Source organism: Juglans microcarpa x Juglans regia, chromosome 7S (assembly GCF_004785595.1).
Source record: "Juglans microcarpa x Juglans regia isolate MS1-56 chromosome 7S, Jm3101_v1.0, whole genome shotgun sequence".
In the NCBI taxonomy this organism is placed as follows: Eukaryota; Viridiplantae; Streptophyta; class Magnoliopsida; order Fagales; family Juglandaceae; genus Juglans; species Juglans microcarpa x Juglans regia.
Window position 1 is genome coordinate 10,856,491 of NC_054607.1, and position 72,089 is coordinate 10,928,579.

Here is a 72,089-nt window from a genome sequence, read left to right on the forward strand (position 1 = left end):
GCGATGACATCAACCTACCACCTCAAGATGAAGTTCCCAACTTCTCAGATTGTGGGGGAAATCCAAGGCGAGCAGGTCCTAACACGGGAGTGCTGCGTCCAAGAGATGAAGCAGAACAACGGCAGGGTCCCCATGGGCAACACTTCCGGAAGAGGACATGCACCTCCCAAGGAGCCCTAGTAAGCACCTAAGACTCGTCCTATCGGGCTTGAGGGAGGGTGGGGGGTGCATAGTCCCAGAGATAAAGGCGAAGCGAGTGGAAGCTCCCCAACCAAAGGCTCCTTCTTTTCTTATTCTGTAATTTGTTTATTTGCTAATCATGTGTAAAAATTTTCATCTAATGAAGAATACGGTTTTTTAGGACAGTGTATCTCACCTACTCCAATTTTCATACCGTCAATGAAAATACAGACAAAGTAACCTTCAACGAACATAAACTGCACCAAGAATAGAATCATCGTCAATCATTGCCTACCTTCCCTACGACGTCAACAGGCTGGAGTAGGTCTAACCTCAAACTGCCTGAACAACATACCTCTCGTGGGATCTAAGGGGCGAGTTAAGCCAAAGGCTGCTCTACCCCTCCCATGATAGTGAGCGAGTCCAGCCCCCCAAGTGGCCTAAAAGCTTACCGTGACCCTCATCACAGCGAAGAGCAAACCAGCAACATCATTGTTCGAAAACGTTACCTCCCTCTCGGGGTACTAAAGGGATGAGTGCGCCAAAGGCTACTTTATCCTTTCTGCGGCGAAGTGCTGGCCAACCCTCGGCTCCCTGAAAATGAAAACATACCTTGTTAGCATCAACAGGCAGGAACAAGTCCAATTTCAAACTGCCTGAACAACGTACCTCCCATGAGATCAAAGGGGCTAGCTAAGCCAAATGCTACTTTACTCTTTTCACGATGGAGTACGGGTGCAACCCCCCAGCGGTCCAAAAACTTACCCCAACCTTTCACCACAACGAAAAGTGGGCTTAGCACCAGCCTGACCCGAACCTTACTTTCCCTGTGATGTCAACGGGCGGGAGCAAGTTCAATTTGAAACTGCCCGAACAATGTACCTCCTCTGGGATCGAAGGGATGAGCTAAGTTAAAGGCTGCTCTACCCCTCTCGCCATGGAGTGTGGGTCCAGTCCCCCTGGTGGCCCGAAAGCTTACCCTGACCCCTATCGTGGCGAAGAGATGAACAACCACATATCTGTCCGAACTTACCTCCCTCGCGGGGTACCAAAGGGATGAGCACGCCAAAGGCTGCTTCCTCATTGAGCGTCAACAGGCGGGAACTGGTTGCAAACTACTCAAAAACTTACCTCCTCATGGAATCAAAGGGGAGAGTTACGCCAAAGGCTGCTTTACCCCTCCCACAATGGAGTGCAAGTCTAGGCCCCCGGCAGCTCGAAAACTTACCCCGACCTCCGTTGCAACGAAGAGTTGGCTCAACACCATCCTGACACAAATCTTACCTTCCCTGCAATGTCAACGAGCGGGAACGAGTCCATTCCCAAACTGCCCAAATAGCCTACCTCCCTGTGGGGCCACAGGGGTGAGTTGCTCCAAAGGCCACTTCGTCTAGCCTCTCAGCTACCCAAATATTTATCCTGGCTCCCATCGTAATGAAGAGCGGACTAGCCCCACGGTTGTCCAAAGAAGTTATCTCCTTGGGGAATTAAAGGGGCGGGTTTGGCTTGAGGCATCCCAAACTCACCCCGATGGAGTTCGGGCCTAGTCTTTTGCTACCCGACATGAATGCCATCTACAACAACAAAGCATCAAGCAACAGGAACGTTGCCTCATAGGCCAAGCAGCCCAGGTTTACAAGTCTCGTGCTCATATAAAAGTGAGATCACGGCTAATTCATATGCTTTCTCCAATAGATTATTCAACTCCACGACCACGGTGCAACTCGGGAGGGACTCAGAGGCGAGCTAGCCAAGGGCTTCCTGCCCTTCTCCTGAGGAGGCAACTAGAATCTTCCCAACTTGGCTTGACTCCTAGAGGTGATCTCCACCCCCTCCAAGCCTACGACATTGGGCAAGGGCCGATGCATTCTGATGATGCTTCTTCCTCTTTTTCAGTTACATATCAAAATAAAGCATGATAGCGCCAAAGCAAAAGCTAAAGGAATAGGCGGGGTAAAGCACATTTGAGAGACCAAAGACAAAAAAGAAAGAAGCTGACTTAAGGAAAGAGGAGAAAAACATTAGCCTTACTAATGATATCGCTAAAGCACTGAGAAGACAACTAGCTAGCAAGGACGAACAAAAACATTGTAAGTGAGGAGTCGTCATCCGGCGGGGTTGTCAAGAACGGGTTTGGCACTGTCAAGGTGAACTGTAAGTACTGGATGACAGCATCCAAGGACAAGCAGCAAAGTATGAATGCAGCAAAGTGGAAGACAATTTTATTAAGAGTTAAATGCATAAAAGGTGTATGCTTATAGCGCAAACATATATATCTACAAAAAAGGAAAAGGCGAAACAGCTGAGTGTAGAAACTAAGGTGTAGGGACGTCAACATTAGTTCCAAAAGCATCAGAACCAGACGCATCAAAATCATGAGCGTTGGCCTCAGTAGCATCAGGATCAAAATCATCAGAATCGAAAACATCAGGCTTAGGCGCTATTAGAGCCTCGAGATCCAATAAAGCGTCGGGGATCAAGTCCTTCCCCAACTTGCAGCCAAACTCAAAAGCTTCAGCGTCAATGGCAACCTTGGAGATGTCGAGGGCCATCAAATATGCATCAAGGGACCTCGAACTTCACCGCAGATTCTCCAGGATATGATCTTGCATCTACTCGAGGCCCTCAATGGACCCATGTGACCAAGCCTGATCGCTGACATCAACGACTAATTTCAACTGGCTAACTAGGAGGGAGATGACACTGTGTGTTTGGGACAAGTCATCCCAGAGGTCTTTAATGATCACCTCCTGGGCTGTTATCCGCTTGTTGGCCTTAGAAAAGTCCTCAGCCACCCGGATAGCCTCCTCCTTCGCCTACTTCTCCACCAAGTCACGCACCTTCTTTAACTCCTTCCAACAGCGACAAAGTGTCTTGATTAGCCTGCTATCCTTCTTCTGGGTGAGTTAGACCTTCCTCAACTCTAGCTCCACCAGGTCCCTCTCCTTCCTCTTGCCTCGGGCATACCGCAGAGCTTGTTGGGTCAGCGAAAGAAGGGCTTGGTTCTCCTACACAATAGCTTCCCGGCCATTCACAATAAAGACCACTAGCTCAGAGGTACCCTACTAATGACAAAAACCCACACGGGGGTAGTTAATGAAAGTAACTCAACAGTCAACCAGAAAGGAAGAAGATAGGTAAAGGATCGCCAGACGATACAAGAGACCTTGTGGAAGAAACCAGATAGGCACTTGACGACCTGGCCAATGGCCTCTACGCGACATCCCCCTGTTTCTAGTCGGGCCAAATGAGAGATGATCTCTACAGGACTCACTCCTCTAGTGGCCTGTGTGGCTGCCTCAGCTCGCCAGGCTTTGTTCATGGCCTCCCAGTGGCAAGGGAGGAAGGCTAATCCTCTGCTCCCTTTGTGTGAGCCAGGACCTCTTCCTCAACGATCAGCTCTGTGGCCTTACCCTCGACGACCTCCACCGCAGCCATCTCTTCCTCGACATCCCCTCTCGTGGTCATCTCAGCACCGACAGTAGGCAACTTCATGATACTTTCACCATAGGTGATAGCGACTGCCTTCTCAATGATGGAGTCGAGATCTGTTGACGACTCGGACTCCCTTCCCTCCACCTTGGGGGCATGGTGATCCAGCCCTACGACAGCAAGTGAGAAATGGGAGAATGTACAAGAGGCATTGCCCCTGCCCCTCGGAGCGAAGTTCGGCCTCGTCCCAAGAGCATCAGTAGTGGATGGAGAGGTAACAACCTTTCTGCGCCCTACTCTGATGGAGGTTGCCCCGCGGTAGGTCGACCGGAAACCTTAACTGAGAAGGCTCCAAGAAACTTTGCAGCAAGCTCACTGGCCTTCTAAGACATCACACAGGGACTAGACTTGGCTGATGGTGCAACTGGGACCTAGTCTGAGGGGCCCTTTACCTCTAACTCCAAAGAAGACGGTCCAATCATTGTCTCCAAGACGGTGGGACATGGGGACAGCTCAACAGGCATCTCCTAAATGATGGAATGTTAGGCCTCAGGAGTTGCCAACACCTGCCTTTCGGGAACCGGGGCCTTGGAAACAGGCCTTCTATTGGCCCCAACCTCCCCCAAGCGAGGTTTCTTCATCGTGCCCGCATGAGAAGGGCCCGGGGACGCTCCCGAACAAAGGCATCCGGTGGGAGAGCGGAGCCGCCTTGTCCTAAAAAAGAATGTGGGTAAAGGGAGACAAAAAGGCTCGTATGCTCTGCTCCAAAAGAAAGGCTTTCGAGACGACGTTGTCAAAGTTCTTCTCCACCCATTCCATCACTATGGCGATGCTCCTCAACTCAGCAGGGGTAGCTGTTGAACATACCGTGTTATCCTCAGAGACCATCCCCCAAACAGCTCGAACTGGGAGCTAGCGGTGATTCACTTGACCAATTGGGAATTCCCATCCACAACCGAAAACCAAGAAGAACTTGGGAGACCAGTCCTTCTCCTTGTGGTATCGCGACTCCAAGGTGACGAGGGCATGCATCACCCTGAAACTGCAAATGTTTCCCTTGTACCGTAAAACATTATGGGTGGGAGGAACTCGCGGCTAGTATGGTCGGCATGCTCCAGGTTTGACTGCAGCAAAGCTCGCCACCAGATGATGCAATAGCAGACCAAAAGCCTCCAAGCATTTGGGTGAAGTTGGGAAGGAGCCAAGGCAAGACGATCCAACAAATCACGGAAGGGAGAAAGGCAGCCTCAAGCCACACGTGAACATGCTAGGAAATAGGGCAACTCTAGAGGAGTGACCCTCAACGTCGACGACCCCTAGTGTGGGCCAGGGACCTCGAAGACTACTGTACCGAGGACATGGAAGGTTAAGGCTAGAGATGCCAACGTCGCAGCTTGGATGCTCGAATGCCAGGTGTTGCCCAAGTAAGATTGCCCTATAGCACTAACTTTTGGTACGCCAGACTCACCAGGAACCTTGGGCTAAGCAATCTTCTTAGGAGTCATTGATGGGAAAGGAGAAGGTAACGAAGGGAGAAGAGAGAAGTCTAAGGAAGAAGGATGGGAAGTTAGAAGAAAGAAAGGCAAAAAGGTGAAGGTACCATGAAAGAAGATAAAACAACTGCCCAATCGCACTTATAAAGGCAGGAGGCAACAGGTAATCTTCCATGCCACGTGGCAGACAAAAAGGGTGCGGCCCAAGTAATGGGTCTGAGAGGATCAATTAAGGAAATGAGGTAAGAAGGCCAAGTCCGACACAAACAAGCCCATCGGCCTAGCCCATACAAAGGCTGGCGGAACCAACATTCAAGAGGTCTAGACCTAAAGGGGAATGCCCCCTGATGCGACCTCCATGTAGGAGCAGACGACATGGGGGATGAGACTTGCCACCCTGGAGCTCCCTTAAACGACGTCAGGCTCATGAGTACCTGCCCAAGTGGGCGAGCAGGAAGTAAGGAGAGCCATTGATCCTCTGATAGGAGGACATCGACGGGCTACCAAGGACGCCTTCAGAATAAAGCAAATGGGGAAACCATGCCGCATTAATGGCACCACTACCAGGCTACACGCCACATTACTGACACCCTCGCATAGGCCATACCACATTAAAGGACTCTAACAAAGGAAACAGTCGAAAGGAAATCGGCACTATAGGGGCAAGCACGATTTGTCCCCCTTAGACTCCTAGAATAAATAACAGCCCCTAGGTACGAGAAAAGGCTCTCTGAACTCTCTCTCAATTATCTACAAACTTTCAAAGGAAGACACTAACTTAAGCATCAGAGACTCCCAGACCTCACTAGGTCCACCCTCTTCCAATCTTCTTCTTCATTTGTGCAGGTCTAAGCCCAGAAAACCTGAGTTGTTGGAACCTGGTCTAAAGGCATATGAAACACAGCATTAACAACCCGTTTTCAGCCTTATGGTTCGATGGTAAGGTTTCTTTCCTAACGCTCTCTATTTCAACGATTCTTTTTTGCCTTTTTATTTTTTTTAGAAAACTCGCTAATTAAAATAGAGTATTGATTTTTTATGAGGTATTCATGTTAAGATTGTACTTAATTTAATTAATAGTATGGAGTGCTTGTAGACTTTATCAAGTCACACCAATTAAGAGGTGCTAGAGCGTTGTCTATATCGTGTTCAAAATAAAATAACTTTATTTACAAATAAATTTATTAACACATTAAATATACAATTTTTTTTTTTAAAAAAAATGGGAGGACGGAACCTCCAAAACTTTATTAACCCTTACTTATGGCAGATGAAAACTTTCAAATAAACAATCCAATCCACCTTAACAAATAAACCAACCTCACGCAACATGATCCAAGAAACGCCAATCCACCCAATCATATGCCTTACTCATATAAATTTTCAGCATAATATTACCCAACCCTTGCCTTCTAATGCAACATCTTTGTCATCTCTTGAGTAAGAGAAATATTCTCAAATATATTTTTACCCTTCACAAAAGCTCCCCGTTTAGGCGAAATAATATTTCTAAGCAGCAAAGATAGTCTGCATACCAAAAGTTTGGAAAATACCTTATAAATAACATTGCAAAGACTTATCGGCCGGAAATTGTCAAAACTTTGTGGATTCTTCACCTTTGGAATAAGAACAATGAACGAGGATGAATAAAATCTAGGAAGATCATTACCTTTAAAGAACTCCTTCACTGTCTCCATCACGTCATCTTTAACAATATGCCTACTTGCCAAATAAAAAGTTGACCCAAAACCATCCGCCCCGGGCTACTGTTCACCACAATAGAAGACAGGGCCACATGCACTTCCTTCTCTGAAGGCTCCGCCCTCAAACTCCTAACCTCACTATCTGGAACAACATGTTGAAATAAATGACCTAGATTTGGCAATGAACCCATCCCTTCTTGAGAAACCCCTAAAAATACCGCACAACCACGTCATGCACCCTTTCCGGAGAATCCAGTTTCGAGCCATCAGATAATCTCATGTCTTTCACACATGAACTCATTCTCTGTTGCGCAATAATAACATGAAAAAAACTTGGTGTTCTAGTCACCCTCGAACAATCATTTCTTCTTTTTTTGTTGCGCAAACCTCGTTTCTTCCCTTTTTACCCAAATTTCAAGCTCTGCCTTGGTAGCCAATAAGTCCTCCACCACGGCGTCATAAAAGCTAGCTTGCAATACTGCCTCCAAGAGCTCTAAACACTCCTCCAACTCCTGAATATTCCCATCTACTCAATAGAAAACTTCCTTGTTCCAGGTGCACAGCTTATGCTTTAACCTCTTCAGTTTACCTGCCAATCTAAATAAACCACTGCTGCACTCAATCGGCTTCCTCCACGAGCTTTCTACCACTTTCAAAAAATCCACATGCGAAGTTCACATACTCTGAAAATGAAATGGAGCCGGCCCATATCTCACCAGACCAGTGAATGATCCGATGTTCTCCTAGTTAACAACTAAGCATCACCGAACTTAGAAACAAACACATTATTCACTAGCACTCGATCTAGTTTAGCGCAACTTTTGGCCATATCATGCTAACCATTACTCCATGACAATTGCCTCGCTTCCAATCTCAAATCAACAAGCCCACACCTGTCAATGCAATCAGTAAAATCCTCCATAGCATTAAGAGGCCTTGGTCTTCCACCTACACATTCCTCATTCAACCAGATAATATTAAAATCCCCAATCAACACCCATGAAACACCCACATTCAAAATACCACACAAACGTCCCCATAGCTCCCTGCTTTCAATCTGGGAATATTTTGCATAAACAAAAGTCCCTAACAATGAACCACCATTATTCGAGAAAAGTCTAGTGAAAGACTGATTAGTAACCCCAACAATATCCATCTCAACATCCTCTTTCCAACACACCTATATTTTACTGCCAACCTCCACATTAGAACTAAACTTTGAAAAATTAAGACTAAGAGCCCATGTCTGCATCTTTTCTACAGCTTGAAACGGCTTTGAGACCACCAAAATAGAAACATCATATTTATGAACCAACTTCCTCAACCTCATTTTCGACGTCCCCAAGCCCCTAATATTCCACACCACTATTTTGTCTATCATAAATTCAATTTTTTAGATTGGGCTTTCGCTCTGCGAGACTTCATCACCACTGAATCTTTAGCACCCCCCAACCCCGAATCACACAACAGCTTTTGAGAGCCAAGATCCGAACGGTAATCTTTTTGAGAATCAGATACAACATCACTATCCCCTTCTGACCTCAAACCTATTAAAACCTTCAACTCCCTCAGCTGGCCTATCATTAACACACTCCTCCTCCAATACTAGCATCTGTCCTTCCCCACCTTCCATTACCACACACTGCACCTCCAAATCTTGCAAAGAACCCCTAACCTTCACCACACACCTATCGCTCCCCCACCATTGCACCCACCTTTATAACCTCCCCCACCTCAACGTCCTCCCCTTCCTGAGCCTTTTCAACTGCTCCCATCTCTACCTCATTCTCACTAATTTTCACTAGCCCATCCAGTTTATCTACTATTGGGTTTCCCAGTATCTCCCCTTGCTTATCCTTCAACTTCAATTGAGTCCCAACAACGTCAACATGCATCACTAAGCTTTGTTGATTTTCTTCACGACCAACTTCCTTCCAAACGTTTTCCTCTCATTCTTTCTTGACACCCTCGAACCCTCATTCCTTAACAATTTTGTCTTAGCCCTATCACCAGACCTAAATACCACCACTGTATGACCCTGACGAAAATACTTGTTGCAATAAAAACCTCTCTTCTCATAAATTGCTTCCTGCCACAAATGGTTCTTTTGTCCTATCACCAGTGGAAAACCAGAAATTGACTCATCTTGAAGATCAACCTCCATGCACAACCTTGCCCCCGTGGCCTTCGTTCTATACAGCATAGCATTATCCGTGCCTAGAAACTTGCCAAACCGAGATGCGAGAATTTGCAATCAATCCAACCTGTACAGATGCAATTTCAACCCTAGCAAAAAAAATCCATTGTGATGCAATGGACAACTCCTTTTGCACATCAAAATCTACAGACCAATTAAACAACTGAAATTGGCACCCTGCCACCACCCTACCATCTCTTGCCCATGCATGCAGATAGTCCTCTCATTAGCTAGATGAAGCAACACATAGAATTCATCCATAAAGCTAATCATCAAGACCTCAGAGAAACCCCAGGTCTTAATTATCTATAGCCACAACACATCAATCGACGACCTCGACGATAGAAACTTCAACCCTAAAGCGTATTTGAGATCTTCCGCCACCCTATACATCTCAACATCAAAAAACACAAAACCCAACTCTCCATTAATATGTTTTGGTTTCCTCAGAGGTAGCATAAACTCGGCTATAGGCAAAGGCCTTTGAAGAGCTTGAACGAACGTCGGTCGATCACCCCCTAATCCATTCACCATGTAAGTCGCCTCATTCTCAACCCGCTCTTCACTGTTTTCGCCCACTGAGACTCCAGCACCATCCTTTAGAGAACCTTTGACAAAACCCATCCCAATCCCATCGGTAACGTTGGCCACCAGAGGGCCTCCCAGCGTGGGCATAGACTGTACCCTAGCACATGAGAAAAAACTCACACAAACCCTAGTTGAGGAAAAAAAAACACCCTGCCATGTCAGCACCAATTGCAATAGACACATCTATCAATCTCTCACATTAAATATATTGTTAATGTAATAAATTGTATGGTTCACGTACACTATTCTTCTTAACTAAAGATGGCACCTTGGGGCTACTGGCGATTGAACTGACTCGGTCACCTATGGATGGAAAGTCGCAGCGAAAGCAAGCTTATGCACCTTATTGGCATTCAACAGAAGTTTGGCTATGGATGATTGCTAAAGCTCATGTCCTTGCCCATGACTTTGGCTATCAACAGCTCGTTAGTAACTAGTATATATTATAAACTAATTATTTGCCATGGTTTTCCTCCAAAACTCAATTTGATTTATATTAATGAGGGAAATGATTTGACTGATCTCTTTTACTGGCTAAGAACTCATTGTGTAACAAAGACTAATGTAATTATGACAAATAGGCAACTACGCATGATGAATCCAATCTACAGAATGTTGCACCCTCATTTTCATTACACAATGGAGATCAATGCTCTGACTCGAGAATCACTTATCAATACAGGTGGCTCCACTGAGTTTGCATTCACAACTGGAAAATATTCCATGGAAATCTGCTTTGCCGCCTATGATCTCCGGTGGCAGTTCGACCAGGAGTCACTTCCTGCTGACCTAACTAGTAGGTAGCTAGTTTCCAATTAGCCAATCTTTTAGATTTTCAAAAAAAAAAAAAATTCAAATAAAAGAGTTTTCCTCCAAACCGCTTCTCCAACCCATTTAAAATTTTTCATTTGTCCTTTGAGCATTCTTGCAAAGAAAAACATATTTTCTTAATGAAGGGAAACATGAAATCATATATAGTTTTTAAATTTAGACTTTTAAAAAGGCATATGCATATAAATTGTCATATGTTCTAAGAACACTTGTCATTTTTATAGATGGGATTAGAGGAAACTTTTTTCAAACTAGTTTGGAGGAAAATGCTAGCCTAAATCAAATCCTATTATACTAGTAGAAGATGAGTAATCCAAATGATCAACTATAAGTAGTAGTACACTAACAAATAGATAACTTGTTGGATAGGTTGTATAGTTGATAGGCAGTTTTTCTCTCTAGGTGATAGGTGATAGGCGAGCTAGGGTTTTACATGAGTTTTTGCATGGCAGCCGCGAGGGCCCTTGGTGGTCCTATGCCTGTGGCCAAATTGAGATCCTTTGCAGACCTTGTGTCTGCTACTCCTCAGCAGATTCCAAAGGTCCCGTTGGCCATGAGGGCTCCTAAAGTGATGGACGGAGAGGTGTATTTTCAATTCTCGAGAGAGGAAATTCAGAAGTCTATAGAGTCATTTAGGTTTTCGTTGGTATTGAAGTTCTTGCATCAACGTCCTTTCCTAGATCTTATTCGAATGTTTATCAAGAATAGATGGAGACTGGCTGGGGTGGCAGTTGTTTCTTCCATGAGAAAGCACCGTAATGTATTTTTCCATCTTGCGATGGAGGAGGATTTCAATAAAGCATTCTCGGGAGAGGTATATGACATTGATGGTGTTCAATATAGGCCGTTTCACTCGACCCCAAGTTTGGATGAGGAGGAGGAACCTTCAATTGTTCCAGTTTGGTTTTTTTCTTCCTGGTTTGGCCCCTAATTTTTACCAGTCTTCAATTTTGCGCATACTTACGGCACCAATTGGTAGATTTATTCGTAGTGATAACTCAACGAGATGTGCAAAGCGAACAGATGGTGTGAGGGTTTGTTTGGAGTTGGATGCTGCGAAGAAACCTCTAATGTCTTTCTGGATTGGTATTCTGGCAAGTCCTTCAAGTCGTCTACAGGAGGTCATTTATGAAACTCTCCTAGCTTTTTGTATCCATTGCAAAAGGCAAGGCATAATGATAAGACTTGTAAGAAGGAGAAATTGTGAAAGGAAAAGGACAAGCCAGTTGTGAGATAGGAATACAGGGTGGTGCAGAAGGTTGATAATGTGCAGTCTAGTTCTAAAGAAGATGAAGCGAAGAATACTGAGGTGTTGGTTTTGGAAAATTCTGCAGTTTCTACGAATGCTCTTAAATGTAGTCCTTATTATAATTTTTGTTTGTCGAATGAGGCAATGCAAGGGAAGATTTGGATTTTATGGATGCAAGAGGTAAGATGAGTAATCAACATATTACTGTCATGGTTTCTGATGGTTTGATAGAGTTCAAGGTTTCTTTGGTCTATGCGAAATGTAATTACGAGCTGAGAAGGTATCTTTAGGCAGATTTGGAGAGGGATAGGATCTCAAGCATTCCCTGGCTTGTCATAGGGACTTCAATATTATAGCTAATGATATTGAAAAAGAGAGGTGGAGGACCTCGTTCCATGGTGGCTATGGCAGATTTTAATTCTTGGATACATTCTTGTGGATTGATTGAGATGAAGTTCTTGGGTAAGAGTTTTTCTTGGTGTAATGGTCAGCATGGGCATGGTTGGACTGCATGTTGATGGATCATAATTTTTTGAATTGCTTCCCAGAATCTTCTATGCATTATTTATCTTGTTCTACGTCTGATCATGCACCAATGGTAATTTCATTATCAAGCAATGTTGCTTCGTATGGTCCATCTCCTTTCCATTTTCAACAAATGTGGGTGGATCATCTTGATTTTAACAATTGTGTTAAGGACTCATGGGAGCAAGTGGTGTTTGGAATGGGGTTTACGAAGCTTGCCTCAAAACTGAAACGATTGAAGCTGAGGCTTAAAGGTTGGAATAAATCGATTTTCGGATGGACTCATCATCATATCCAAGAGTTGGAACATTGAATAGAAGAATTGGAATTATAACACCCCCTTACTATAGGATAGAGGTATTACTAACCTTGACTTAGCTCGTGATGTAGGGTAGACAAACATCACATTTTCATCTACAATTAGAACATTTACAGTACACATGCAATTATATGATCATACTAATTACCTCTTAGCGTTGCTTCCACAATCTTACGTATCTCGTGACCTATACGAGGCATTAATTGTCACTAACTTTATTAGAAAGACGTGTCGTAGCATTTTAAATACTTAAAATCGTATTTAGAGATAATTTAATTACACTAAGATTAATACATAATAATATTATTCAAAACCACAACATATTCCTTAACTTCTATGTAAAAATAGAACTTAATAATTTTATAAAAATCTAGTTAAAAGTCAATGGGAATATTAACTAAATAATAGGATCAAAAATAGTTTAAAAGGATACTTTAAAATTATGCTTTAAAATCCTTTAAATACTTTCTATAAAAATAAGTCTATGACTAATATATTTATTTAAGTAGATAAAACCCATGTAAAAGTAATGTTTTTCTAAAAATATAACCAGCCCAATAAAATCACTAAAACAATTGCTAGAATATAAAATCGAACCCAATTAAAACACAAGTCCATTTAAAGTAAGACCAACACTCTCTGTCTTAAGAAGGCACTTGACCGTATGGGCTTAGGGCCCAAGGGCCCATTTCGAATAAAAAGGTGGCTAAACTCCTGGAAAACACATGGGACTAATAACAGATGAAAGGGGAATGGCCGATGCTCATTGAGAGAGGGATAAGGACCACTATGATGGCAGATCTGGGTGTTTGAGAGTGGCCGGCAACGTAGTAGCGGCTCCTCTAGTTAGGGTGGTACGACGTAGAGATAGAGTTAGAGAGATGGAACTGAAACTTAATTACTGAGAGGGAGGGAGGGTGAGTGCGACAGTAGTGGCTTACCTGAGGGAGTGGGTGCGACGGGACTTGGCTGGTCTGCAATTTCTGTGGCCGCCGAGAGGTTTTTCGATGTTTCTTGATGTGGTTGACGGTGTCTGGGAAAATTGCAGAGGCTGTTTTATTTACTGTGGGGAGGAAAACAAAGATGCAGAGGATTTATGGGTCATGCACGCAGTGGAGGAAGGAAGGCTCATTGTCAGCTTGCTCAGTGGTGGTTTCCAGTGAGGTAGGTGTCTCAGTTGGAGGGTTTTCTCTGTCTGTCAAGGCTACTATGGTGGCTAGTGTGTAAACTTTCATGGTTTTTGCTGAGGGGTCTCATGGATTTTATAGAGAGGGAAAATGGAGGATTTATGGTAGGATGTGTTTTGATGTGAGTTGGTCTCCCATTAGGAAACTTAATTCAACTAGGAGATAAACACTGAGGCTTACGGTGAAGATAGTAGAATAAACTCACTTACACTGAGACTTACTGGTGAAGATAGTGGAATAAACTCATTCAAGTAAAATCACTATTTTACAACAGATCTTAAAATTAGTAAAAATTAAAATCACACTTTTGGGGTCTGGATGTTACAAGAATCTAGGTTGTAGGGGCAAGTTGATGATGATACGAACATGATCTATTTGCTTCTAAGATAGAGCTTGATACATGGGGGAAAAAAAGAAGAGTATCGGCTATCTCAATGTGCTAAGGTTCGGTGGTTGGAGCAAGGGGATAAAAACTCACGATTTTTTCATACTCTACTCAAAAGGCAGAAACAGACTCAGGTGTTAGAAATGAAGCTTCATAATTGTGTTGTATTAAATCCTCCTCAAGAGGCTCATGATGGTGTGGTTTCTTATTTTTCAAAATTCTTGGGGCAGTATTCTAGTTGGAATATCCAGAGCTAGAAGGGTTGATTGATTCAGTCATATCAGAGGAGGAAATTTCCGTTTGTGAGGAGTACCTTCTGTGGCTGAAGTCAAACAAGCAGTTTTTAGCATTCATATTGAGAGCAGTTCGGGACCGGATGGATTGGGATCCGGGTTTTATAGAGCATGTTGGGACATTGTTTATCAGGATGTGGTGGAAGAGGTAAGGGAGTTCTTTAGCGGTATTCCTCTTCCAAGGTTTTTCATGGCTTCGTTTGTAGTGTTATTCCTAAGGTTCCGCGGCCTTCAGGTTTTGATAAATTTCGGCCCATAAGTTTATTCTCAGTTTTTTATAAAATCTGCACCAAGGTTTTAGTTAATCAACTGGCTCCTGCTTCCTTCTATGATTTCCATGGAGCAAAGTGCTTTTATTTTGGGAATAAGCTTTTTTGATAATACCAATTTAACACAAGAAATGGTTTCTTCCATTAATAAAAAGATGATGGGTGGTATTGTTATTTTCAAAATTGATATGGTCAAGGCTTATGATAGGGTGAAATGAGATTTTCTTTTGCATGTTTTGGAGATGTTTGGGTTCTCTTGTGGAGTGTGTGGTCTTATAAGAAATTGCATTTTCTCGCCATGGTATTCTATTATGATGCATGGGACTGCACGTGATTTTTTCCAGGGTGGTAAAGGGTTGAGACAGTGTGACCCTCTCTCGCCTTACCTTTTCATTGATATGGAAGAAGTTTTATCCCAATTATTAAAGAAGAATTTCATAAGTGGAAAGATTGGAAATTTCTCACATCCATGAGGTACGCCTTTTATTTCACACCTTTTTTATGCGGATGATGTTGTCATATTTGCAAATGGTAGTAAGAAGTATGTTAGGGGTTTGATGAAAGTAATTGAGACATATGAGAAGTGGACTGGGTAGTGTGTAAACAAGGAAAAAACAGCAGTGTATTTTGCCAAGCAATTTTCACCTAGGCGGAAGCGAGAACTTCTCCGTCTCACCGGTTTTGCAAAAGGTTCCTTTCCTTTTACATACCTTGGTGTTCCCATTGTGTCGGGAAAGTTATTAAGAAGACATTTGGATCCTCTAATTACTCGGGTAAGGGAAAAAATTGGCGAATGGAAAATGAAATATTTATCTAGTGGGGGTAAACTGGTTCTTCTTAAACATGACTTGGAAAGTTTACCGATTCATTTAATTTCTATTCTTCAGCTTCCTAAATCGGTTTTGAAAACAATTAATCACATGTTTAGCTCCTTTTTCTGGGGCAAGAAGAATGGGAAGGAAAAAAGAATTGGTTTTCATGGGGGAAAATGTGTAAACCGATAAAGGAAAATGGTATTGATCTTTGAAATTTTGAAGATGTTCAAGTCTCTCTTCATGCGAAATTTGCTTGAAAGCTTTTGACAGGTGATGAGTTATGGAGTTGATTTTTTATGCGAAGTATATTGGTGATAAACATATCTCTTTGACTGATCCGAAAAAGGCCACACGGTTTTTGCGCATGGTTGTCACTTACATCCCTACAGTTTTACAAAACTCAAAATGGAAGGTCGAGGACGAGAGCTTATTTTTTTGGTTTGATAACTGGATGGATGAGAGTCCTCTTGCGAATGTGAATCAGGTGGTTGAGGAACCAAAGTTGAAATATGTGAATTGAAGGTGGAGAATGGTTGGGATGTTAATGAGTTGGAAAGGTTGGTTGGTATTGAGAGGACAGATGAAATATGTAGTTTCTTAGGATCCCATAAATCTGGATAGGAAACTTTACTATGTACAAAAAATAGTGATGGGCGGTTCTCAATGAAGAGTGTCTGGGAGTGTGTTCGTGTTTGTGCTTCAGAAGTGTGCTGGGCATTTTGGGTTTGGCATGCTTGCTTGCCAAAAAGATATCTATTTTCATGTAGAAAGCAATGAATAATTGTTTAAGTGTTGACGAGAGGCTGAGAAGGGTGGGTATTCCTATTCCTTCTAAATGTGATTGTTGTGCTAGAGGGAGTTTGGAAGACTTGAATCATGTATTAGTGGCAGGGGATATTGTGTTGGTGGTTTGGAGATCATTTTCTACCATTTTGGGTGTTCCTTATGACCCGAATAGATCATGGTTTGACATTTTTGTGTTGTGGTTCAGGAGAGCTTCAAGATCATCGAAAACGAGATGCATCCTGAGAACAATTCCGTGCATCATTTCATGGAGGTTGTGGCAATGTAGATGCAAGGCGCGGATGGAAGGGAATTTGATTTTTGTTGAAATAGCATGCAGGTTGGTCCGAGTAATGTTGGGTAAATTGCAGAACATGAATTCAAAGTTTCAGAGGATTTCGTATGCTGATGAAGTTCATCTCCAAGAATTAAACCTCCCTGTGGTTCCTGTAAAAAGGCAACAATTGTGGCTTGTTACTTGGTTGAAACCAGTGGCTGGAAGATTCAAATTAAATACGGATGGAAGTAGTGTTGGAAATCCTGACGCTTTGGTTGCAGGTGGTGTTATACGGAACTCACATAGGGACGTTTGTTTGGCTTTTTCGAGGCACCTTTGAAGAGGGTCAAATAATTGTGCTGAGTTGCATGCAATGCTCATTGGGTTGCAGTATTGTCATGAGCTGGGTATACAACATGTCAATGTGGAATTAGATTCTTTAGTATGTGTTAATTGGGTTCATCAGCAAATGTGTGGTGTGTGTTACTTAGAAGATTTCTGGAAAGAGCTTATGGACATTATTCATAGTGGTGATTTTCTTATGCAACATATATATAGAGAAGGTAATGCTTCGGCAGATTAATTGGCAAAATTTGGGAAGCATGGCGTTACGTGCATTTGGAGATCTTTATTGCAGGTTCACACTTATTTTAGAGGTTTGGTTAGTACAGATAAATTGGTTTTGCCTTATTTGCATATTTGTTAATGTAAGTAGCTTGGGAGTTTATAGTTTCATGTTTCATTTTGGTTGTGGTTGGAAATAAGGTTATTTATTATTATTGTATTGTCACGTAAACAAGGTATTCCTCCGTCAAACGTGAGGGCTTATCAATAAAGCCTATGAGCATATTGTTTTTTAAAAAAATAAAAACAAAAAACTTGTTGTTTTGCAACTTATTGGCAATCAAGTGGCATTATTATAGCTTTTCATTAATGTGTATAATCTAATTTCCATATATCAAATTTTAAGATCGATTGACTCTTTCGCAATTGTGTACATAGGGGAATGTCTTGGACTAAGGCTAACAATCAAAGACTACCCTTACGGCAATGATGGTCTCATCCTCTGGGATGCCATCAAACAATGGGTCAAAAACTATGTCAACCACTACTACCCTGACCCTAGCCTTGTGGAGTCTGATCAAGAGCTCCAATCACGGTAGACGGAAATTCAAATAGTTGGCCACCCGAACAAAAAGGACGAATCAGGTGGCTAATTCTCAAAACCCAAAAAGACCTAATCAACATCCTCACAACGGTCACTTGCGTGACTTCCGGCCGCCATGCCATCGCCAACTTCGGTTAATATGCTAATGGGAGCTAATTCCCAAATCAGCCAACCATTGCTAAAACCAACTTACCCACAGAAGACCCAATTGAAGAAGAATGGAAAAAGTTCATGAAAAAGCCTGAACATGCACTTTGCTACCTGTCACAACTTTAAGCAACAAGAGTGATGGTTGTTTTGGACATATTGTCTAATCATTCACCCGACAAGGAATATCTTGGGGAGAATAGTGAGCCATTGTGGGCTGAAGATCCGTTCATAAAGGAAGCATTTGAGAGGTTCCATGGAGATTGAGGGAACTTGAATGGATAATTGATGAAAGGAATGCAAGCAGTAGTTTGAAGAATAGAGTAGGAGCTGGGGTTGTGCCGTATGAGCTTTTGAAGCCATTTTCCACCCTCGGCGTAACTGGAAAAGGAGTTCCATATAGCATTTCTATCTAATCAATTCAAAGAGACTATCCATTTCAAACTTAGTGGTTTTGAATAGTTCCTAATAATAGCATGTGTAGTTAAGAAATTAACATGATTCCCTTGCTAGGATAAGAAAAAAATTTGACAATCTTTTTAAAAAGTTTTTAGTATATTTTTTTTTTTGAATTATTCTATTCTCAAGTCGATGGGTAGAGCACACCATCCACGTCACTTAAATTGTAAGATTTGATTTGAAAGATTTAAGGTTCAGAAATGTTCTTCCAATCAAGTTGTCAAATAAGCATTTTACTAAGTATGCTTTGCACACCAACTTCAAAATATAAATTTTCTATTTTTTTTAACTATATTTCATAGAAGTAGATAGGAAATATATAAGTTGTTTGGATAAAGGTTTTTATAGGTTTGTTTATTGATTTGCGTAAGTAGGTAGATTTTAAAAGCTATTTGAATATAATTCTACCCCCCGCCCACTCTAATAGTGCACATCACCCACAAGGCCTAGAAACTATTCCTAGGCCCAAAAGTGACTAAAAACACATTCTGAACCCAAATTATAAATTGAAAGGTTTTACTACACATCATCCTACTTACATCATACATGTTTTATTTTTATTTTTTGTTTTATTTTTACTAAACTAATTGAATTCTTCTACTTATCGTCCTATACTACATACTTGCTAAGGGAAAAAAAATAAGAAGATAAAAAATTATGTGTGGTGTACGATGGTATATGAATGATGAGTAGAATTATTCTAAATTTAAATTTGAAAATATGACCATAAATTTGTTAGTGCATATTATATGTAAGTTAATGTAATTTAATGTAAAATTTATATAAGAGGTCAAGAAAATACAAGAATTTCACTTAAGCAATCTAAGAAATCACTTACCCAGCTTGTCCCATCATGCGGGAGTGGGGTAGTGGCATACGGGGCCCGCTACCCACCCATACTTTCATGTCTACTTTTTAGACTTGGTGAAAAGTATTTTTTACATAACTTTAGGCAAATCCTTAGGTTAATAAAAGTTTTTTTTTTTTGTAAGTCAAAAAATATTTGAGATTATGTTTCTATAGACCATACCTTAAACGCGTCAATAATAATGTAAGCATGATATGCACTCGATCAAATTCAGAAGAAAATCTTATAAATAGCTAGCAAGTTTTTTTCATTTTATTTTTATGGTAACATAACCTAACCTGGGCGCAAATAATTGAGAAACTCCAAGGAGTTTTGCCATTCTCAGCCATGTAAATAAGTGGATTAAACATGCACTTTTTCAAACATGCATGGAACCTTTTAGCTGGAGCAAGAGATCTTGTATACCTCCCCAATAGATCACATGGAGCCAAAAATGAGTGGGTCATTCTCCACTATATGAATCAAGCCAAGAAATCATTTAAACGATAAAGGATGTGAGGATTGGCTCCATCAATCAATCCGAGCAATGAAGCAAAAGACAAATTACAGATAATTCGAACAGTAGAGACAGAAGTTGAGAAGAAAAAGAACTTCAACAAATATGAGGACCGAGAGCTGGTAAAAATTACCCTCGAATTCTGTACCAATTTAAATTGATATATGGAGCGAGTCTTGCAATATTTATTCCTACGACATATAATTATACCATTATTTTCAAACTTAATCATATCTATAATCTATTTCTTGAGGAAATTCGTGAACCAATGCGCTGAAAGTTTTGGGTGTCTTTTACATCCATCCTTGTAGTCTACATAGTTGATGCCAAACCGAACAGTGTAACCTGAATTCCATTCAAAGTTGTCCAACAAGGACCATGCAAAGTATCCCTTAACATTTACACCATCCCTATTCAAAACAAAAAGTTAATGAGCCAAAGTCAGCTAGATTTGAGAGAGAGAGAGAGAGAGAGAGAGAGAGAGAGAACTATTATTAAGCACTTACCTGATAGCCTTCTGAAGATACCAAAGATGACTACAATAGTATTCAATTCTTTGGTTGTCCACAAGAGCCTCCTCTAGTGACAAGGTGGCATTATTGAACTCATCAATTCCTAGAAGTCATAGTGCATTTAGCTTCTAATGGACATGTAATAACTACAACTTCTTTCAAATTTCAGAGTGTCATGAGAAGATAACTCGAGATTTGAGACAAAGTAATTACCATTCTCAGTGATGTAAATTAGTGGATTATGGTACTTCTGCTTTATGTAGAGCAAAAGATCTCGAATTCCTCTTGGATATAGATGAAGCCATTCTGAAGCTGCCTGCAACTTATAGAAAACAGAGGTTAACACCGAATAACCCTTTCCATTTGTGCTTGTTTGTAAAGTGAGTCAGCCCAAAGGTCTTGCTTCGATACTGCTGAGGATATTTCTATATGGAAAAAGAATAAAGAAATTGATATATTTTGGTACATGATTGTTTCAAAATTCAAAAATTTTGACATATATAGAACACACCTGTTGACCAATGGGGATTCCATTGTGCTCAGCTGCCATGCACAGCAAAGACATGTTATCGTTAATATTGGAACATAAACCAACGTAATCATTACATGTTGAGTTTTCACTTACTTGAAAGATTAGCACGAGAATCCGTAAAGTAGCTTGCATTTCCAGCATTATGTTGAGGTGCATAGGCTGCATAATAAGCAGTATAGTAGTTTAATCCGATAAAGTCAAATGACCTGTTTACGAGCTTAGATTGTTCTTTGGTAAATTTGGGTAATCGGTTTCCAACCAGAGATCGCATGCTATGTGGATAGTCACCATTGATCAAGGGGTCCATTAACCTGCAACAATGCATTGAAATTACAGTTTTCATAACAAATATTCATACATTTACATACGAGGAAAGAATTTCCATGTCATGATAGCTTTAAGTTAATCGAACCTAGTTTTGGGCATTTATTATATATAACCCATGGAAGTTATGGAAATTGCTAGCTTTAGAAAATTTCAGGCAGGTTAAAACTTAAAAACCTTTTTTTTTTTTTTTTTTTTTTTTTTTTTTTTTTTTTTTTTTTGAGTAAACCTTAGAAAGCTTTTCTTCCACATACTTCACAATGTCGGTTTGTCATCAAATCCTAAGAGGACAGTTATTGCTTATTTTCATTTTCATTTAGTTGTTTTGGATTTTGTTTAACCTCCTTTGATAGTGGTCTATATGGCATGATCCCTCTCTGTTTACTAATAGGCTGATATAATATGTGTTTGGAGTCAGGTAAGTCAATGTTAAACCAAAAAAAGTCAAGAATAATATAAAAGAGCCCAATGCAAACATCAAGGAGTCAATGCCTTAATACACAAAATAACCAACTCCTCGAATCGAGTAGAGATAAGTAGTCTACTCCCTTAAAATATACACCGAGCCTATGGCCGCTACAAATCTTGACCCTTAATAAACCATGAAACTAATTCCTCTGCAATTATAAACCTAAATTGTCTTTGCAAGCTCAACCTATGATCATCACAATCGAATGGAAAAGTACGAAAATAGTTGAGCCATCCAAGGATAACTACCGTCTCCTCAAACCCTCCAACCTGCTTGGTGCACAACTCGAGTAACATCAGTAGGCGGTCAGTGACCACGATGCATTCCAAGCTGAAACCTGTAATACTTCACCAACCTTCCTTCAAACTACCAACCCAGCACGCTAGTTTACATGGACGAATCAAGCCGGAAGACATCAATGGTTTGCCTTGCTAGAGCAAGATCTCTAGCTCCCACTAGCATCACTAACACAGAGGGAGGGAAGTGCCAGGTTGAACAATCCACAAGCTTCCTCGCCACTATCACAAAGCTCCAAAGCATTCCAAAATCACATATAGAGGGAAAATCAGCACACACAAAACCACCCACATGGTTGTCACTGACAGTCCCCCGTTGATGTGTTTCCATGTCACTAGACTCACTACCATGAACAACTCCACAACCATAAATAGAGGCAAAGCTTTGCACTTCAGCCAGATCTATAACATGAACCTGACGGTTAGAACCACCATACATAGTAAGTGGAACCAAGAAGCACTGATTTGGACCACCATATCACACCAGCAGCAACAAAGCCAAAGGCACCCATAAGAAAACTCATTGATCTAAAAGGGCCACTCATAGAACATCACCTCCAAGCGGCTATACAATAGCACTATTAAATGCTTGGAGTTAAATGATAAACCCTAGCCCAGGACATGGCATCACAAGACATCTTAGAGCATCCAACCCTGAAATGGTATACATGCAAAAAGAACATTCAAGCAGTACTTACCATCCAATTCTGAAATCGAGAGCCCGTAGCATAGCATTACGATCATGTCTTGCTTTAGAATATGGCACTATCCAGCCTGTCTCGAGCGATATACCTATAGTGCCCTTTTGTCTTTTCTGAACATTTACAGAATTTGGTTGAGTCAACATTCACGTCTGTGGTGAATTTTTCTTTAATTACTCTACCAAAAATATTTCATTTACTCTTAATGAAATACAATTTCAGTTATAGCTAAGTTAGTCCTTACTACAACTAGTACACTATATAATTATTTCTCATCATCTATCTATGATGCATACTCATGATGTTGTATGCATTGCAAAACATGCTTGTACATGTTGGATATTATCTAGGATTTTTTACATGAACATTTTAACTTCATATAAATGTTGAACCTGATACTTTTGCCGGTACGCTTTAACAGCAGCTGCATGGGCATGAAGCTGGTGGTGTATCACCAAATATGGTTCTGTTCCAGAATTTCCTTTGGTGCAATACTGATTTTGCCAATCAGAACATCGCCCTGGCGGTATAGCCCCAGATGCATAACCACCTACGCTGTAGCTCGTTGGCTCATTCAGTGTGATCCAGTGCTTCACCCGATCGCCAAATTCCTTGAAGCAAACCTCGGTATAGTCCCGAAAATCATTCCTTGATTATCAAATGCACGAGTACACAAAAAAAAATCCAATTATTTAAAGCTATGGCCAAAGTGTGAAATTTTTTATAATGAGATGCAAAGCGATATTTGCTTCATTCAGTTATTTGACACTTAAAAATGCTTTATGAGGTTAGTCAGTCTGATAGAGTTCAATCCTGAAAGGGCTGGTGAGGTCCTTATACTAAGGTCTCTTCACAACAGACAGGATCATAATAAGAAAGACAATTTTGAATCTTGTATTGTATAGTCATAGATTGTCATTGGAGTCTCAGTGAAATGATAGTAAAGAAAATAAATTTTGAAAAACCATGGGCAAAATTTCAAGCCTTCAGTAATAGAAATAGTAAACAGCATCCATCATATGGATTCTCACTTTTTTTCTTTTAATTAGGATCATGTTACCAGTGATATGTACAAGTGATCTACTATTGAGACGGATAGAGAATCATAATTTTCTGTGCCACTTACACAATGTGTGGACTTAAGAACCACCTAATCAGACGGATAGAGGATCATAATTTTTTGTGTCACTTACACAATATGTGGACTTAAGAAACCACCATAATCATCTTCCAAGGATTGGGGAAGATCAAAGTGAAAGAGAGTCACAAAGGGCTTTAGACCTGGCATTTAATTATCATGAACTCAAGGGCAGATTAGTAAAAGCTGAAAAAATAGATGATTTACGATGGAATAATTGGATTGAATCATGACCTTTGGCTAGAAGTTCATTGATGAGGTTGTTGTAGTATTTGATTCCTTCCATGTTCACACCCCCACTTAGCCTTCCGTCTGACACAAACATAGAATAAATACTACCAAATGTAATTCCAAACCAAGATAAAAACTTGATGTTGCCCATTTTTATGTGCATTTTTTCTTCTTTTTCCCTTTTTCTTTCCTTCTCATTTTTCTCTGAATTCTTATAACAGGTCAGTTCAAATCATTATCTTACTTGGTAAAACTCGGGACCAAGAGATTGAGAACCTGTATGCATCTAAACCCATTTGCCTCATAATCCCAACGTCTTCCTGTCTCAAAAAAAAATAAAAATGAGAAGGATCATAAATGTTGCAAAATCATCTAGAATTTCCATATCTGATCATCTTTTATATCATGCTAGGCTGAAAAAGAAGAAATTTCAAGTTATCAAAATGGACTTCAATAGATAATATGAACTCAAAGGCTAATATGAGTGACTCTCCTTTTTTCTTTCCATACTGTGCACCATACCTTATAGCGATGGTATTGATCAACAGTTACGTCTCCATTACTGCCATCTTGTATCCTATCTGCAATTTCATCATAGAAATGCATTTAGAATACATTAACGGAGTGTTTTTCTACAATAATTAGGGATATAACTATGAGTCAACTAAAACTAGCAAATATCTCCAACATGATCTAGATAGGTTCATGTACATGAACTTGGGGTTTCAAAATTGGCATGCAAGGTAATTCAGCTAAGGAGATGCAGCCTATCTTATCGGTGGCTGCAGCTAAATTACGAATACCAAAATTGATGCTATCCGCAATTTTTTAACAAACCAAGAGGAAAAATGCACGAACGAGTTCCCAATGTCCTGTATAACAGAGACAATGGACTGATCTAGATATTGAAACTGAAGATATGACCAAGAGTGAGTCCCCTTCCAAAATAATGCTCTTAAAATTGAGCAAAAGTGGGGTCATTGATGAGTATTTTTGCCACTTTTGTGCTCCAGAACCTGAATAGAGCATCTATAAAATACGTCTTGCTTCTGATTTCAGTGTCAAATTTTACCTTTATGACACCAGTTGGGGAAGGTTCCGAAAGATGAGTCTGACCTTGTGCCTCCTCTTCTTTCCATGCTTTTAAATGCTTGTTGGCCACTGAGTTGATTTTCTCTGATAGAGAAAGGGCATCTACCAGGATATGGTCAAAGATTTTTTTTATTATTAGTTTTGCCCACTAGAACAAATCAAGGCAAAAAGTATGAAAATGAAACAAGTCATTCGACTTGATTTTCAAAGAAGGATTGATGTTAATAATAGGCGGCACCCACTCAGGGATTGTATGGTTTGAAAAAGAACAAATATCAAGAGGTCAGCAAGAATTCCTGCAAATGATTCTAGTAACAGGACCATTGAGGAACAAGTCCACTAATTCCCTCCGCAGCCTTGCAAAGGGGATGGTTAATGCTCTCTGGGTTTAACAACATGAATATGAACTGCAATAATCTCTTCAATCCCTTTATTTATGTACCAAAAGTAGTAGTGTTGGGCTGCATTTTTCAAAGCCTGTTTGGGTGTGGCTAAACAAATTGATATGAGCGGGTAGAATGTTCTTGCAAATCTTCCATAGGAGCAATTCTAATATTTCGTGCAGTTTAAATCACCACAATTAAGCCCATTCAGAATACGAAAATGAAGTACATGGAGAGTATTGATTAGTAGCAAAGAATCGAAATGCAGATTTCACACATGGGGGAGTAGGATTCCAGATATTTCTGGAAGCCATTTGGGATCGAGAATATGGGGTATCCAAGGATCTGTCTAATTATGGTTAGAAGATCAGGAACCAACCTGAAACCAGATACCCTTTGCTAATAAATGTCTGGTACGTAAAATCGCTTTCCAAAACCACCCAGTTGAGATTGAAGTTCTAAACCTCCCAAAAATTTGAATGCTTCATGCTTTTTGCTGACATAACCCAAATCCAAGTTCTATCTGAATGAGCTAAACTTGCCACCCAAGCTTGGCAACCAAAGCAAGATGGTTTTCCAGAGATTTTGGGGAAAAAAACCCCCAAACCACATGCTATAGGAGTATAGAGAGATTCCCAAGCCTTTGCAGTGAAATGACGACAACCATCTGATTTGAAGCCCCAAAATAAAAATTTTAATTTAGGGTCGAAAGCTGAGTACAGGGATCTTCAAGCAGAAAGAACATGGGCTTACTATAAGAGGGAATGGAGGATGCAACTATCCTTATCAAAGTCGCTCTTCCAGCTTGAGAGAGGAATTAGGCATTCCAGGCCAAGATTTTGTTTTTGACTGGAGAGACGGTCTTTGAAAAGCATAAGACTTTGATGTGAGGAGATTAAAAAGAACGCCTACATTTTTAGCTTTAGGAAGGGTGGAGGAAACATTATGGCGTTGGAAGACGGATTGTTTGGAGCAAATCGAAATGTTCCAGCTCAACTGAATAGAGGATTTGCTGAAATTAATGGATTGTTTGCCCGATACCTCCTCCCTATTTAAAAGCCTGATATTAGTTCCAACAATTCGATGATGAAGGCGAATTCTTATTTTCGTACGCCATCTTCCATACCAATGGTGATAGCCATAAAACATTCTCAGCAACCTTTTTTTTTTTTTTTTTTTTTTTAACAAAGCGAGACTGAGAAAGGATTCTGGGGTTTTGGAAGCAGTACAATATATGTATGGTTGATCAAACAAACTTCATTCATGATACAACCAAGTTTGAATTCTTCAGTGCTATTCACTCCCGTCACAATTTCGAAAAGAGAGGGATTTTCTTTCCCTTTCTTTCTTCTTTTGAGAATCGATATTTAAATCAATACCATTAATATGTATTCAATTGTAAATCAAAACTTCATATTTGGGGCAGAGAGAGAGAGAGAGAGAGACCTGGATATCTATGGGTGAACGTGTCCCATATAGATGGTCCTCTACCACCGTCTTTTGCTGCACCTTCATACTGTAATTGTAATTCAAAAGAACACACATGGACACACAATAATTACATGCTTTCTTGTCACAAAACTAGAAGCAAAACTCTACTGTGATTCAAAAAATCATACAGGAGTGCAGAAAAATAGAGAAGACAAACCTGGTAGGACGATGATGCCGTCCCAAAAATAAAACCTGGGGGAAAACTGCTCCTGTTGAGTACAGCATGATTATGGTAGTGGCTTGGTGTTGAAGCAATAATGTTAGCGAATGAGTAGAGAAGAACCAAGCGAAGATAACTCTGAAATGCCATCCTCAGTGATTAGTGGCAGTAGCTGGGGCCTTTTTATTATTATTATTATTATTATTATTAAATTTTATAGAAAGACATATTATTCTCTATGTTAAAGAACACTCATAATACATTTTTTATCATATTTTTTAAAATACATCATTAAAATTTATTTTTTCTATTTTATATATTAATTTGTACAATATATCATCTATCAGCTTATCTATTTTTTCTCTATATCATTTAAATATTATTTTTTATACTTTTTAAATATTTTATTTCTACCAATAAATTTACAATATCGGTATATTTTTTATATTTGCAATTTGTTTTTATATACAATATAAAATAATTCAGTCCTATACGCATAAAACAAAAATATATAACCCAAATAAAAATTAAAAATAAAATCAAAATATGAAAAAATTGGTTTAAAAATATTTCTAAGATATTTTTTAGAAGAAAATAAAATATATGTGTTTTAAATGATGAACAATAAAAAGAATTTGCTTACATAATAAAAATCAAAGTAAAAGAAAATGAGAGAGAAAATGAAATATCAATAATAATAAAAAATTTACAGAATAAACAATACCTGCTACATGTAGCGGGTTACTGTAGCTAATTTATTTTATAATTCCTTTTACATAATCTGGTGAAACTTCTTTCTAGAGCAATTCTTCAAATAATTTATATTTTTTGTATAATATAAAAGCCATTGTGAGTGTTGTAGATCCAAAATGTAAAAGCCTTTTCTAAAAATATTGGTCTATTAAAAAGATAAAGTTTTTACACTTTTTACTAGATGGGTATTTTTTATAAAAGACTTACGTAAAATTTATACATTTGATACTCGTAGATATCATTTCTCTATTCTATATAGTGTACTAAAAGTCATGCAATTCTTGTCTGATAATAACCATTAGGAGAACCACTAATTAACACACCCGCCCGAGTTTCGAATAGTTTGCTCTGATGACAGTGGAAACGGTTTCCTCTCAATTCTCTTAACGAGTTCTTTGAGGAGGAAGAGTAGTACCTTCAATTTCGGCTAGAAGGTTTGTAGTGTATTGCTATTTGAACCTTTCTGTTCTCGGTTTGTGTTGATTGGATTACGGAATGGCAGATGAAATTACTTAGAAATGGAAGAAACTTTGTCTTACTGATGTGGAGAATGGTGGTGTAATAGTGGCTGAAAATGATGTTGAACCTACACTTTCTAAAAGAAAATTATGTCTCAGTGGGGAATATTACGGTGGATAAAAGGATTAATAAAGAGGCTTTCAAAGCTACTATACTTAAAGTTTGGAATTTTGTTGATGAGATTAAGATATTTGAAGTGGGGGAAAATTTATTCCTATTTGAGTTCAATTCTGAACATGCTTTGCAACGTGTATGGGAGGGTCAACCTTAGCTCTTTGATCAACAGTTAATTTGCCTGCAATACTTTGATGGTTTTACTACTCCCATTGATCTGGTGTTCAATCATGCATGCTTCTGGGTGCAATTACATAACATGCCTCTTGGCTGTATGAACTATGATGTTGGTGCACTGGTTGGCAAGACAATATGCAATGTTATTCATGTGGATGTGGATGATAGTGGACATGGCTGGGGAAAGTATTTACGGATTCTTGTGGAGATTGACTTATCCAAACCACTAGCACGTGGGACTATGGTGTTCTTGAAGGGGCATCAAGTTTTTGTGTCCTTCCAATATGAAAGATTGTCACATTTCTGTTTCACATGTGGAATCATTATGCATGGACCTTCTGGGTGTATGGTGCCATCTATTTCTTCCTCATCCTTTACCACCACTAATAAGCAATATGGTTCGTGGCTGAGGGCCACGAATTCTCATGGTGAAGTGGGGAATTTCATTCTTGGAAAGTTAGGACAGCTTCCTTGCATGCAACATGAACATCAGTTATCTTCTTCTAGTTTCTTAGGGAACTATAATAACAATTATGTGGTAGTTGACAAGGAAAAAGTGACGTGAGAGAAGTTTATTTCTCAACCAGGGAATGAGATTGGTTGTTCATCAGAAACCATAAATGCCTTAACTGCAAAAGATGTAACTACCATGCCTGAACTTGTAGTGAATCCCCACAACCATCTGTTCTAGCAGATAACCCTTCTATTGACTCTGATCCCATTATTGATGGTGAGATGATAGGTGGCTTGTTGAAGACCTCGGTGGATATAGATAAACATGTTGGATCTTCCCTGAAGAAATTGAAGAACAATGTCAAACTGTCTATTGATCTTAATGATAAACACTGTGTTGAATTTAATACTGTCACTCGAAGAAGGAAGTTCTTGCTTATGGGTAAACCAACAAGCAATAACAAGATGAAGTTGACTAGGCATAAAAAATCTTTGTCTTTATCGGCGGAGGCTGGAAGACAACCCCGCCAGGAAAAATGAGGCTTCTAAGTTGGAACTGTCGAGGGCTTGGCAACCCTTGAACAGTTCATGATCTTAACCTTATGGTTAAGGATAAAAGGCCTAGTATTTTATTTTTTATAGAAACTAGAATTCATAAAACAAAGTTGGGTAAGTTGAAGTATGGTTTGGACTTTCAAAACTTATTTACTGTGGATGGCTTTGGCCGTAGGGGTGGTGTAGAGTTGGAGGCTCAAAGCTTCTCACATAGACACATCAATTGTTGGATTGGGAATAACCCCAACCTTCCTTGAATGCATGCTTGTTTTTATGGACATCATGTTACTGAAAAAATGATGGAAGGATATAGTATTCTAAGACATCCTCATTCATTCAATCCTGGCAAGTGGCTTTGTATTGGTGATTTTAATGAAATATTATTCTATAGTGAAAAGGAGGGTGGTGCTCGAAGGGGTGATAGACAGATTAATCTATTCAATGATGCTTTGGATGACTGTGGACTTCATGATTTGGGCTTCTCTTATGGGAACTTCACTTGGTCTAACAATAGGATAGATGACTATTTTACTAGGGAAAGGCTTGACAGAGCAGTAGCCTCTACTAACCAGTGTGATGAGTTTGGAGAAGGGAAAATAGGGGCACTGCCTTCCATTACTTCTTATCACTATCCTATCTTACTATCGGTAGCACAACAGCAGAGTCACTCAGCCCCTACCAAAAAATTGTGCAAATTTAAAACTGGTTGGTAGTCTGTTTGTTGTTAATGTATTTAAAAAACCTTCCATAACATCTTGTTCATATTTGTCAACTGTTTCGTCAAAACTCTAATATCGAACCATATCGCCCGGAAATCTTTCAATCAATATAGCATTTATTTCATCAACTGATTAATTTTTTGGTGTTAATACAGCTCGACTTGCCATCTCAATTAAATTGTTTGAATAGTCATAAATGTTTCCAAAACAACATTTAACAAAGAATTTAGAGATTCAATGTCATTGTTATAAGGAATTTTATCTTTTCATCGATGGTAATTGGTGCATTAGCATTGCCAACTTCAATTAAATACTGTGAGAAATTAGGATTTAATTTGGCTCTCATATTTTCTGTTAATTTGATTTTTTTAGAGTAGGCCATAAATAAGAACAGACTAAGCTTGCATCAATTTGTTATTCTCTTGTGCTTTTACGAATTACAAGCAATATTTGACGAAAACCTCCCCAAAAAATAATAAATTTTCCACCATAAGGGAGATCTGTATCAGTTATGTTTCGCAACATCTTATCCAATACTTCTATTGATTATTTTGTAGACAAAGGTGCTTTGTCCCATATAATTAATTTCATCAGACGTAATAGTTTAGCAACATTTTCTTGTTTGATGACATTACATGTGCTATTTTTGTTTACATTTAATGAAATTTTAAAGCGTGAATATAATGTTCGCCCTCCAGATAAAATAGATGTAGCAACACCAGATAATGTAATTGTAAGTGCTATTATATGTTTTGATCTAATTTCAGCCATAAGTGCTTTATATAGAAATATTTTTCAGTACCAGCAGGGCCATCAATGAAAAATGCAGCAGGTTCGTTTGCCAATAAAGTTTGAAGGATCAATGTGTCTTTTTGTTCAGAATTTAGAAGTTTTTATACAAAGATATCTTCCTCCGAAATTGTAACACTTTCTTCATCATAAATTTCTTTATTTGCAAATGCGTCGTTACCAGACAATATATCAATGGGAACAAAATTATGCACATTTATGTTTTTCTCCATCGATTCAAGTGTAGACGAGATGTTTTGTAGAACCATTTTTTTTTTAACAATTGTTGCTGATGTATTTGCAAGTACCGTTCTTTTTCATACATATATTGGTTGGATTCAATATTTCTTAGGGTCATGCATCATATGTTTAATGATAGGTTTATATAAATGTAAATTATTGGTTTTATCAAGTATCTCTGCTGAAACAATTTCATCGAAAGATTCAGGGGCGTAAATTCTTCAATCTTTTTGTAGTATAATTAAGAAATGAACATGCACTAAACCTCTTTTTTTTTTTTTTTTTTTTTTTTTTTTTTTTTTTTTTTTATGTTTGATTGTATATGCATATGCTATAACTTTGCCAAAAAATTTTAGTTTAAACAAGCAATTTTTTAGATTTTCTAATTTTGCTCTAAAGATCTATGTAATTAGATCAGAACGATTTTGAACTTCTTCATGTGGATTCAATTGGTCTAAGATTTCTTTCCAACTTGGATTACATGTCATAGTCAGAAAAATATCAGGTTTGCCAAAACATTGAACTAATGTCATTGCTTCCATATATCTTTTGCGCATATCTCTCAAACCTCCAATAAAAGATGAATGTAGGATAATACGTCTTCTAATTTTTAAAGCATTAGTTTTAACAATAGAAATACTATCGACAATATCCTGATACACATCTGATCTAATTTCTTGTTGTTTTGAACAGAAATAATTTAATTTTGATATTTCAATTTTGATGTACATATCAACGACAAACTGTTGTAATAAACAACTGGATAATAACATAATTGATTTGTATGCATCTCTAATTGTAATTTGAAACAATAATGTTCACGTCATGAAACTGTTGACTCTTTCTTCTTTTTCTTTAGAACTAAAAAGATTATAAAAAGAAAATTTGAAGTATAAAGATATAAAATTTTAAGATAAAGGAGTTAACGGATTAAAAGTGATTATTACCTTGTTCTTCGATTCGAAGTAACTCTTCTGCACTATTTAACTATTGGAGATCACCGATTTCTAATGTATGAGCATTTACTAATATTGATTTTTTTAAACCTTTTCATTTCCTTGATGCCAATTCAAATGGCCGAAATGAAATAATAATAGATATTGCAGTAGATCATAATAGTCAAAATAAATTGGACAATAAGACTTCCACTTGTCTGGCTAAAAATGATAATGTTTTTGCCTTTTTGTTCTGCACGATTATCATTTTCTATCCAAATAGTGACAACTTGTGATACCGATGGAGCGTTATAAACACGTTAATCTAAACCAGTATTTGATCTTATGTGAATTATATGATTTTCAAGATTTGGCATGTTGCTCAACGTTCGGAAGAAATGACAATATAAGTATATTTATTTGTTGTGTAATAATAGAAAGATCTAATCTTTCTGTATCATCAATACGATTTTGTAATTCATGTTTGGTATTGTAGAAATATAACTATAAATATGATGGATGTCCATCTTCAGGAATTAAATTGTTAATGTAATGATAGATCTGTCCTTGAACTCTAAATGTGTAAATTTCTTTATTTCTTCTATAGAGATTTGTATTGAATTTTACTCCAAATGACGTGAAAGCAAACTTATTATTGTATGTACGTACATATGTACAAAAAGTTTTAGATTCAGCTGAACCAAAAGTGAATAATTGATAAAATTGGTCAGAAATATGATTAGGAGTCAATGATATTGTTCCTTAGCACAACAGAAGCCATTGGGTTCATGATAAAAAATTTTGCTCCACAATGTTGACATGATGGCACTGATGGTAAACATTTTGCTTCAAAAAGTACAATTTGTAATATCTATCTAAAAAATCATTTATAAGATTAAATATTTCTCAGATGTCAAGAAAAAAAAAAATGAAGCCCAAAGCCTCCCTTCCCAATTTCCTACGAAAGGCCCAGCCTAGCCCAGCCCACTCCAACCCGATATGACACCGTTTAGATATTTAAAAATTAGGGGTAGCAATATGTAACACAATCCGTTAATCCAACACAAACACGATACGATAAAATGGGTTGACCCGTTAAGACAAGATTGCTTAACGAGGTTGACCCGTTTTGATCCAAACCCGTAAGGCCAAACTCAAATTATTTATAAAAACTAAAAACTAACGACACGATAAAAATGGGTTTGAGTTTGGCCTTACGGGTCTGGGTCAAAACGGGTTGACTCTTTAAGACACGATTGCTTAATGGGTCAACCCGTTAAGAAAGTTGAATTTACATTTCTATCATATTTTGGATTGTTACATTAATATTTTTAATGTGTGTTTATCACATGTGGGATTGTAACTTTAATATTATTACAATGTATGTTTATCATATTCGTGTAATTGTGTATTTATCATATTTGGTATTGTTGGGATTTTAATGTCGGTATTTTTATTGATTGGATTGTAATTTTAGACTTGTAGTTAGTTTTTTATTTTTTATAAATATTGTTTAGATTTTAATATTTATATAAAATCAATCAGGTCAAACGAATTGAAACGGATCTATTTAACTCATTAACGTAAATGGGTCGGGTCATGTCGTATATAGTCAATTTATTTCATATTCAGTAACGGGTCAAAAAATATCGTGTTGTATCATGTCAATCCATTATCTTAATGAGTCGTGTTAAGGTTTAAGATTTTGACACGAAATTCTTAACAAGTTATATTCAAGATTGATCCATTAAATATAATATATATGTCTTGACACGATACGAATACGACCATTTAACATGATTTAACACCACTACTAAAAACCCCAGTTTTTTTTTCTTCTCTTCTATTTCTTTCTCTCGACCCTGACACCCTTCACAAAACCTTCTCTCACCTAACCCACCTTCCAAATGCCTCTCTCCGTTTCTCCTTCTCTCTATTCTTTCTCTCTGTCTCTTGCTCTCTGTCTCTTACCTTTGCTCTCATCTACGCCAATGCCAACACCAGCACGGCACCTTCGTCTTGCGTAGCCTTATCTCGCGTTGCTCAATGAAGCTAAGAAGAATCCTTACTTCTTCATCTCTTTATTCTCTCTATTTCTTTGTTTCCTTGTTTGTCACAATTTTTTTATTTTTTTTTGCAAGTCCTTAAAAATCTTAAAGTTTATTTCTCAATCTGAATACAGTGTTATTTTCTTGTTTATCTTTTTGTATTTTGGGTTTCTCTTCTCTTTTTTTTTTTTTTTTTTTTTTGTTGGATATGCATCTTGTTGTGCGATTTGTGTTCCTCGATATGGAGCATATTGTTTCTGAGGAAGTCATGAGTTTGGAAAAGTTGACTCATTTCGATCTATATTCATTTCGTTTATGTTAGTATGACTTTTTTGCCTAATTTGAAGTTTTTTTTTTAGATCTACACATGTATTATAGATTATGTTTGGATTTACTTTTTTTTTTATTTCTTTCTGGTATGATACGCATCTTCTCCTGCGATTTCCATTGCTCAATATGGAGCATATTTTTTGGGTATGATCTGAGGCTTTGTGGAAGTTGTGGGTTTGGAGAAGTTTACTCATTTCGATCTATATTTATTTCGTCTGTCAGTATGAGTTTTTTGGCTAAATTGAAGATTTTTTTTTTTAAAAAAAAAATCTACACAACTATTATAGATTATATTTCGATTTGCTTTTGTTTGATTTTTTTTACTGAACTTATCGAAGTTCAAAGTGTTTGATAAAATGACATCAACCTCAATTTCTACCATTTCTTCCCCAATTAACTTCGTCTTCTCTGTTCTTTTCCTAGGGTTTCTCACAATATATAGATATTTTATTTTGTCACATTTTGAATATTAAGATTTTGTTCTCATTTTTTCAGTTAAATTTTTTTTGCGAGTCCTTATAAATCCGAAGGTTTATTCTTTAGATCTGAAAAAATTGTTATTTTTTTCTTCTTATTTCTGTATATTGATTTTTTGTTCTTGTATTAAGAATTTATTTAGATCTACACATGTATTATATATTTTGATGTTCTTGTTTGATTTTTTTACTGAGTTGAAAGTTTTTATTCAATCTGTTTGAATTTTCTTTTTTGTTATTTCTATATATTGATTTTCTGTTCTTGTATTAAGAATATTTTTACATCTACACATGTATTATATGTTTTGATGATCTTGTTTGATTTTTGTACTGAGTTGAAAGTTTTTATTCAATCAGTTTGAATCAGATTGTATTTAGTCATATTGTTTTAATTTATAAGTGATAAATATATAACATATGCATTTGACTATAATTAAAAAAATTAATAATAATAGTTCTATTTAGTCATATGTCATATTTAAAAAACATGAGAACTTGTAATTATTGATTATATAGATTTGATCTTTCTTATATGTAAATCTTTTCTTTTCTTTTTTTGTAGTTGTCAATGATGAAAATTTATGTTATGATTATATGATTAAATTATTTAATACTTATTAATGTACTTTGTAAATTTAAAATTAACATATTATATATTTAATTTACATAAATCAGTTAATATAAATCAGATAAAAAAATATTTTATTGATAATTTAAATAGATTCATATATTTATTAAATCGCCTAATGTTTTCATAGAGCCTTACTTAATATAATTTATTAGTAAATAAGTTTGATATTTTCAGAATCTAATATTAATTATTGAATCTATTATTAAAGAATCTTATATTTATGAAATTATTAATGTTGTTATTAATAATACTATTAATAGAAAGTTTTGTCTTGTATAGTATTATATTCTGTTTAATTTTAGATTTTAGAAACTAGAGCTCTTCTAAGTACAAGCAGATTGGTGGACCAATTTGTGCACCAATATTGACGTGGACTATTTTGTCAAATATTCATTTTCAAATCTTCACTGTTTTATTAAAGTCTATCTTTCCACCTTAGCATTGGTGCGCCTATCAGTGTGCAAATTCGTTTACAACCAGATTTTTCCTAGAAGCTATTAGTCTGTTGTGGAACTAATATCTTGCAGAACCATTTCTCTAACAATTGATGATATTGCGTCTGTTGGTAGAAAATCTGTAGATATTTCTTTTTCAAATTGTTCCCAAAAATTATAATAGCATTTGCAACTGTAACGTTCGGTGTTATTGCCTCCATCTTACCTAGCGAACGAACAGCACATTCAAAATTTAAAATTTCATTAAATGCAGATAAAAACACTTGTAATGTCAACAAACAAAGAAGTCTTGCAAAACTATTACGTCTTGTAAAATCAATTATATAAGACGAAACACCTATGTCTCAAAATATTCTATAGAAGTATTAAATAAAATGTTACGAGATGTAAATAATGCAGATCTCCCTTTTGGTGGCAAAGTTACTGTTTTTTGTGGTGACTTCCATCAAGTATTACCTGTCTTTCGTAAGAGTACGAAAGAACAATAAATTGATGCAAACTTAGCTTCTTCTTATTTATGGTCTATTCTAAAGAAAATCAAATTAATAGAAAATATGAGAACCAAATTAGTTCCTGATTTCTCGCATTATTTAATTGAAGTTGGCAACAACAATGCTCCAATAACTGTTGACGAAAGAATCAAGATGTTGCTTTTGGAGATATTTCCAACTACTCAAACAACTTGATGGAGATGACAAATCAAGCAGTATTAATCCCAAAAAATCGATCAGTTGACGAAATAAATGCTATTTTCATTCAAAAATTTCTCGGCGATGTAGTATGATATTATAGTTTTGATGAAATAGTTTATGTATCTGAACAAGACATTATGGAAGATTTTTTAAATATGTTAACACCAAACAGACAGCCACCACACGAATTATTGCTTAAAAAAATTGTCTTATCATGTTATTTAGAAATATAAATCTTTCAGAAGATCTATGCAATAGAACACGATTAATTTGTTGCAACTTTAGTCATAATATGATTGATGCACAAATTTTAATTGGTCATCACAGTGGTAAAAATGTGTTTATACCTAGAATTCGATTCCTACAAGACATAAATGAAAGTAACGTCTTCCCATTTAAAAGAACGCAATTTCCTATCAGATTAAATTTCACAATGACAATAAATTAATCACAAGGAAAAACATTAAATTCTATTGAAATATATTTACCTGAACCAACATTTTCTCATGGATAATTATATATTGCATTACCAAGAGCTAAAACTGCTGATTCAGTGAAAGTGCTTATAAGACCAATAACAACTGTCGTTTATGAAACAAATTACATAAAAAACATTGTGTATAGGAATTTTTTAATATTAATAAACTCGTTATAATACCATGTAAGTATTTGAGTTCTTTTAACGTTATTATTATTCATATCTTGTGTCATTTTATTTAATTGTGTTATAAATTTTATGCTATATATTAACATATGTTTCTTTTTTTATTTTTAATTGCATTAAACATGCAAACCATGTATACATCCATTAACAACATCACTTCAGCCACCAGAAATAAAAAAATCAAAATGATTGTTGGAGAAAAATCGCCAAAATGAGTGGTGCAAAATTCACCAGTGAAGTACCAAAATTTAATGCTAATAGATGCTGAGGGATTAAAATATTCTTCTTTATTACTTAACACTATTTTGTTTATCATTTAAAATTAAATAAATACCTTTTATCTTTATCTTTTTATAGTAAAATTGCGTGCAAACAGTGATGTTTTGCAAGGACATCGATTTATGTGATGATACACTAGACGTCTATCAATCTTACTACATCAGCAATGCCTTTGTGAAACAACTACATCCAAGGCATTAAAGAGAAGTGTATGAGTACCAACAGATATTAAAGTTGAGAAAAATTGAGGACATCGAAAATGAGCAAACAACGCTCAGACATCCAGAATAAAATATTATCTCTTTAAATGAACTTAACGTGTACAAAGACACAAATGCCGAAATAGGTAACTATTATATAAATATATCGTTATATAGTTCTCTTTTGTTACAAACAAAAAATAACTTCGTAAATTAGATATTTTGTCAATTGCAATTCATATGAACCCACCAAAGGAAGTGAACAACAACCAAGGGAAAAGATTAGTCCAAGACATATATATTATTGATCAACATATATCTGCTTACATTTATCAAGCTTTTAATTTTACAAGCCTATAACTCGTGCAATGCTCGGATTGTTGTGCATGAGAGAGAGATTTAAGGAGAGACCGAGTTTTATAGTGGAGAAATTCGAAAAGTTTTATAGGGCAGTTTATTTGACGAAACAATATAAAGGTTGAAATAGTATCTTTAGGTGGAGACTTGAATCGGTTTATATTTTTATATGTAAGAAAAGAAATAAAACTTAAAAATTACAACAGTTCATAATGAAATATTACTTTTAAAAGGATTACCACTCTATAAACATAATACTTCAAGGTTAATGGGTAGAATGCATACTTTTATGGGTAGAATGCCACATTGGAGACATATGACTTCGTTTAAAATACAAAACAATATAAATGTTGAATTACTGCTTTTGAGTGAAGTCTTGAATCGGTTTATATCTTTATATGTAAGAAAAGAAATGAAACTTAAAAGTTACAATGGTTCATAATGAAACATCGCTTTTAAAAGGTTTACTGCTTCATAAACATAATACTTCAAATTTAATAGGTAGAATGCCTATTTTTATGGATAGAATGCCATATCGGAATTATATAACTCCGCTTTGATATATAGTAATAGATATTCTATAATACCTTATTACTAGAAATTTAAATCTGTTTATAATTTTGATAGCCTTAAACTGCTGCGTTTAAAGATATGGAATCGATTCGCTCACGATGAATGCCAAGAAATTTCTAACCTTAATTGGAAAGATACGGTGCAGATTTAGTTTTGCCGTTCGAAATTTTCATCTCAAAATGGCATTATTGTGGGTTTTCTCCTTGTGGTTATTACTTAGAGACTTTGGCGGAGGCGTTGTCTGGCGTGTATGGAGGGCCGCTTTGAAACTATCATTGACATCATTCATTCTGTTCGTCGGTGGATTAGTCTTATTTGTCATGAGATGCATACTAGTTCTCACATCTCTAGTTTTGATTTGCAGGTACTTGAGAGTTTGTAGGTCCAGCCTAGTTTCCCTCCCGTTCGGCGTTGCAAAACTATTAAATGGCAAAGGCCTCCGGCAGGTTAGGTTAAATTGAATACAGATGGTAGTAGTTTGGGTAATCTGAGGGCCTCTGGCATAGGTGGGATTATTAGAAATGATTAAGGTAAGTTAATTCATGCTTTTTCTGCATTCATTGGTACAGGTTCTAATAATCAGGCAGAGCTTTTAGCTCTCCTTCATAGGCTCCAGGTTTGTAAGTCTTTATCCCTCAATTATGTGGAAATTGAACTTGATTCTATGACTGTTATTTCTTGGTGAAGTAAAAGATGTGGGATTTGGTATCTGGAGGATTTCTGGGAAGAAGTTCTTGATCTTATGAGTTCCATGACTTGTTCAATTCACCATGTTTTTTGAGAGGGAAATAAAGTTGCAGATTGGTTAGCCAATCTTGGGGCTTCTGGTAGTGATTCAGTTTTTTCCAACTTGATGGAGATTCCCTGAGTTTTACGTGGCCTTATTCGCATGGACTACTCTGGGATGCCTTCGATTCATATTAGATAGTCTCGTTTTGTCTTAAGCTTGTGGTTTTGTCATTGTCTTGTTTTTGGTTTATCTGGTTTGGTTTCTTTTGGCATGCTGGGTATAGTTTTGTACCCCAGATGTTTGTTTTGTAACCATGGTTTTCCTCCACCACAAGTGAGGGTTATAAATAAAATTGGAGACGGGTCATTATTGGACAGGTGACCCTAACTCTTAAAAAAATAAATAAATAAATAATGGTAGTTCCCATTAGAATTAACATTCTTATCAATTATCCATTGTATATTTGTATATTTATTCATACATATTTATAATGTAGACCTATCTTTGTCATCAACACCGACAAATGTCTTCACCATCGAACCTCTTCTTCCATTTGTTGTTGCAATGTGTACATGGTAAACAACTTATCTAAAAAACTTTATTCCATTTCTAATAAATAGAATATAAATTTCATATTGGTTTTTTATAATATACTACCATATATGTTCAATATATATTATCTCCTGTTTTAATACTTCACTTTAATTATCAACCAAACTCTTAGGGCAACACAATATAATGGATTACTCGAAGAAATAATTGGGAACATTTTCGATACACCAAGTGGATAAGCTTCAAGCAGTTCTGTCGACCCAATAATAAAGATATTTGAAATTGCAGAAATCGTCAGATCTGCACCACCAATAATGATAAAATTTTATTCTTTAAAATCATATCTCTTATTTATGTTTAAAATTATTTTACTTCTATATTTAAATAATAATTATTTCCATAAATATCTATTCTTGATTAGTATGTGATGCACTTAACTGTTCCATTTTAAAGCAGCGGGCAACATTTTTTGTTAGAGAAAAATTTTCACTGATTTATTTACATCAACCAATCAACTACATGTCCTGCAGAAATTGTAACAAAGCAACTGGATACGAACAGGATGAGAACTCTTTATGTTACAGTTGCAAAAATATGACGATCTCACAACCAAGGTAATCATTTCTTGTGATATTCTAAAATTATAAATTTCTACATTATAATTAAAGCATATTAACTTTTAAAATTAAGAAATAATAATTCCTTCATTAATTTTAGACATCGAGCATATCTAGAAGTATAAGACGATAGCGCATCAATAGCAGTAGTTGCTTTTGTACGATAGTGGATCTTATAGAACATAGAGGCCAGGTAAAATCTATACTCCTAAATGCGTTTGAAAATTTTAATACATTACCTTTTTATATGTTTTTATCATTACAGAAGCACCTTCCATATGTGGAGATTATTACAAACCAAATTTAAGGAAAAGAATGGATAATACTCTTAGGCACACAAATTAACTGATATGGACAATTGCGCCAGAATAACTTAATGTTCTGTCTATTAATAACATCCCCAAAACACTAACATAGCTGTTTAAAATCTTTCCTTTAAAATTTTCGATGCTTGTAATATATAAGTACAAAGTATCTATGTGTAGTTATAAATACGTTTGTGGAAGTGTTTGTATTATAGTTATGATTACTTTGCAAATAATTTATGTGATATGTGTTGTAGGAAGAAAATTCTTAAAATATAGATGAAACTCTGCCTGCTTATAGTTAAACATTTAAGACATAACAAAAATCATCAACTGGGCCCACGTGCATCACACGTAATGCCTTACTAGTATGTGTGTGTATATATATATATATATATATATATATATATATATATATATATATATATTCTATGAATTTGAATAAAAGAGGCTATCCAGAAAGGAATAGTGAATTTTGGACCATTTTTCATTTTCATTTTTGTCCCTCCATCTTTCTCATTTTCTGTGTTTGTCCTTCTGACTTGCTTTTGTTTTATTCACATGTCTTCATTTTGCCCTGTTTGACCGACTGTAGTGATCTCTTTTTGTCTTTTTGATTTCATTTGTTTCTGACTGAGTATAGGCTTAGTTATGATCTTTCTCATTCGTCTTTGTTTATTTGGTTCTTGCAGGACTTGAATTTGGTTCTTCTACACATCAGGTTCCGGGACCTTGTCTGTTGAGGGATGTTTTGGCAGGTTGATGGGAGGGTGGAGGCTAGAGTCTTCGATCCTGTTTGTTACCTAATGGCCTTCTAAATCTGTCTTCCAAGTGCAGAAGCTATCAAAGTAATACATGGGTAAATGCCATGGTCATTTCCACAAGGACAACAATGTTCATGTTGAGCAAGTATATAATGTGTTGCGTTTGTGTGAGGAAATTGTTTGTGAAAGAGCTATTTACATAGCTAATAAGAGAAACAAGAAAAGACACTCTCCACAACTCAAGTTACAAAGTTAGCCTAACATCATCTTTTCAGAAAATAGAAATTAAAACAAGAAAAACTAAAACTCATAGAATGGTTGCTAGGCTCATAAATAAAGCTACGGTAGAAAAATATTCATAGAAAAACAACAACCCCTTCCAACATGATTTTTTTTTTCCTTTTATATGCCCTTGGCTGTGTTGCTTGTGCCCATTTCTCCTGGGATTTTTGCTCCACTTCCGCACTTGAGGCCACATGCCATCGTGCCTTTAGTCCCCCGTGCGTGAATCTGCCCAGCCTTTGATTCCAACCAGCAAGCCCAGCGTGTAGCAAGCCCATACGTGCCCCTGCACCTTGCATTTCCACTCTCCAATTGTTCCGTAGCTTCATGTCGTGCTCTAGTTTTCAATCGTGCCCCACGTTTCAATGCACTCCCTTTCAGCCCTAAGTATGTGGTCCTCACATTCTTCTGTTAGCCAGTCCAATTGGTAGGCCTTATCCAAAAATGCCCTACATCAATTAGAATCAAGTGTTCACAATGGGAGGGGTAAAATTGAGATATTAATTCTAATGTGGCTTAACAGCTACATTATAAATCCTTTTAGGTGTAAAATATCAAGATTTAACATTGAGTCAAGTACTAAAAACTACTGCATAGTTAAGTACTTAATTCATTTTTGGTTAAACAATTTATTCACTTTAACAGCTTAATCATGTAGTTTTTGACACTATCATTACCCATCAATCACAAACTCAGACGCCCCATGATATTTTCTCTCTCGCCGAAAAGGCAAAATCCAGAAGCCCTCCTCTGGCTCCTTGGAACCCAGCCACGTCGCAGTCCACCAGCTACCTCCACCACTACACCTCGTCGGTCGACTACCCCTTCTCATCCTCCTTAGTTCCTCTGCCTCTATCTTATGATCTCTCTCTCTTTCCCTATTTCTCTGATCCTCTGTCTCTTCACTGCTTCGTTTGAAGGTCCTCTCTCTCTCAACTCCACCTCTCAGTTCTCTTTGTTTCAGTTTTTCTAAGACCCTAACTTGTCTCTCTTATTTTCCTTATTTTCCTCTATTTTCAATCACTCAAGGACACAAAAAAGTGTGCTTTCCCTATTTTTGGCTCGAGAGAGCTGAATATCGTTGCTCTTTCAGAGGTACATGGGTATTGGGCATTTTTTTTTTTTTTGTTAAATTTATTTCAAGAGTAATTCTTTTAACTGCTATATATTATGAGTGGCAATATGTGACACGACTCGTAAATTCAATATGAACACAACACAAAATTAGCAGGTTTGAGTTTGATGTTAACATGTTCGGGTCAAAATGGGTTGACCCGTTAAAACACAATTTATAAACGGGTCAATAACGGGTTAACCTGCTTAACACGAAATCAACCCGTTTTAACCCATTTATAATTTATTTCCAAATTAAAATTTTATTATTGTTAAATTGTAATATTAGTATTTCTTAGTATGATTATGTTTTTATTATTTTTATTATAGGGATTGTAATTTTAGACTTATGCTCATATTTGTTATTGTATGACTTGTAATATTGGTTTTATTATATGTTAAAATTTGAAAAATATTGATATATATTTTTTAAAGTATTGTGGTTATTAATAGATATAGATTTTAAATTTTATGTGAAATTATGTTTAATCAGGTCAAATGAGTTATGTGTTTTAGTTCAACCAATTTACATGAAATAAACGGGTTTAAATAAGTAGTGTTACATTAACATATTTCTAATTAATTATTAAATGGGTCAAAACGGGTAACTCGATCTATTATCTAAATAGGTTGGGTTAGAATTTGAAAGTATGACACGTTTAGCTTAACGGGTTTGGTTCGGGTTTACCTATACAATCGAATGTTCATGACTTGACACAACACAAATACGACCCAAAATCACAATTTTCCACCCCTAGACTATATGGACAGACGATAATTGATGGAAGTTATGTTTTTGGGCAAATCTAGAGTTTGGGATTTTATATCAGGCTTCGGATGAACTTTTATTTTCAGCTATTCCAGTACCAACTCTTGGATTTGTTTCTTAGGGGGAAGTATCCTTATCTCTCTCATAGCTTGTCTCTCTTTTTTTCTCTTTTTTGTCTGATCTGGCTTGTAATCTGATAGTTTTTTATGGCTTTTGCAATGTGATGGTTTTTGGGTTTTTGTGATCTGGCTTGCTTTCTGATTTGACTTGCAGTTATTAGAAACAAGAAAGTAAATTCAGAAATTGAGTCGAAGATTGCATCAGCAGTTAAATTATCAGCCAAAAATCTCTTTGCTAGGGGCACGCAGGACACCAACTTCGGAAAAAAAAAGAATAAGCACGATGTTTATTTTTGTGTGTACCTGAATAGTGGATTTGTAAGAGAATTGTTGCAGATTGGGTGTTTGATGATATTTCCTTTTTTTGTGGGACATAGATTTTCCATTCTTTTCTTTCTCATCTGTATTAACTTGTGCAGATTGCCAAAGAACATGGTGGTATCATGAGATTCATTCAAGTTTCTTACTTAGGGGCATCTCCATCTTCTCCATCTAGATTGCTAAAAGCTAAAGCTGCAACAAAGGAAGCCGTTTTGAGAGAATTTTCAGAAGTAAAACTATTTATTAATCAAGTTAAACTTTATTAATGATCAAAATGTTTATGAAAATTCTTGTAAACCAGAGGAATGGTAACTGATAAACCTATGTGTTGGGCAAGCTAACCACAGAATGGGCTTCATCTTTATATTGCACTTTTAATTCGGTGAGGCATAGTAGTATATCAATTGTATTGGGTTCAGAGGAGAAAGGGGCCTGGGAGCAAGCTGCTTAAACTCAATCTTAAGCAGTGGGGAATTCGAGGTCTTGGCAACCTAGGTTCTCATTTTGGTTGCTTGATTAAACTCAATCTTAAATTTATTTTGTCATTCCTTTTTTTTTTAATTACGTCGAAGAACCTCTCCAAGGCAGGGCTCTTGGATCCATGCCTGCAGAGTAAACCGTAGTCCCGTGCACCGCACCCTTAAAAGTTTTCTTACACGGAATTGGTTAAATCGCTTGCTTTTCATCGGGTGGTGTGGCCCCAAATGATTGTTTGCACCTATTAGGTGTTGAACCTTGGACCTTGAAGGGAGTGATATCCCAAGACCAAGGCCTTCACCACTTGGGGTTATTTTTGTCATTCCCTTCGTTGATTCTTCAAGCATACTAAAATTATTTACTATAACGATTTTTATCTTGGGCAATGCAGCTAGATTTTAAACTCAATTCATATCTCATGGAGTGTAGTTCAGATGGATAAAGTTTATTTTATTTTTCATAATTTCTTATTTTCGATGAGTTCAAGAAATTATTTGCTCATTATTAGGAAGAACAAAATGGTTATCATCCTTCGGGGAGCTGGCTTTTGTGAGTTCTTTCTCCATTAATTTTCAGGTGTTGGTGAATTGTTCTTGTCGATTTAAAAATCGGAAACCGACAAATCAGAATGATTTCAAAGTTCAAATCAATTTTAGCATGACAATTTAAATGTTTTAATGCCTATATGTGTGTGCCTTGGTGATGGCTTATTAACTTTCTTGTCGTTAGTTTTATTATTGTTACCACTACTATTTGTAAAAAAAAGTGTTAATTGTATCATTATTATTTTGAATTATAAACATCATTCTTTTCTCTCTCTCTAAAAAATGTCAAAATGGCATTTTCTTGATTTGTTTATTACTGTTAATCATAATGGTATGTGTGTTTTCGTTGCTATTTGTGACACTACAGGTATAACAAACCAGCTTTGACAGCAGGCAACAACCAACCAGAAAATAAAATACACCAGAAAGTCCAAGTTTGTTTGTCCAAGTTATGACAGCAGACAACAACAAAACCAGAAAATTAAAACCAAACTACAAAGCATTTCTAACATAAGGAATTCCAATTTTGTCTGTCCGAATCAAACCCCTCAACAGGGGAGGGGCAGAGGCCATCATAGTCCAAGATCCTACACAGTCATCCGAAGCCAACTTAGCCAAGTAGTTAGCTGAAGCATTTCCTTATCTGAAAATATGTTTGATTGAGAACACCTTGCCACTAAGTAAGTCCATCAATTCCTCCTAGAAATCTACAAGGTACCAAATAAGACATTTTGCATTTCGGAACCAGTTTACCACAATTAGTGAATCCATCTCTATTTCTATCTTATCCAAACATGACAGATTATTCTCACTCCGAGAAGGAGTGCCATGAATTCTGCATAATTATTTGTGCCATGATCAAGTGGAGAAGAGAAAGGCAAAACCATGTTACCTGCAGCATCCCGCAAGACTCCCCATGCACCTGCCTTCCCCGGGTTACCTCTACTGCTTCCATCCACATTCAATTTATACCAACCATGCTGAGGTCGAAGCCAATGAATAACCTGCATCCTCTTCCCTCTTTTAATTTTCGGATGAATGTGCAGATCTTCTAGGATCTTCTCATCTTGTGTGGATAATGGCTTAGTTGCATGAAGCTTCAAACTTAGTTTAACTATCCAGAATTTAATACATTGCCAAGTCTCCTCCACGAATTCAGATTTTCCTTCCATTCTTACCTTGCATCGACGAAGCCAGACGACCCAGGTGACAATGATTGGAATAATGCCAGTAAGCATCCCTCTAGTCGTCGCCTTTGAAGCTCTATTGAACCAAGCAATCACGGTCTCTGGATAGCACACTTCCACCAAATACTCTGAGCCACTTTCCTGTTAGCTAAGACATGATTCAAATCTTCGTAGTCTCCCTTAGCACAACAGTTGCACTTTGAGGCAAGGGGGATGGCCAACCGTTATCATCCAAACTAAGTGCATTGTTAAAACCTTTCCACATCATAATGACCATTTCCTTTGGGATGCACGGATGCCAAATCCAATTTGACCATCTGAGTTTTGGGGCTCTAACTCGGATGCACCCCTAGGCACTCTTAGAGGTGAATTTTCCATCCTCTTTAGCCAACCAAATTAGGATATCCTCCACTTTTTTCTTACCACTAAAAGTGTTAACAATCTCTTGAGCTTTTTGAGAGCCTACCAACCGATTCAATAGGTCCAAATCCCAGCCATCCTCTAGCCAGATATCTTTTAAAATTAAGCTAGGCATCGTAACAGGCAAAACTGTAGCAAGGGTCTCCTCCCCCACCCATTTATCAAACTAGAAGGAGATATTTCCTTCCTTTGGCTTCCATTTTGAGTGTTCCATGATTTCTAGGATACAACTGGTTATGAGCTTCCAAAACTGAGACCCTTTATTAGGATTCACAAGAGAGATGTGACCCTCCTTCACATATTTGGCTTTGAAAAACCGAGACCATAGGGAGTCGGTAGTCAATAATTCCCAAGAAAATTTCATGTGTAGAGATCTTTAAGTATCCTAAAAATTTCGAATACCAAGACCTCCCTCACTAGACGGAATGCATAGTTTATCCCACCCTTTCCAGTGTCTCTTTGGTTTATCATCCTTGTATCCCAGAGGAAATTACTCAGAGAGCGATTAAGAGACCTTAAAACTATCTTCGGGACCTGAAAGATGGACAACATATGTATTGGAATACTGCTAAGCACATGTTTTACTAATAGCAATCTTGCCCCACTAGATAGTAAGCGAGACATCCAGCCTCCAATTCTCGCACTAATCTTCCCAATAAGGTCATCAAAGTGGATCGACTTCAATCTTCCAAATATCATAGGAATTCCCAAATATTTAAACCTTCTGAAAAGCTAGTAAATCGCAATATTTGTCTTCTTCTAGCTGTTGAGATAAGATTAGAAAAGATGATAGAGGCTTTTTCCTTACTAACTTTCTGACCAACCCATGTTTCATAACTTGCAAGACACTCTGATATCGCCTTAATGGAAACTTTACTCTCATTTGAGAAAATCACTATATCGTCTACGTAAAGAAGGTGGGTAATAGTCGGAGCACCCCTCGGGAGAGAAAAAAAGGGACAATCCGCCCGTCTTGGAATCTTCCTTTTAAAATTCTCGACAATATTTCCTCCACAATAATAAACAAGTAAGGGGATGATGTCTAGATATGGTTTACTTTTCCCATTTTCTTGTTTGTTGCTGTATATTTATTATAATTTATTTTCTCTATTTTTTTCTTGTATTTCAGAATGGTGTTTTTTACAAAGGTGTCCCCTGATGTTTTAGTGTTGGATCAAACAAGATATATACAGGTTAGGTGCTGTATTATGTTTTATGCTTAATTGTCTTCATTGATATCTATATTCAAGTCATGTAACTGACATGGATTTAACTTTCTGTCATCTAGAAAGGGGTGAAATGCATACATGGATAATAATATATAAACTCTTTCTTGCTGTAAATATGTAAATAGTTTTAGTTCGTCTAGTTGAAGACTTTGAGACAGGCTTGTACTGCCTCTGATTTCTTTTAGCAAATTGAAATAGATTTTTGAGTGTATGACTATTGTATTGTATCTTCCATTCAGGATGTAGAATTCACATTTGTGTTCAATAAGAATTATGATTAATAAAAGTCAAGATACTTCGTCTCTACATTTGAGTGTATGACTATTGTCTCTACAGGAGTTTCCATATAATCAAATTCTAGATCTCCTTCATAATTAAAGAGAAGGTACGATAGAATTTTTAGTCATTTTTGTAACTCTTTTCCTTAAAATAAAAAAAATGAAAAATTTATGTTAAGAGTGCTTCCCTTGCTTATAATAAAGTGATCTTTGGACTTATTTCCTGTCTATTTGTTGACAATGATAAAGGTTTATTGCCATTTCATCATGTTTAATTATGTATTGTTGTGTTTGCAATATGGATTGAAGCAATATTTCTAATTCTGTTGATACATTCTTTTTTTCCTCAACCAAATGATTAGTTGATTGCATATGCTAGAGTTAACATGATCTGTAGACTATCATCAATGGAAAATTATTACTCTGGGAGTGTGGATGAAGTGATACTCATTCTCATACTATCATAGGATGGAATGTCATTAACATGATATGTTAATAGATTCTACAAGCTTGGTTGGCATATACACCCATCGTTTTACAAGTTACTTTACAAAAATGCTCCTAATTTAAAACATAGTTGTATGAAACGTCATAAAAAGTGGTGTATGTCTATCATTTTCCTAACTTTCATATATCCAACCGTTGCCATAAGCTATTCCTTTTAGTGTTGGATAATTTCTTGCATGTCTACCCTTAGTTGACCATCATCGATCTTACTTTTTTGCTTATGAATGGTTCAGCTAGTGCTTGATTTTGTTCTTGTCTCTCTTAAAGGCATGCTTGAGTATAATTGATTTATTACGTTTGAAGTAATGATGCTACTCTAACACTCCCAAATACTTGGTGTTGCTGCATCCATTAGCAATCATTTTTGGATGTTTTATAGCTATAATTCATTAAGAAATCAAGAGAAAAAGGTTGAAAACTTGAAGAACCCATGAGTCGAGAGAGATGGTTTGATTGCAAAGTTTCTTTCCTAACACACTCTGTTGATAGCGGTTGTCTGTTTTTGTTTTTCATATTATTGTTATGGACAGAAAGCCGCAGTGAAAGCAAGTTTATGCACCTTCTTGGCATTCAACAAAAGTTTGGCTAAAGCTCATGTCCTTGCCCATGACTCTGGCTATCACCAGCTCGTTAGTCACTGATATATATTATTTCCCACTACTTTATAAACTAATTATTTGCTATGGTTTTTCCTTCAAAACTCAATTTGATTTATATTAATGAGGGAAATGATTTGACTAATCTCTTTTCCAATCTACAGATTGTTGCACCCTCATTTTCGTTACACAATGGAGGAGATCAATGCTCTGGCTCGAGAAGCACTTATCAATGCAAGTGGCACCATTGAGTCTGCATTTGCAACTGGCAAATATTCCATGGAAATCTGCTCTGCCGCCTATGATCTCTAGGAGTCACTTCCTGCTGACCTAAGTAGCAGGTACCTACTTTCCAATTAGCCAATCTTTTAGAGTTTCAAATATAAAAATTCAAATAAAAGAGTTTTCCTCCAAACCGATCCACCAACCCATTCAAAAATTTTCATGTGTCCTTTGAGCATGCAAAGAAACTCATATTTTCTTAATAAAGGGACACATGACATCATATACAGTTTTTAAATTTAGATTTTTAAAAAGGCATATGTTTATAAATTGTCATATGTTCTAAGAACAATTGCCATTTTTATAGATGGGATTAGAGGAAGCTTTTTTCAAACCAGTTTGGAGGAAAATGCTATCCTAAACCAAACCCTAGAAGATGAATAATACATATCAACTATAAGTAGAAGTACTCTAACAAACAGAAAACTTGTTGCTTTGCAACTTATTGGCAATCCAGTGCATGGCATATTATAGCTTTTCAATAATGTGTATAATCTAATTCCCATATATCAAAATTTAAGATCGATCGTCTCTTTTGCAATTGTGTATGCAGGGGAATGGCCGTTGAGGATCCAACTGCTCCTCATGGACTAAGGCTAACAATCAAACACTATCCTTATGCCTATGATGGTCTCATCCTCTGGGATTCCATCATAGACCGTTAACCACTACTACCTTGACCCTAGCCTTGTGGAGTATGATCAAGAGCTCCAACCATGGTGAACGGAAATTTGAACAGTTGGCCATGCCGACAAGAAGGACAAACCATGGTAGCCGATTCTCAAAACCCAAAAAGTCCTTATCGATATCCTCACAATGATCACTTGGGTGACTTCCGACCACCATGCCGCCACCAACTTCGATCAATATGCTTACGAGGGCTACTTCCCAAATTGGCCAACCATTGCTAAAACCAACATGCCCACAGAAGACCCAACTGAAGAAGAATGGAAAAAATTCATGAAAAAACCTGAACACGCACTTTTGCAATGCTTCCATTCACAACTTCAAGCAATAAGAGTGATGGCTGTTTTGGATATATTGTTTAATCATTCACCCGGCGAGGAATACCTTGGGGAGAAAAGTGAACCATCATGGGCTGAAGATCCATTCATAAAGGAAGCATTTGAGAGGTTCCATGGGAGATTAAGGGAACTTGAATGGATAATTGATGAAAGGAATGCGAACAGTAGTTTGAAGAATAGAGTAGGAGCTAGGGTTGTGCCGTATGAGCTTTTGAAGCCATTTTCCAACCCTGGCGTAACTGGAAAAGGAGTTCCATATAGCATTTCCATTTGATCAATTAGAAGAGACTACACATTTCAAACTTAATGGATTTGAATGGTCTCTAATAATAGTTTGTGTAGTTAGGAAATTAACATGATTTGCTTGTTAGGATAAGAAAAAAATTTGACAATCTTTTTAAAAGGTTTTTAGTATATTTTTTTGGAATTACTCTATTGAGCACACCAATCACATCACTTAAATTTTAAAATCTAATTTGCAAGATTTAGATATTAAAAATGCTCTACACACCAACTTCAAAATATAATTTTTCTATTTATTTTACTATATTCCATGAAAGCATATATAAAAATATAAGTGGGACACAAGCAGTCAAGACAAAGAGATCTCCATTTCATTTCACCAGAAGTATACAACTTTTTATAGAAAAGGAAACAAAAAAAGGGGGTAATATACGAAGGCCTAACAAAAAAGTTCTGCATAGACGATTGCCATAGACGGTATTACCCCCAACAAAGCGTACTATTGGAGTCGTCTCCATTTCATTACAAGCTCTGCGCACCACTCTCGGTAATGCGTGCTATCGAATTGTCTCTCGTTGTCCGATATGAAGCTCTGAGGTATGCCGAACTGGCAGATTACCTACTTCCACAGGAACTTCGTGATAGTTCGGGAAGTGATGCTTGCCTAGGCCTCTGCTTCAACCCACTTGGTGAAGTAATCGACTGCTACGACTACAAACTTGGCCCCTCCTTGAGCTGTTGGGAATGGGCTGATGAGGTCCAGACCCCATTATGCGAAGGGCCAGGGGACAGTGATCAGCGTTAGTTCCTCCGGTGGGCAGTGCGACACCATCCCTTGCTCTTGACACTTTGGGCATTTTTTTGCGAAATCCTCCACATCTTTGAGGGAATAAGGTCAGTAGTACCCAGCTCAGGTTACCCTTGCGGCTAGTGCTCTTCCTCCCAAGTGGCTCCTGCAAATTCCTTTGTGGATTCTTGCCAATACGTACTGCGCTTCATCCGATGAGAGGCATCTTAGGAGTGGCTCAAAGAAGCCTCTCTTGTACAGGATCCCTTCCAATAGGGTGAACCGAGCCACCCTGTTTCTGACCTTCCGCACTTCTTTCGGGTTATCTGGTAGTTTGCCCTCCTACAAGAAATCCTTGATATCTATTGCCATTCAGGGGATGCAGGGGTGGTGACGGATACTTCTCTTCCGATGGACGGGGTATCGACCGTTCTGACCATGGTGTGTTCCAGGAGGGGAAGTTCTTCCTACCTGGACGCGACCTTTGCTAGCCGATCTGTCTTTTGATTCTCTCCTCTTGGGACTTGCTAGAGGCAGAATTAGCAGAAGCAGTCACGATCATTGCAAACGATTTGGAGGTACTTCTTCAGCTTTTCTCTTTTTGTGGCGAACTGATCCAGTAATTGGCTAATAACCACTTGGGAGTCGTTCCTCACTTATATCTCTTCTTCTCCTAACAGTCAAGCGACCGACATCCCGGTCAAGAGCGTTTCATACTCAGCCTCATTGTTGGTTACCTTGAAGGCTAGTTTGACTGCATAATTGTGCTCTTCCCTCGTTCGGTCACTATATGCACCCTCACACCCCCGCCAGTTCGGTAGGATGAGCCATCTACGTAAACCTGATAGGGTTTTCCTTGGGGTGCGATCAGGGCTCCCTCTAGGAAACTGGTGAACTCTGCGATGAAGTCTGCCAACAATTGTCCTTTGATCACGGCCCGGGGTAGGTACTCCATGTCGGGCTCGCTAAGCTCAATTGCCCACTTAGCAAGGCGTCCCGAGGTATCTAGCTTCTACAAGACTTTCTTGAGGGGAAGGTTGGTGAGCACATTCACCAGGTGGGCCTAGAAGCATGGCCTTAATCTTCTCGCAGAGACGTCTAGGGCGAACACCAACTTCTCGTTTTGCAGATACCTAGATTCAACTCCGCGGAAGGCTCAGCTTATGTAGTAGATGGGCCGTTGTCCTTCCTCCATTTCCCGTACCACTACATTCAGGGACATAGCTAGGTACACAGTCAGATCCTCTCTTGGTTTTATTTAGCTCAGCAGCGGGGGGGCAGCTTAGGTACTTCTTGAGGTCAGCGAAGGCCTCTTCGCAGGTCACATCCCAAGTTGCGGGGGGAGGGCATCCCCATCACTGCTTCCACATTTTCTGGGTTTGTCTCGATCCCCCTTTCGGAGACCATGAACCCTAGGAACTTTCCCGACTCCACCCTGAAAGCGCACTTCAAAGGGTTGAGCTTCATCTGGTATTACGGGAGGATAGAGAAGGCTTCTCAAAGGTCTATTAGATGCAGCGCGGGCTTCTTGCTCATTACTAGCAGGTCATCCATGTACACTTCCATATTTCGGCCGATCTGCTACTTGAACATACGGTTGACCAGGCGTTGGTAGGTGGCCCCGACATTTTTTAGGCTGAACGACATTACTCTTAGCAGTAGAGCCCCCGATCTGTGATGAACCCGGTCTTCTCTTCGTCACCCAGATTCATCCTGATCTGATTATATCCCAAATAGGCATCCATGAAGTTGAGGAAGGTATGTCCTGCCGTTGAATCCACAATTAGTTCTATGCGCGGTAATGGAAAGCTATCCTTTGAGCAAGCTCTATTCAGGTCAGTGAAGTCGATGCACATCTGCCGTTTTTCATTGGCCTTCTTCACCTAGACGACGTTCGAGATCCATTCTGGGTAGTGAACTTCATGAATGAACCCTGTTGCCAGGAGACGGTCCACCTCCTCAACTATTGCCACGTACTTCTCCGTGCTAAAGCTCTGCCACTTCTGCTTGACTTTTCGGGCCCTAGGGTAGACACAGAACTGGAGCTCAATGATGGAGTTGTCAATCCAAGGCGTCTCCTCATGGCTCCAGGCAAACACGTCTTGGTGCTTGATGAGGAGGTGTTTTAACTCCTCCCTTAACTCCGGATCCAACTTAGTCCCGATGTGGACCGTGCACTCTCGTCTTTGCTGGTCTACCGAAACCAGTTCCAAGGGCTAGTTGGGCTTTGCCTACCGAAAGGCTTGCTCATTGTCATGAACTTCTTCATCTCATTCAGCCAGGGGGGTTGGTGAGCCCAGCTTTGGTGTCACCCCAACTTCTTCGATGGTCGTGACAACTTTGACCTCGTGCCTCAACTCTCGAGCATAACACTCCTGAGCCAATACTTGCTTGCCGTGAACTTTACCCACTCCCAAGTTGGTGGGGAATTTCATCTTGAAGTGGTAGGTGGACGACATTGCCCTTAAGTTGTTTAGGGTGGGACGTCCGAGTATCGCATTATACGCGGTTGGGGCTTTGATGACCAAGAAGTCAGCCATGGTCACAATGGTCCTGGGGGCCTTTCCTGCCAGGACAGACAAGGTGATGGCCCTCATTGGTTGGATAATGTCTCCTGTGAAGCCTTTGAGCGACATCAAGGTAGGGCGCAGTCAGTCTAGGCTAATTCTCATCCAGACAAAGGCCTCCCAAAACGGGATGTCTGCCGAATTGCAGTTGTCGATTAGGATCCTTCAGGTCGTAAAGTTTGCAACTTGCATCATTACCACCAACGCGTTGTCATGCAATGTAAGGATGCCTTCTTCATCCTTCTCGCCAAAGGTTATTGTGGCATTCCTAGGATGTCGTGGTGTCCTGACGGGTGTCCTCTCGATTGTAAACACTTCTTCGTAGCAGACCCTCCTGGCATGCGCTCTTCTAGCCAACGATGTGAGCCCCCCACCTGCATATCCTCTAGTGATTGTGCAAATTTCTCTGATGCCAAAGTTAGTGATCAAGAACACTCTAGTAATGGGGAAGGCTTAGAGAATTAGGAGAAATGGTCAACAGTTCAAAGAGCCTTCCCGTGGGAGGAATGGCTGTTATTTATACATGATTCGGACCCAAATGCCAAGGGAGGTTGTGGAGTGTCAGGTCGTACCTGAGTCAAACCGGTTACCACTCCTCTCCCTGCAATGATAGTGTGTCAATCCGCGGCTCAGACTGCCGAGGGAGATCGTGGCACGTCAGATCGTGTTCGGTTAGACCTGCCGCCACCATCCTGCCATGACAGGGTGTCATGTTGTGGCCGAGCCATCTTGCATACTCTGGTAGCCCGCCATTGTGTGTCAGGTCTCATGACATACACATTGAATGCTACGTGCCTCGGATCTGACGTGCCCACGATCGAGCATGTCAAGTCATCTTCGTACAATGGGGTAGTCTGCATGGTACCTTATGGTAGGGCTCGGTGGGTCACTGAGTCCCAATATGAGATTCTTGGCGTAACCGAGCTCGGTGCCAAAGCCTTTTCGGATAGGCTTGCAGTTATGGGCTCGGTACGCGGCCTCCTGGTCTGGGTTTCTAATGGTGATGATACGACTTTAAATTGGCTTCAAAGTACACTAAAGGAGAGTTTGACGGGAAAGAAATTTCTACTTGTTTTAGATGATGTTTGGAATGATAATTGTATTAATTGGGAGGTCTTAAGTAATCCCTTCAGATTTGGAGCACAAGGGAGCAGAGTTTTGGTAACCACACGTGAAGAACAAGTAGCATCGGTTATGCACACCAACGAAATCCATAGAGATATGCTCTCATTTCCATTCTGGAATCTGTAGTGGTTGCAATAACCCTGCTTGTCTCTGATGTTCTACTTTCACCTATTGGCAGGTTAGACACTGTGCCACAAATTTGGCAATCTCTCTCTTCATGCCATTCCACCAAAAAGACCCCTTCAAATCCCGATACATTTTTGTACTACCCAGGTGAATTGTGTAAGGGGAGCGGTGCGCTTCTTTGAGGATAAGTCTTTTTATATCATCATTGTCCGGCACACATAACCTACTTCTGAACCTTAACACTCCATCTTCATAAACACTAAACTCAGATTTATTTCCTTTTTCTACTTCTTCTACTAATCTCGCTACCTCGGAATCTTCTTTTTGAGCAAGCTTAATTCTGTCTATCAAAGCTGGTTGAACTGTTAAACTGGCTATCAATGCCTGCTGATCACCAGTAACAACTTCAATAGCAGCTCTTTCTAAGTCCATTAATAAATGGGGCTGAGTGGTAAGAGTAGCAAATGTTGGTCCAATTGGCTTCCTGCTAAGTGCATCAGCTACAACATTAGCTTTGCCTGGATGGTAGTTAATGTTGCAGTCGTAATCCTTGACTAGTTCAAGCCATCTCCTCTGTCTCATATTCAGTTCCTTTTGAGTGAAGAAGTACTTCAGACTCTTGTGATCCGTGTAGATTTCACACCTTTGACCATATAAATAATGTCTCCAGATTTTAAGTGCAAAGACAACAGTGGCTAACTCCAAATCATGTGTGAGATAATTTTGCTCATATGTCTTCAATTGCCGAGAAGCATATGCTATTACTTTCCCATGCTGCATCAATACACACCCCAAACCCAATCGTGAAGCGTCACTGTAAACCACAAAACCTCCTCTTTTGCTAGGGACTGTCAAAACTGGAGCTGTCACCAATCTCTTCTTCAATTCCTGGAAGCTTTCCTCATATTTTTCAGTCCATTCATACTTATTGTTCTTCCTGGTAAGGGCGGTAAGAGGAACTACTATTTTTGAGAAATTTTCAATAAAACGACGGTAATAACCAGCCAAACCCACGAAACTCCTAACCTTGTGCACATTGAGTGGTTGAGTCCAGTTAACTATTGCTTCAATTTTTCCGGGGTCTACTGAAATACCATCCTTTGAGACTACATGTCCCAAAAATGCAATAGACTCAAGCCAAAACTCACACTTCTTCAACTTAACAAATAATTTCCTATCCCTGAGTGTCCCCAATACTTGTCTCAGATGGTCTTCATGTTTGGCTTTGCTCTTGGAGTAGATTAATATGTCATCGATAAACACTACCACAAATTTATCCAAGAATTCATGAAATACCCGATTCATCAAATCCATAAATACCGTTGGGGCGTTGGTTAGGCCAAAATGCATGACCAAGAATTCATAATGGCCGTACATGGTCCTGAAAGCTGTCTTAGGTACATCCTCCTCCTTGATCTTCAATTGATGATAACCCCATCTGAGATCAATCTTAGAGAAAACCTGAGCACCTCACACCTGATCAAATAAATCAACGATGTGGGGTAGCGGATATTTATTCTTTATTGTCACTCGGTTCAGTTCTCTGTAATATATACACATTCTCATTGTCCCATCCTTCTTCTTCACAAATAAAACCGGAGCTCCCCAAGGTGACACACTAGGCCTGATGAAACCTTTGTCTAATAAATCTTGCAACTGTTCTTTGAGCTCGGCTAACGCTGATGGTGCCATTCGATAAGGGGCTTTGGAAAGAGGCGCCGTGCCTGGGGCTAACTCAATAACAAACTCTACCTCCCGCTCGGGTGGCAATCCAGACAAATCTTCAGGAAAAACCTCCGGATACTCTCTCACAATGGGAATCTCTTCTAACTTCAATTCTTCCTTTGGTTCATCCACTACAAAAGCCAAGTACCCCTGGCATCCATCACGTAATAACTTGTCAATCTGAAAAGTAGAAATAACTGATGGAAAGGTACGCACTCTGGAACCCATAAACCGAAGTTCCTCCTCTTCCGGAAACTTGAACACCACTTCCCTTTTAAAACAATCAATCCTAGCGTAACTGGAAGCTAACCAATCTATTCCCAAAATTACATCAAACCCAATCATAGGAAAGACTATCAGGTCAGCTGGTATTACCCTCTCGCTAATAGTTATTGGGCACTTAAATATAATCTTGTTACAAGTCACTAGGTTGCCTGCTGGGGTCGAGACCCTCAAATTGTAATCCATCTCCATAGCATCAATGGGGCAAAACTTAGCATAATCCATCGAAATAAAGGAGTGGGTAGCCCTCGAGTCAAATAAAACAGTAGCCTTATTGAGAAATAAGAGAATAATTCCTGAGTTTAAGTCATATAATCCATAGAGATAACAAGATAAGTAATCCTTAATTCTTAGTCATATAATCCATAGAGATAACGAGATAAGTAATCCTTAATTCTTAACATAAGGAAACTAAAATAGGAAAGTCAGAAAAATCTTACCTGTGATGACATCATTCTTGTCCTTAGCTTCTGTCGGTGTCAAAGCAAACACCCATCCTGGCACAGTCCTCCGCTGATTGTTGCCTTGGTTATTAGGCCTAAAGTTTTGAGGTGGGTTGGGCCTTCTGTTGTTCTGTGCAAGCAATGGACATTCTCTGATGAAGTGTCCATCCTTACCGCATTTGAAACATGATCCCACTTCCTTTCTACACTCCCCAGCGTGTATGCGGTTACAAAATTTACAGAGATTAGATGTATGATTTCCCTGCATCTGTCTCTGACTTGAACTACTTCCCTCATTTCTCTTTTTCCATGATCCTTGATCTAAATTAGAGAATCCTTGTAGAGCAGCTCTCTTCCTCTGTTCTTGCAATTCAGCACCCCTCTTCAAATTCTGCTCGACTAACATCGCCTTGTGCACCAATTCTGAAAAATTCTGAATTTGTAGGACCATCACTCGTTCATATATCCTGTAGTTCAAACCTTCCTCAAACTTCCTGGTCTTTTTCTCTTCATCAGGAATCAAGTATACGGCAAAGCGTGATAATTCCGTAAACCTTGCAGCATACTGGCACACAGTCATAGTCTTTGCACCAAGTTGGTGAACTCTCGAGCTCTAGCTTCCCTATTAGCCTTAGGGAAAAATCGATCAAAGAAATTATGTTTGAACTGAGCCCAAACAATCACTCCAGTCCCCTCAGCTTCCCTAATGACTTTTTCAGAATTCCACCATCTCTTCGTTTCTCCAGTTAGTTTAAAAGCTGCGAACCGAACCTTTTGTTGGTCGATACACTCCAAAACACTGAATATTTCTTCAATGTCTTGTATCCAATCCTCCGCTGCGTTCGTATCACCTCTTCCGTCAAAGATGGGAGGATGCATTCAATTAAATTGTTCAAACGTGCAACCCCCATCGTTGTTGTTTTCGTTCAAATCTTCAAGGCTTCGAACTGGACGACGAGCCGCCATCCTGAAAGCTTAAATTTGGTAAAACGTTCTAAAATAATTAAAAACAAAAATACTAAGTAAATAAAATAAATCAATAAAATAAATAAAATATGTGCATTAACACAAATACATATATATATATATATATATCTATTAACTATTTAAGCCTGACATCACTTAATACTCACATACGTCATTAGAATCTAAAAACCTCAAAGTTACGAATTCGATTCCTAACATCAAAACCTCAAATCCCATCAAAATCAATATTCACGTGATCATCCTTATAGTCCTCAAATTCCTGTAATAGATTTTTTTTTTTACATCCTATGAACCCACAGATATCTAAACCTCCAAGGTCAATGGTATGCAGAATTCAAACATGTCTCTGATACCAACTGTAATGCCCCGACTCCGAGAGTCTAGAGAGTTAACTCATATAACCTGATAATCAACTCCAATAATCCAAATGTATCTCCAATTCCAAGAATATATATACTTCCAAAACTTCAAATCAAACATAAATACTTTAAATTAATAAACCAAACATATTCACATATCAAATCCTCAGTCCAACAACCCAAATAAAATATCAACTTTTCTCCATATCTCAAATAACAAATTAGAATAGAATAAAATTAACATAAGTTTCCATAAACCGTCTAAATTCATTGAAATCAACTTAATAAATAAATAACATCCAATAGCAGTACTAATACCACAAGATACCCAATATCTATTCACGGATAATCTTGTCCACAAACTCTAATATTGATTCTCAGCTGAACCATCAATGTCATCTGAAAATATTATAAAGATTAAGGGGTGAGTTATCAACAACTCAGCAAGCAGAGAGCACATACTAGCATGTAAATATGAGCATTTATAACGTTCAACATGCATAACAAAACATTTACTTTCATAATGCATAAACAATATATTTTCTTTCATAATGCATAAATAAAACTTGTTATAAAATATCAGAGCGAAATTTTCAGAAAAAAACAAACTTGTTCCTAAAAGGAAATCCTTTGGCATATCCAAACTGAAACATTATATTTATATGATCTCATAGCATCACATCAGGAAAAATACCATGTTTAACCCCCGTGGTAGGGTTATAAACCATCATTATACCCGTGGCTAGGCCGTATTCCATGTTTCACCCCCATGGTAGGGTTATAAACCACCATTATACCTGTGGCTGGGTCGTATACCATGTTTCACCCCCGTGATAGGGTTATAAACCACCATTATACCCGTGGCTAGGCCTTAACAGAAACAGAACGGAACATCATCAGAATCATATCACATTCAGATACAGAATCAGAACTTCATGCCAAGGTTTTCAAATGACACATCCCATCAAAACAAAATACTGTATAACTTCAAATCATTTCACATGTTCGAAATAAACAGAATCCAAAACATCTTCATTTATTCATAGCAAAAACTTTAAGATTTTCATATTCACTCTTTTTGCATAGTTTAGAAATAGAATGCACAAAATTAGCTCATGTCTACACCAGTCATGATAGAAAATATTTTCTCTCATATAGAATTTACACATATGCAAAACAAACATCTGAGATCGTTTTCAGATTTCTTTTCAAAAACAAATATGCATATTTTCAAAGTTAACCTCATTTTATTTCTTTTATACAAAACTAGTATATAAACCCCGCTTACCTGACTTCCGTGTATTATCTATACCTTGAGTTGGAACTCTAGTAGTGACACCACCTAAACAAAACATATACCCAACAGTTAATAAACCAATACAGAAAGCTACTATTTATTGAGTAATAAACCAAAACAGTCCATTCTTAACTCAATAACTATTATAACAATTAAACCCGAACAGTACTCTCCTCAAACCATTCGCATTTAAAACCCAAAACAACCTCCTTTTATTAACACCAAACAAACCATAATCATTTCCAAAACCCCCAACAGCAGCTCCAATGATTAAAACATAACCCAAACCATACTTCACCTCCAACCTTCAAATAAAATTTTCAGTACAAGCATCAATATTTTAGTCATTCAACAATTCGAGACTTGCATAAAATATCCAATACAACTAGCTCAAAACACCCATAAATTTACACCAACTAGTTTCAATTAATAGCCCAAAACAGTCTCACAAAGCCATCCAAAAATCATACTCCTCAACTTCAAGAATTCCATCACACTCCACCACAATCCAACATATAAAACACCAACACAATATAAATTTATAAATGTAACAGATTGCCCAAAACTCACTGTAGTAATGCAAAAATCTTACCCACGCCACACTCAAATCAGTAACATTACTACATTTCACAACCAACCACAATATCCAAATACTATCAAAAACTTCGGGAAAGACTTACCTAGAAGAGTCACAAAACTTTGAACCAAATCGAATGGGTGTAACCCACAGTGAATTAAGCTAAAAAAAATTCACTAGAATCTCTAGTGAAAATAGACGGTGATCTGTGCAAGGAAGGACGATGGGTTTGAGTGTGTGCACGGCAACTAAAACAGAGTAGGTGTGTGTGTGAAACAAAATCAAAGCAACACAAAGTAAAAGAGAGGGTCTGCGTGTGTGCAAAAGCATGGGGGGTTGAAGTGAAAATTAAATGTGAAACCAGTGAATGGAAAGGATGGTTACCGAAAGGAGAACTCCAAGGAGAGAGTTCCAACGATGGCACCAATGTTATCGAGACCCACGAATAAGCTGGACAATGTCAAAACCCAAAGAAAAATTCATGAAGCTGTCGGTGAGGCCAGGAAAGACAGAGAACGTGAGAGAGAGAACGATGGCTCACCATCGAGGAACCAAGATTTCAAGGCTCACGGAACAAGCAGCGCCAGTCAAGGGTGAACCAAATCTGCGTAAGAGAGATTCTGAGTAGTCAAAATGAAATGAGGGAAGTTTTCAAGTGAGAAGCCGAGAGGATAAACTGTAGGAACGTGGGAGGAGGCACACAGAATTGGAGAGATTTTCGGGAAGAACAGAACAGCTGGGGAAAGGAAAGAAAACAGAAAAGAAAATGAAAGAAATTGACAGAAAGAAGAAAGAAGAACAAAACAAAGAGGGAAAAAAATACTCACCAACGACGCCGTTTACTGGAGTCCACTAAGCTGGGCTTTATCTGTACCTGGGCCTTGGGCCCGGGTGTTACAGCTTTCCTTAGTAAGGAATACAAATTTAACTGAGTTGCCTAATTTAATTGGCAAAATTAGACATCTACGATATTTGGATCTGTCTAAAACATCAATTAGAAAACTACCTGATTCTATATGTAAATTGTGCAATTTGCAAACATTGAGATTACGGAATTGTCTGTATCTTACTGCATTTCCCAGAGATATGCATAAACTCGTTAGTTTGCGTCATCTTTTGTTATATGGAAGTGCCATAACGGAGATGCCGTTACAACTGGGTAGACTAAAATGTCTACAGACTTTGGATATATTTGTTGTCAACAAACATTGCGGATCAAGCAACATTGGGGAGTTGGGGAAGCTTGAATATATTGGGGGGAATCTCTCTATTGAGAACCTCCAAAATGTCAAATCTCCTGTCGATGCTTTGGATGCAAGCTTGAAGGATAAGAAGCACCTTGAGGACTTCACGCTGAAATGGGACGCTACAAGTAGCAATATTTCAGAAAGTGATCAAATAACTGTATTGGAGAATCTCCGACCCCATACAAACCTGAAAAGTCTCAATATCGACAATTATGGTGGTAAGAGCTTTCCGAATTGGATCGCTCATCATTCTTCTCTACGATAGACTCTATTTATCTCTATAATTGTAAATATTGCCACATCTTGCCATCATTTGGACAACTACACGCTCTCGAGAGCCTCTACATCATTGGGTTTCATGGAATTGCTAGAGTGGGTATGGAGTTCTATGGTAGCGATTCTTCTACGTTTAAGCCATTCAAAGCCTTGAAAGTTCTAAAGTTTGAAGACATGCCAGATTGGGTAAATTGGTTTTGTTTTGATTCTGAAAATGAAGGTGAAACTTTTCCTCGTCTTGAAGTGCTTCATATTGTTAAGTGCCCTAAGTTACCAGGAGGGTTGCCCATCCATCTTCCTTCTTTAGCCGAACTTAAGATTGTTGAATGTTCGCAGCTGGAGGCCTCACTCCCAAGGTCTCCTACTCTACATCAATTGCAGTTAACAAATTGTAATGAGGTTCTATTAAATGAATTGCCATGTGGATTGCGAAAACTAGTACTTAAAGGATCTGATGCATTACAGTCCCTACTAGAGGGAATGATGGATTCCAGCAGTCCTCTTCAAGAATTGGAAATCGATGGTTGTTGCTCGCTCATGTTACTTTCCGATGATGGTCTACCCTCCACATTAGAAACTCTTAAGATCTCAAACTGTAAGAAGTTAGAATTCCCAGTGCACTTCAACTATTCATCCCTCAAACTGTTGTACTTGAAAAATAGTTGTGATTCTCTTAGGTGCTTTCCCGTAAACTTAATCGCAGATATCGATGTTTTCACCATCGAGGGATGTGAGAATCTGGAGTCTCTTACTGATTCAGAACAACATGAAACTGATTCAGCCGCCTCGATTATAAGAATCAAGAATTGCCCTAATTTCATATCATTTCCAGATGAAGGATTGCGTGCCCAAAAATTGGAAGCATTTGAGATATATGATTGTGGGAGTTTAAGGTCGTTGCCTGACAAGATGCACCTACTCCTTCCATCTCTTGAGTCACTATCTATCAGCAAGTGTCCAATGCTGCAATCATTTGGTGAAGGGGGCTTGCCTACCAATTTAAAATCGATTTCCATCGAAGATTGTGACATACTCGTTGCCTGTCGAACGACATGGGGTCTGCAAAAACTCCACTCCCTTCAAACATTGTCAATCCATGGCAAATGCTGAGATGTGGAGTCTTTTCCAGAGCCGGCGTTGCTGCCCATGACTATGACCAGTCTTGCCATCTCTAGATTTTCAAATATGACATCTCTAGACAAGAAGGGCCTTCAACACCTCACCGTTCTTGAAGAATTGTATATCCATAACCTCCCAAGGCTTAAGTTCATGCCAGAAGAGAAATTGTTCGACTCCATTTCTACTCTGATCCATCTTACCATCGTTGAGATTCCAAATATGACATCTTTGGACAACTTGGGCCTTCAACACCTCACCTCTCTGAAAACGATGGAGATCTATGATTGTCATAATCTGAAGTTCTTGCCAAAAGATGGGTTTCCTGCCTCCATTTCTACTCTAAAGATCATCAGATGTCCACTGTTGGAGAAACAGTTGCAAAATAAAAAAGGAAAAGAATGGCGCAAGGTCGCTCACATCCCTAATAAAGTGATTTGAATGGCTTCTTCTAAAAGCCAAACATATGAACTACAAGTGGATGGCAGCGATTGTACTACATCCACCTTTCAAAGCAAGGTATTTCTTTTCCCAACCATTTATCATTATAATTTGATCACAAAAATAGATTTCTTTATAAAAAAATAAAAAAAAGACCTATTATTTTTGTACACTTTTCCTTTTTGTTTTTTATAGATGACATTGCATGAAACTTATATATTTAGGCATTATTCTTTTATTCTTTTATATTGTATGTTGGTTTCTTTCAGTTGCATGCGTCTCAACAAATCTCAGTTTGACGTGAAATGTGATATTGTAAAACAATTTTTTTTATAAAATAGATGTTATAATATCAATCTCATTCTCAGTTTATTTTTCTGATTTTCATTTATTGTTATATTAAAAAATTATTTGTATTTTTCTCGTCAGATATCAATTGAAGAGATTAGGTTTCCATTAAACAATATAAAGAAAATGATCTGACAGTAGTCTTATTTTCAGATGAACATGATTACATCTCACACGTGGAGATCAGATTGAAAGAAAATCAAAGTCTAAAAGGTAGGTGTTGAAAAGAATTCGACGGAGATAGGTGAGAAGAAGAGTTCAATTGATCAAATTCAATTTAGTTATGCTTTTAGTGTCTTAAAATTATTTATTTTTATTTATGAATTGTGTTTACAATAAGTTAGTATTTTTATGGTTTCTTATTGTCTTTTCAACATTTTATTTATGTTTTGATTGGAGATTAATTTGGTTTTGTTTTGCACTGTCTTAGCAGTTCCATAAGCTATGCGTATTGTGTCATTTCTCCTCTGGTTTTTGCTTTTTGGAATTTGTTTGCTTTTTCAATTAGTTGGATTTTTCAACGTTGTTTTAAAAATAAATCTATTTGCAGGTCTTTTTACTTACGCACCAAATAAGTTCAACACATTAGCATATGTAAAAATATATTTTTGTTTCTAAATGCTGGAAAAAAAGAGAGAATATATTAAATCAGTATAAATATTCTTTTTAAAAAAATGGAGAAGCAATTGGTAATCAATCCTCACTTTTGATAGAAAGAAAAGTTATTTTATAATTAATGAATGGATTAATTTGAAGTCAACCCGCATCATGATGCATGGTCGATCACTTTAACTTAGCAAATTTTATAATTAATGAGTTTTATAATTACCTTATTTTTCACAAATAAGGTACATACGTACTGCATCATGATGCGTAGTTGATCACTTAGCTTCTAATTATCATATTAATTAATTATTTGAAGAGTAATGTTCAAGTCCTACACACTCATGACAAGAAATACAGTTATTTGTGGCTCTCCATATGGCCACAAAAAGTATCCAATTTCTCCGCAAACTTTAAAGTAGCCGTGAAAGAAGTGCCACAAAAGGTATCTTGCAATGATAAATTTTTTGTCACAAAAATTTGCAACAATATATGTTGACGAAAAAAGTCATATGTCCCGTCGCAAAACTGTACAAACCATGTTACATTTGGTTGCAAATGTAACATAAGATTGGACTGCAAAACCTGGCATGACCAATGTATCCATTCTACCAACGTAAGTGATATCCATAATAAGTTACCAACCATACCGACACAAAGAAGCTATTAACAGAACAAGGCATCCATTCGAATCTAAATAAACTTACCAAGAGGAAATATCTTAGGAAAAAAAAGTAGGAGAAATGGAACAAGGCACAATACCTGAATTTCAGTTTCTTTACCATGAACATCAATAAAGAAAACCCATGAACACAAGCACAGTTTTATTCTAAATTTTGAGCCAATCGAGTTTTTCCAGAAAAAATCATTGAAGATGATTGAAGGAGTAAAAAATCAGCCAAACAAACCAAAGTCCTTACCTCAATGGTTTCCACAGCTTGTAACCAGTACTCCTCGTCAGGGAATAAAGAATAAAGCATTCAGTTCAAAACACATAAACAAAATAAAAAGGGCATTCATTCAGTCTATCTATTGTTGTTAACCAAATAATAATAAGCAAAAAGTGGCATTCTTAAATATGAGACTAGAAATTGGAAAGTCATTGTCAACAAATAACCTACAACTATAGCTTTGTACTACTATTTTTCTTTTGGATAGGTCAATTTCCTAGTGCTATAGCAACATGAGCAGAATGTTGTGCTATGCCCTTTCACAATAAGCTTTTTCCAGACAACAAACCCAGAAATTCGCTATATGGACATTAAGATCCTCTTGTGACAACCCCCAAACTGGACAGTTTGTTGAATCATTTGAATGATAGCTCGCTTGATCTCGAAGTTATTGGCTTGTATAGTTGGTCTCCTTATACTGGACGTCACCCCATTGACCAAGGGCATCGCATAGTAATCTCTTAACGTCTTGTGCTCCTGGTCAACCATATTAACTTTACAGGCGGCAACTCTTTCTTTTTCTCTTTATTGATCCGACGTAAGGTCCTTTCAATCTCGAGATCGAAAAGCTTATGCTCTAACGATTTAAATCGGTGCATGCACTTCTAATTCCTGAAAAGAAAAAGATTAAACTGAGATCAAATTAAATCCTTTTTTAAATATAAATAAAATAAAATAAAATCCAATGTAGTAAAAATCTGGCAGGTGTCAATGTCAATAAAAAATAATTATTTCTCGGCAACGGTGCCAAAAACTTGTTCGCATAAAAATATATATGTAAGTGCACATAATCATAACAAGTAGTAAAGTATTTTAAAGAAAACGGTTATTGAACCCACAGGGAATAATTATTCTATTAAGTATTGAAATTGACTAAATTAATTACTATTTGGAAAACCCAAATTTGAAGAATGATTTATCTAAATTAAACTAAAAAAAAAGAACATTAAAATTAAGATTTTAATAATAATGAGAATAGATCTAGAACATTTGACTTCAGCTAGCAAATCTCACACAGTTTATTCTTCCTTATTATAGAATCTCAATTATTTCAAGTTAATGATAAAAATTCCTCTTAACTATTCAATATTTTCTCTCGAACAAAATAAAAAATATCTCCAACTAATAACTCCATATCTCTATGTGAAATTAACTAATTGGAAATTCATTAAGTTCTTTGAATTTTTCTTGAAAATTACACTAATCACCATAAAGCATCTCTGCTTTCACTCAACTAATGGTATTTAATACTAGAATTTTAATCACAAATCACCTCTCGGTCTTATTGCAATCCAAAACATCGAACAATAGTTAGTTAGAAAATTGTAAGCATTAAGAACATGGAATAAACATTCAATCATTGAAATATTGAAAATAAAATAACTTGGAATATAAACTGTGTTCAATGCTAGGCTACATCATAGCTCTAGAAAATAGAATTAGTTCATAATGAAATTAAAAATAAAAAGAATAAAACTGGTGTTCTTTGTTGAAGTCGGTTGATGAAACATTCAGCTTTGACCTTTGCCCTCCAATTCCACCTTCTTGAAAGAACGCTTCAAATTTAAAACTGGAACTCTAAACCTAAACTTAGACTCTCTAAAACTCAAAATTCTCATCTCTCTGATTCAGAACCCCGACTTTCATCCCACAAGACGGGATTAAATAGATGTCAAAATTCAAATCTGGAAACAAGATAACTGTGGCTACCATCTCGCCTAAAAATCTGGAAAATAATATCTAAAGATAGATGTTAACATAAAAGGAAATATCCCAAGAATAACGGGATTATCTAAAATGGAAGATTCAGTGATTTGCGGCTTTATTTACGAATTTGGGAGGATTTGGTCGCCAATATATTGATTTCGAAACTCAGATTTGGTGGTCAACAGCAAATTGATCCCGGTCGAGATTAATTATCCCACCAAGTAAATGTCGTGTGTGCTGAATATAACTGGCGTGGAGGTTACAAAGACCACATTGCCCTCTCCTTGCCTACCGAGTAGAAAGACTCTTGACCAGGATGAAAGACTCCTCTCGCCTTTTCTAGTTGTTGCCCAAAATGTCGTATATGTTGGTCTTTTAAGTTGGTCATTTAGACTAGTCGCCCAATCTAACCGCCTAGAGCCTGGTCACCAAGTCTTCGAGCCTTCAAGTGCGCCTTCTGGTCGCGAGTCTCTTCGCCTACCGAGAGGTAAGCCCTCTCGCCTTTGGGCTAGAGAAACATCTTTGTTGCCCATGGAACAAGGCTCCTCGCCCCAATCTCATCGGCTCTCTTCAAATATCGTTGCCTTTCATCGGTCTAGATCCGTAATCTCTTCTTGTGTACCAAAATGCTCTTATTTTGCACTAAATCCTCTCATTCCTTCAAAATAAAGAATATAAATAAAAATATGTATAAATAAAATAAAATCAATAGTATTTGAGGGAAAATGACTCTTTTCATAAATAAAAGAGTTATAAAAATCACATAAAAATAGCACTTATCACACATCAACTATTGTACAATAAAGAGAAACCGAGTGAGTAAGAAAGTGAGTGGAAGAGAGCCAATCTTTGTCCAAGTGCTATTCTTTGTAAGTCCTCTTTCCCTATCCTTTCCACTTCTATTTTTTATACTCAAATTTAGGAACATGATAGATTGTGTGTTAGAATGTTTTTTTTAAGTGAAATAGTTGGTTCTTGGTGATGTTAGAGCATACTCAATTCAGCAAACATGATTGTGTATGGTTTTGGAATTTTGACTTGAAATGCCATGTAGTCTTAGGATTTGCTTGATGATTTCTATTTTGATAGAGTTTGGTGACTTGTATGGTATCAAATCTTGGTTTGGGCTTGTAACACAAGTTCTCTCATTCAAAAGTTTGCACGAATCACATAGGGTTCATGGAACCAAAAGTTAGTGTGAGATTTCTTTGTGAGTTGATTCATTTGAACTTTGAAGTTTTGGTTCGGTGAGTGGATCCTCTAAACCCTTTTAATGAGAGTTAGATCTATGTGTTAAAATTTGATTTGAAACATGAAACTTGTGATTAAGTTGAATTAGTGGCGTATGTTTATGTATGCATGATTTCAGTACAAGTTTTGAAGTTCTTAGCTATTTGTTTGATTTAATCTTGAAGCTTGGTTATGACATGGTTGAAATGGTGCTAAAACCTAGCTAAGTCTTGATTATGATGATCATGGGTGAGTTACTTCAAGAAAATCAATATGATATATAAAGTTTAGTCAATTATTCAAGAGTAAAGGGCATGCATGTCTCAGTTTTAGGGTTTGTCGTATGACTTGTATCCTATCTCTTTGATATCATGAACTAACTACTTAGTATTGTGTAATACCATCTAGAAATGAGTATTTTGCTGATTTATTGAAGTTCTTAGTGTTCATTTGCAGAAAAAAGCTAAGAGCACCGTGTTAAGTCTCGGGTTGTGTTTTGTGACTATGTTGTATTTATTGTATGAAGGAGATTCGATTTTGATTTGAACCTAAGGTGCCAACATGTTGTTAATCTTTGATTTAGTCAATGTTTAACTATTAAACTTATGGATCAAGGGATTTCAATACGATCTTAGGCCTAAATCACACTTAATGAGAATTCAGTGTATCATATGTTTCGACCTTGGTGGATTTCTTGTTATAGTTGCATGATTCATTAAATTCTAATTTCAAAAATGAATTTAGAATAGAAATACCTACAGTTTGTGAAGTTTGGGGCCCCTTTGCAATTATTGAATGTTTAAGAGCTTATTTGCAAATTCCAAAGAGTTAAGGGGCAAATTTCCAAGTAGTGCTCAAAGAGTGTAGATGATTTGATAATGAGATTCCTGACCTTAGTATATCTCTCGTTTTAGTACGCGTCGATTCATTAAATTCAAGAAATGTGTAAGTTAGCTTCTAACTTACTCTCGGTATATGTAGTATGCTAAATAAGGGTGTACAGGAACTGACGAGACCGACCGTCATCAACAATAACCGGTCGTCGAAGTCAGGAACTGATTGAAACCGATGGAGATTTGGTTGGCCGACAATGGGAAACACAAGAAACTGACATCGGCTGGTTTGGTCCCGGTCTGAACCAGGTTCGTACCATCGAATCGGCTGATATAATATATTATATACATATATATTTTAGGTAAAACGACACCGTTTCACTTGAGTGATTTAAATGGCATCGTTTTATATGTATTGTATATAAAACAAATATAAGTGAAATGACATTGTTTGGTTTAATACACCAAATGACATCATTTAGATCTAGGGTTTAATAACACCTCCCCTCCCCTCCCCTCCCCTCCCCTCCCTGCTCTCTTCTTCATCCCGATCCTCTTTCTTTCTTCTCTCAGCCCTGCAGCTGAACCCTCCCCTTCCTCCTTCTTCATGCCGCTCTGAGCTTGACCTGTCCCTCATCCCTCCGAGATCTCTCATCATCGGCCAGTCCCTCACCTCTCCCAGCTCTCTCATCTTTCCTCTCTGAATATCTCTCCAAGCTCTTTGTCATTCACGGTTGACGGTTCACCTCTCTCGTTCACCTCTCCTCTTGAGGTTTTGTTATGAATTTGTGATTTTTTTTTTTTTTTTGGTGAATTTTGAGTTGATTTGTTGTGAAATTTTAAATTTATTGTGAATTTTGATTGATTGGTTTTGAATTTGGGATGGGTTAGCAACCGACAGACCAAATGTTGAACCGATTGGTACAAGATTCTAGCTGGTTCTCTCTCTCTCCATGTCGACCGGTTTCGGTCAACACCACCCTCTTAAAAAACTATCGGTGCAGTTTTGGTTTTGAATCGAAACCGCAACGATAAGATCGATTTTCAACCTTAATACTAAATAATAAATGCCATGTTAGTGATTCATTTTTTAAATTATCATCAATATCTGAAACATTTATATTATACCATATTGCCATCTGTCATGAAGTATGAATATTTGTCATAAATCATGGACATCTGTTGGGAAGCATGAATGTTTGTAATGATTTCGAGTTAAGCATGAAATTAAAATTTTGTCATGAACCCAATGCTAGGATGGAGGATTGTCCTAATTCTTATTTCTACTCTGAAGTGTATAACATAGAGTGGCCGAATCCCCTAAGTTGATAAAGAACTACCAATGGACTTCGAATGGGGTCAAAAGACTCCTAGAGCGGAGTCAAAGGTACCTAATGTTGGTGGGTGCTGCCAAGATTCATAGTAATGGTTCATTCGAACTACCATGAAGAAAGACTCTGATGATGTATTCACAGCTGGTCTAAGGACCTGTGATATGGTAAGGTAACCAGTAGAAGCACACGGTCTATAGGGAACTATGAGGTGTCCACTCTCTATAAAAACAAGAATAAGAATGAATGAAATCTTTTTATGATAACAATTATGTTATGAAGCATGAAACTCTGATGTCAATGATGTTATTTTTCTTATAAAAGCAAGCTCACATCAGCCTTAGATACATCCCTTGTTTATTATCATGCATGCTTTGTAAACTGGTGGTAGATTAGTTGCATAACTTACTGAAATTTTA

General features: G+C 37.6%; 1 protein-coding gene and 1 pseudogene across 7 annotated transcripts; one reads left to right on the forward strand and one right to left on the reverse strand.

Moving 5' to 3' along the window:
• The first annotated feature begins 9,814 nt into the window (after positions 1-9,814).
• Positions 9,815-51,424, forward strand: LOC121240811 (annotated as a pseudogene).
• On the reverse strand, positions 19,898-27,178 carry LOC121240986 (beta-glucosidase 13-like). 7 transcript variants are annotated; one of them, XM_041138514.1, is made up of 14 exons: positions 26,991-27,177; positions 26,797-26,858; positions 24,940-25,061; positions 24,390-24,448; positions 24,112-24,187; positions 23,871-23,948; positions 23,692-23,779; positions 22,891-23,146; positions 22,496-22,611; positions 20,968-21,019; positions 20,802-20,867; positions 20,390-20,492; positions 20,171-20,279; positions 19,898-20,074 (listed from the first exon to the last, which is right to left on the reverse strand). In XM_041138514.1, the coding sequence occupies exons 1-14, from the start codon at positions 27,141-27,143 to the stop codon at positions 19,906-19,908; spliced, it is 1,509 nt and encodes a 502-aa protein (XP_040994448.1). In that variant the 5' UTR covers positions 27,144-27,177; the 3' UTR covers positions 19,898-19,905. The 7 variants fall into 7 exon arrangements, with proteins under 7 accessions (XP_040994448.1, XP_040994447.1, XP_040994444.1 ...); XM_041138513.1 differs by having other exon boundaries at positions 20,390-20,498; XM_041138510.1 differs by adding an exon at positions 20,688-20,719 and having other exon boundaries at positions 20,802-21,019; positions 26,991-27,176.
• Positions 51,425-72,089: the final 20,665 nt, after the last annotated feature.

Bases quoted from the DNA above. Each gene is read 5' to 3' on its own strand.
- LOC121240986 (XM_041138510.1), bottom strand. From the start codon at position 27,143: ATGGCATTTCAGAGTTATCTTCGCTTGGTTCTTCTCTACTCATTCGCT. The intron at 24,449-24,939 runs GTAAAATTTGAC...ATGAAATTGCAG, and splicing joins CCCCAACTGGTGTCATAAAG to ATAGGATACAAGATGGCAGT. The intron at 23,147-23,691 runs GTAAGTGACACA...TTGATAATCAAG, and splicing joins TTCTTAAGTCCACATATTGT to GAATGATTTTCGGGACTATA.